The sequence below is a fragment of the Protomyctophum parallelum genome (assembly GCF_964188405.1).
Source record: "Protomyctophum parallelum genome assembly, chromosome: 1".
NCBI classification, from domain to species: domain Eukaryota; kingdom Metazoa; phylum Chordata; class Actinopteri; order Myctophiformes; family Myctophidae; genus Protomyctophum; species Protomyctophum parallelum.
This window is the reverse complement of record NC_139697.1, coordinates 76,838,595-76,907,211: the sequence shown is the minus strand read 5'-3', so window position 1 is coordinate 76,907,211 and position 68,617 is coordinate 76,838,595. Positions and strand designations below refer to the sequence as shown.

Sequence of the window (68,617 nt, the reverse complement as noted above, 5' to 3'; positions counted from 1 at the left end):
CAGATCGCTGTACTACATTGACACTTTGGGTAATCTTGTGAAAGATTGTGTATTTTCTGTCAGAGATAGTTAGTTATACATCCATATAGGAGACTTATATATAACTAGTTAGCTTTATACGTTTGAAAGTTGAGAGCAGTATTTAAATGTTTTTGCATTCACTTAGTACAAAAACATTTGCAAGTAGCAGCAATTTATTCAAATATAATTTAATTAATGTTAGTTGCTCTGTTTATATAACAGAATTTCTATGTACCGAGGTCATTTGCTGTAAGCAGAACTGTAGGGTATAAACAGTGTACACACAATGATTTGTATTCCTTAAGGTGCTTGTATTCCATTTGACATCCTTCTCCTGTCACAGTAGCTCACAAATCTCGCTGCTGTGTTTGCACATTGTTGTACTTCACCCAACAGATATGGGAGTTTTTTGTCATTAGTCATGTTTTCAAATTTTCCTTGGGTGATTGTAATCCGTGGGAAGTATATGTCTCTGATGTCTTGGTACAGTGGGCAGACGGTTAGGAAGTGTAGCCGAGTCTCTACCTCGTTTTGTGTGCAGTGGGTGCACAGTCTTAGGCCTCTTTTAGACGGGGACCATCTCCATATAACACGTCAAAGTCCCGTTGCGTTCTCATTTTTTCTTACCCTTTACACGAGAACGCACACGTTATGATATGATGTGCTATTTTGCTATACTGTCGCTAGGTGGCGATAACGGGCTGCCAAATAGACAGGTCACCCACGTACAAGAAGAAGAAACCTTCACGCAAGCCTGCGCAACACGGCTCTGGGCGCGCCACGGGATGGTATATATTGTATAATACATTAGGCTACATAAACGCTGCTGCCGCGGCTGCCGTCTATCACAAGGCTTTTTATTTACATCATGGTTTTACATTCAACATCGCTGATGAGCATCACTTTGTAGGCGAGGAGGGAGGCTTGTTCAGGAACTCCATTATATCATAATGATATGGCTCTGCATCAATGTAATAAACATATGCGCTGTGAGCCAACGTGAGCCATGATGTCATAAGTTTTGCGGATTCACCGTTTTGCCTGTTTATATGGAGACCATAGGAAACGGTGTTCTGAAAGATTTCCACTCTGGGAGGCAGTTTCACTTCGATGCGTTTTCACCTCCTGAGAACACCGTTCTCGTCTAAATGACAGCGCTAAACGGTACTTTATTTTGCCGTTTTTTATGAACACCATCCTCGTGTAAATAGCACCTTAGTCTGTCCTCTCTTGTGAGCCAGGTCTGCCTATGGCTCTCTCTCTCTCTCTCCCTGCTCCCTCTCCCTCTCCCTCTCCCTCTCCCTCCCTCTCTCTCTCTCTCTCTCTCACACACACACACACACACACATTCCAGGGTGTGCTGGGAAGTGCCCCATGTGGCCATTGTCTTACCAAAGTCCTGAGGCCCAAGACGTTCAAAGAATCTAAATTGGGAGATCACTGAACACACACACACACGTGCGCACGCACGCACGCACACACACACACACACACACACACACACACACACACACACACACACACACACACACACACTCACACACACATTGTGTAAATGGTATAGTGAGATTGTGTTGCTTAAAGTCAAAGCTTTTGTCTACATCTACGAGATCACACAGGAACTGTGTACAGTGTAGTATACAGTGTGTGTGCGTGTGCGTGTGCGTGTGCGTGTGTGTGTGTGTGTGTGTGTGTGTGTGTTGCCGGTGTTCCACATTTTAAGTTACCACTTTTGTCTTTCCTTCAATCACTGGACTAGCTGTAAGTTCTGAACATGTCAGTGAGTTAAGGGAGGTCTGGTGCATGTGACCATAATATGGTCACACACCAGACGTCCCTTAACTCACTGACACACATTATGTGCCTGCATGTGCGTATCTGTGTGCACGTGAAGTCAACTGTGCCTCCCCCCCCCCCTCCCCACACACACACGCGCTCTTGTCTATGTCTCATACCCAGTGCAGGCCAGTGTAATATGAAGCGCCAGGTCACCTTTACAATCCCTTAGTTCCTCTTTTAGGGTCTGCTGATTGAATAGAAACGCAACATTTGTCCACACACCATCCAGCGCCATAATCTACTTAGCTTCACTGTCGTGTTGTTATTATTATTTTTTCTTTTTTTTGTCTTTTTCTCTCAGCAGCACCAACCCTATACCCAGCAGGGACCACACACAGACACAGACACACACACAAAGGCCCAGTCATTCACATAAACATGGACATGCACCTATGCACAGGTGATCACTCTCTCTCACTCTCACTCACACACACACACACACAGGCACGCACGCACGCACGCACGCACGCACATGCACCTAACTATGCACAGGTGATCACTCACACGCTCACAGGGGTTACAGTTGAACAGCTTTCTAACCTGGCATCCCTATTTTGGAATGTTTGGGGAAAACAATTGCAGATCTACAAGCTCTCTCACTCACACACACACACACACACACACACACACACACACACACACACACACACACACACACACACACACACACACACACACACACACACACACACCCTCTCCATGTTTCCTACAGATGATTAACATAAACATGTTTTTAATATGCCACAACCTGAGGCTGAGGCACAAAGGTTGCTGGCACTGACACAACGCAACAACAACAGCCATGCACATGTCTTCACACCGCTAACTGTGGAGACACTTGAACCATATACTTCCTACAACAGGCCGTGACCACTGACCCCCCCAATAATCACATAGAGCTGGGGACCCCCCACCCCAATAGGAATGTAGGAGTTGAGGCATTCCATTTAGCATGACTTGGTTCCACGGAAGATAAATGTGCCTCTTTGTTATTATTTGACAGTTTCTTTTAATAGTATAGTTTCATTACTTTTGATGCAGTAATGCTCTTTTTCTTTTTTCTTTTTTGTATTAAAAATCACATGGGGGCACCCTTTGGGGTTCCGACCCACAGGTTGAGAAACCATCGTCCTACAACACTGACCAATATACATCAGTGCCACTACGTCTTGCAGGCCTTCCATCCACGCTGCTGCATCTGAAGTACTGGCCTGGCCGGCTGCTTGTGGGCCTGAGATGCACTTGATACTCTGCTGCAAAACTGGAATCTGTGTGCTTCTTCTCTGAGTGGCTGCAGTTATGGCGGCGTGTCCCTTTTTATCACCGGGATCAGGCCCCGCTGAAGAGTGATAGCATAAGTCCCCCTGATTCAGATTTGACTCCAGCTTATCAGTGGAAGGGCTAAGCCTGAGCTTATCTAGAGCGGAACTGTTTATCCTGTGCAGTGTGTGTGTGTGTGTCTGTGTGTATGCTGAGGGGAGCGAGGTGGGGGTGGTTTAATCTGCCCACCTGTCTCAGACTGAGCAGAAAATGTCTGCAGGGGTTTTGCAGCATTTTTACGTTTCACATTGCTCAAATTGTTGCAATGCATTATGCCTACTATGCATGTTGCATGTTGTTCCTGCGAGGACATTTTGAAGATGGGCACAAGTTATAGGTGTATGGTGGTATGGGTGGAACTTAATTGCGGAGTGACTGTTTTCATACCTTTTTCTCGTGTTTGGGATGTTCTCATGTACTGTAAACTGTGGAAATAACGTGTAATCATCTCCATGGTGTATTTTTCCTGACAACTTTCCACTGCCTGCCTGACATCTGTCTGGGTATTCATTACGTGGCCATTCATCCGTCCTATCCTTCCTTATAGTCATTGTGTGACTTCAGTCACCATGCATTGTGAAGCTATTCTAATTTTAGCACATTCACCTTTAGGTTTGGTGTACTGATGAGCCTTTTCTTTTCGTCAATATGTTTTTGGGGAACATGACGTGGTGTTGACAGACTCACAAGCACAACATGCTAGCTCGCACGCACGCACGCACGCACGCACGCACGCACGCACGCACACACACACACACACACACACACACACACACACACACACACACACACACACACACACACACACACACACACACACACACACACACACACACACACACACACACACACACACACACACACACACACACACACACACACACACACACACAATCATGTCACTCAGTAGTTCAACCACTTAAACACTATATACTTAGTTGACCCCCTAGGGCTCTATATTAGGTACACTAGTATTTTCCTCTACGCTAAAAATAGGTGATCATTCTAAAGGTCCTCTAATATTACCTTCTGCAACAAACAGACTATAACAGATCTCCAAGTCCACAGCATGTCCCACGCTGTGAGCTTGTAGGTTATCTATCTTCAAATAGGGACACTGTTTGTGTGGTTAAAGTATACAGTATAGTGATATATTACTGTTTGGTTAACGTATGTCACTGCCATGGTAGGTAGGCAGTCATTTTCTCTGTCGTCATTGTCTATAAGTGCACAATAAAAGATAAAGGGATGAAGGTGGGGTTTTTGCTCTTTGTGTGTGTGTGCGTGTGCGTGTGTGTGTGTGTGCATCTGTGCGTGGCTGCGTGCGAGTTGTATGTGTGCGTGCGCGCGTTGTACATGTGTGTGTGCACACGTGTGTGTGTGTGCGTCTTATCCATTCCATTCAGACCATTTTCAAGGCTAAGTAACATGAGTATCTGTAAGTATTCTTATACTGTAGTCTACTCTCTTCCCTGCACTGAGGTTGTGTGTGTGCAAACTGTGCATGTGTGTGTATGTGTATGTGTATGTGTATGTGTATGTGTATGTGTATGTGTATGTGTATGTGTATGTGTATGTGTATGTGTGTGTGTGTGTGTGTTTGTGTGTGTGTGTGTGTGTGTGTGTGCGCGTGTGCGTGCGCGTGTGCATATTGCACATAAGAGTGCTTGTGGGTGGTTTATTGTGATGTAACAGTGATTCTCAGTGTGTTGTTTACATAGACAGATGTATGTTCGTTTGATGTTTACCTGGCATCCTACTCCCTTTGAAGCACTACATAGTTTTCTTTGCTCAACTTACGTGTTACGTGCCTATTTGCCCTGTTGTTTGTTGACTGGGGTTCATGCTTAGGCCTGACTCACACGTGCACAACAGATTGATGTATAGCTGATGCATGAGACTTATTGACTGATGCAAGCTCACAATGCATTTCCAATGGGAGTCACATGGTTTGACACAACATTTGTGTTGCATGAGGGGGTGGGGGGCAGTCGAAACACAGCCGAAAGCCGTACAACACAAATGTTGTGTCAAACCATGTGACTTCCATTGGAAATGCATTGGGGCAAGATGTAAACAAACCCTTACTTTACATCTGGCATGCATCAATGTTGTATGCTAGATGCAAAGGTGTGAGTCAGGCCTTACTCTGCTTGCTCTGATCCTGTACTTGGAAAAGAGCATCTTCTAAATGGCTACATTGAAAATTGTGAATGTGAGAGAGGGGTGTGTGGGGTTCCCTGTTGACTCAGACCTTAATGGAATAAATCTTCTCTCATCGTCTTCTCATATTAACTGGGAATCTTCTTTCAGTTATTTTGTGTCAATAAACACATAGATATTGTTACTGTTACACTATAGCATCCCTGTTGTGGGCATCTCATAATAAGTGAACATTCTGCAAAAATGGCTGATCTACAAACTCACAATTTTGCATTGCGTTGTAACGCGTTGTGGGCTTGTAGAGCAGCTATTCTGCAGAGATTTGGTGTAAGAATGGACAGGGGGGGGAATCACCAGTTTGACAAGCCTGCTTTAAGTGGTTAAAGTGATATTGAACTTTGTAGAGGGGTTGTGTAGCTGAGTGGTTAGGTTACCAATCTTTTCTGGATCAGGGCCCCCTTGAAAATCACTTGAAAGCGGTCTGACCACACATCCCCCGCCAGCCCAGGATTTATTTATTTATTTATCACACATTGCCAAGGTTTTCCCCTTTTCACACCTTATTTTGAAGAGCCAAATATCCGTAACCGGATGTTACGATGATGTAATGGTGCATGTGGTGTCTTGACCGGTTATTGTTCTCTCGCTGGGTGCAGAAAAAACCCGACCGCGAGTATCACAGCGCTGGCTGTGGGCAGTTGAAAAACCTTGTTTTGACCAGAAACGACATTCATTGCACCGATTTGGAGATACAGGCCATTGAAAGCAGCACATAGGTCCTGATTCTTCAAAAATGAAATGCGCCAGAGTGTAACGGTATCGTGTAACAGATATCGTATTTATCCGTCCGATCAAGCTATGTTGAGATGACGTGTTATTCAGAGAGTGGTGTGTACCACAGGTACGCAGGCGTATCGCAGGTGTATGTCATACTGAATGCAGCTGGTGCAAAGTGATCGGAAAAGCACCCGACAACCTCATCTGCATATAGATCCACGCCCCATATCGCACCATAAAAGGCTTCAAGCATGACTCAGCAGACAGCAGTTTGAGATCCGTCTGTCAAAAAAAGAAAAAAGGCTTTGCAGCCGCAGACTATAATAGCGGCTTCACAAATTAGCCTACAATAAAAATGATTGCTGGAAAGAAATCACAGCCGCGGTCACTGCTATGAATATAGCCCGCACTCTATTAATTTAATAATTCTACACATGTAGGAGCATGAGGACAGTTAGGGCTTTTATGTTATGTCGTTTTTGCACCATTGTATATTACCACTGTAGGCTACTATATATGTACAAACTGACATCAATCCATCAAAGGACACCAAAGGAAATTAAAAGATTTCCAAGCTTAGGCTACAACGGTGCATGCTCCGCTGAAGCAATATAATTATAATTTATTTAATTAAGTTCGGGACCAAGGCGGGTGCTCACTCATACCTTTGCAGAGGTAAAACATATCCGATATTTAAAATATCGGATATATGTCAAATTGTCAATGCAAAAGTTGTCTTTTGAGAGAGAGCTAGAGAGAGAGAGAGAGAGAGAGAGAGAGAGAGAGAGAGGGAGGGGGGCATGGGCCCTCGACACTGTTTGCGCGATAAAGAACAGTAGCCTATACATTCATAAGTGAATAATTATAGGCCTAGCTCGTAGGCCTGGGATCCTCTTGTCTGAAGAAATTATAATCCAGTGAGTTTATCCAGTGAGTTAAACTATTCTGTGTGTGGCATCCATGCATGTGATCAATATCAATATACATTATTATAAATTCTGTCTGTCTGTCCGTCATGTTTGTGAACAAGCGCGAGTGGAGGTGAGCTTGCTTAAAACTATGATATGACTGGCCGACTTTCAAACACGCTGATGCCATTCATTAGGCTAATGTGGTCTTCTATTTTTTATATAGGGATATAGCCCTATTAATTTTCCAATGTGAATCGGATCGGCAGCACGCTGCTGTCTGCCCCCCCCCCCCGTTTCGTGCATTCGTGCAGAATGCAGATAAGCCTATGTTCTTATTATAATTGTGAGTTTGTTTTTTAACATGCAGCGCGAGTCCGCGAGAGCCGATCTACAAGCTCACAACCGTTGCACTTCGAGTGGAAGGCTGCCGAGTGAGCAGCCCCAATCGTGCATGATAGAAATATCCTAATGCATGCATTTAGGCATACAAGTGCACTCTGCTTTTATATATATATATATATATATAGGCTATAATTCTTTTATGTTGGGGACACATGCCTACATATTTTATCTGAGATTTGGGAACAATTTATTGATTCAGCATGAAGACTAAAGCCTTCTGAATAAATCTATACGCAAGTGTATGCTTGCGTAGATTTCTCCGCCACCTAAAGAGGTCCCGTAGGATTTGGCGGAGTTTCCGACAAACCTACGTGAGCACGGCCATTTCCATGAATTCCAAATGAATGTGGGAAATCCACGTAAATGCCTTTCCGCGTTGAAGAATCAGGACCATAGAGTGCAAGTGGGTGCGCATCATAAAATGACGCCAGCCAGTGTCACACTGGGATTCTAACGGGAGACCGCTATCGACTCGATCGTATCAAAACATGGATTAAAGAATATAAAGACATTTTTAACGTAGCCTACGGTCTTGGCGGGCAGCCAGACTAAAGCTTATCTACGGTTTCTATACGGTTCTGGGGGGCTTCGTGTTAAAACCTGGTCGATGCCAAACTTTGCACACACACTCCCTGGATGCCAACAATGAACCTCTGCCCCAAAATTTCCAGAACAGCCTGTTATAGCGCCACCAGGAGGCCGCTTTGTGCAAAACAAGTTTTTGGACACCTACAGATTTTGTCCAAACATCATGCAAATTGGTACACAGTCTCTCTAAAGCCATTCAACGAAACGGGTCTTTCAGATTTCTCAGACTCCATCCTGATTGGCTAAGATTGGCTTCCAAAGTTCGCAGGAGTGCTCAGTTTCAAACAAAATGCTGCAAATCATGAACGCATCGTGTAATTTCCATGAAATTGTGCACGCACATTCCCACTAGGCTTTGGAAGAAATGCCACTTGACCGTTTTCAAATCAGCCTCATGGTGGCGCTACAACAGGCCAAGCTGCGACACACACACACACACACACACACACACACACACACACACACACACACACACACACACACACACACACACACACACACACACACACACACACACACACACACACGTTTATATTGCTCCTAAACATTTTGCCAAACATCACACACACTCCTATCCTCCTGGTGGAGACCTGTGCCTAGAAGGGCACTTTATCTGTTGCTTCTGTAGGAAGGAAGGAAGGAACAAAGCAGATTCTATATTATTAAATATAAATTGACTGAAATTCTACATTGCAACAAAAATCTATAAGTCAATAATATCCGTGTAACACCAGTATGCAGAAATAAAGACTTGTGTTATTATGTGCATCAGAAAAATAAAGACTTGTGTTATTATGTGCAGCAGAAAAATAATGTGCGTGCGTGCGTTTGTGTGTGTACGCACGCACGTGACCTTCCTGCCTGCTACTGTACGTAACATAATCAGAGTTTCCATTGTTACCATGGGGAGTGAACTAGTGAAGTCCCAACCCTGTTCATGGTACACAGCCACACTCGGACAAACGCACACATACATGCACCATAAAGATAAACAAACACACACCTTCCCTCCCACACACACAACCTTTTACGGACAGACCAGACAACTGTAATACATGCACACACCCTCCCACACCTTCACCCGCGCATGCACACGCACGCGCACACACACGCACACACACACACACACACACACACACACACACACACACACACACACACACACACACAGTAATGTACCAGGGTGTGGACATGCAGCTGTGTTATTAAAGCCGACCACAGACGAGACCAGTCTCTGTGTACCTGAGTCAGCCTCTCTCTCTCTCTCTCTCTCTCTCTCCATCCCTCACTTCTTCAACTCCCTCTTTTTGCCCTCGCCCACTTTCCATCCTGTCCTCTCTTTCACTCTCTCATGGTGACAGTGCAGTTATGAGGTAGTGGTGCCAGGCCAGGCCAGGCCAGGACAGGACAGGAGACATTCCCAAACATTAAAAAAATTCCATAAATAAAAAATGCAAGAGGATGCTAGGCATGTTTTTGGTGCCACCGTCAGATTGACGTCTGCCCACTGCGAGGCTAAGAGGATGCAGGGCAGCCTGCTGAATCATTACAGTGTAGGATGTCTGTGATGACATGTGATATATTTGGGTGGTCCTCTACACAAAAACAACAAAAAACAAGAGGCCTCTCTGGACGACTGTGTGGAGTGGAGTGGCACGTCTACCATTAAATTAAAAATCTTAGTTTCTTTAGATTTTGTCTTTAATAGTCTTAGTCTTTTGAATAACACCATTTAGTCTTAGTCCTATTTAATCTTCTGAAATTGTTTAGTCTTAGAAGAGTAAATATCATAAACCTTAGTCTTTTAGTCTAGAAGTCAAAATTAACACTGCATTTGATTGTGTCGTCTGCAAAGGAAATGAAACAACGTCAACCCCATATTATAGATGGACAAATGTCAGCAACATTTGATCATGGTTCTTCATTTCGCATTTGATATTTTCCGGTATTTGTTATCGTTTGAGGCTGACAACAATTCAGAACAATTCATTACATGATTCAATCTTGAGAGCAGCTGATATCAGAAGATCAATTGCTTGCGCAACGCACCCGAGTCACCTTCCTCTCTTGCCCTTTTTAGCATGTCATTTAAACACTTGATGAAATCAGGTGTTTCACACAGTTAGATTGATCAGAAGGCTATTCAAAATGTAACCACGCTCCGTTCCATTAACCCCCGTGTGGCAGTGGTGGAAACTAAGTAACTAAGTAGATTTACTTTACTGAAAGCTTTAGTTATTAATTACTACACATTTTCATTATTAGTACATTTTCATTATTATTGCAAAACATACATTAACCACTATAGCCCTATACATTTCGCCTATCTGCAAGCTCACAATGCGTCACTATTTTCAAAAGATATACATTTGAAACCTTAAATTTCTGCACTATTAATGCTTTTACTTTTGGTATTTTAAGTACATTTTGAATTCCGGATTTTCTATATTGCGGTATTGATACTATTGAACCATATGTGGTCTCGCTCTAAAGTGTCCTACATGGGCAACAGCCAAAGAGGAATCCCCTCTTGGCAGGGGTCATCATCGTCATGCTGGCTAGCTTGTGGTGGACATGCCACAAAATGAACGGACAATAATATTACCAGAAAGACGCCCTGAGGGCGAGAAGCAACTAAAGGCCGAGGTCGCGTGCACGGCTGCACGCATCCGGCTGGGTGACGGCAGATTGCTGGGCGAGTGCTCAGACGCTTTGACCTGGGGGGTCAGATCAACATATGGAATGAATTCTGTACTGGCCATATATATGGAGCACGTCTTGCGTGTACAGGGTTTTATATGGCCAGATCAACATATGGAATGTCAGAATAGAAGGGACAGGATGGGTGGGGAGGGATCAACATATGGAATGTCAGAACTGGTCTAAGGGTTTAAGGTTTGAGGTCAAATGTAGAGTTGCTGGCTGGCTCCATATGATCTAGATGACCATAGGTGAGAGTAGGAACGGCGGTAGAGAGAGAGCTTTGCCTTCTGGCTCAACTCTCTTTTCGTCACAAGAGAAAAGACCAGTCTTCTCCATGTATTGTTATCCAGGAATCATGATTAGATGAAGTCAGTGTCGTGATCTTCATATATGGAGATGGGAGATGGCCAATATATGGTGGCGTGACGTGTCACGAAACGTGACCATATATGGAGCCGTGATGTCACGAGGCGTGACCATATATAGAGGCGTGGGTGATGGACGCCGCTGACCATGATCACATTGGCTTTGATTCTTCCGCACCCTAGTACACTTCATTCAATTGTATTCAATGCTTTCAGGCTTCATCCACACCTACATAAACGTAGCTTTTTCGTTTTCGTTTTTTAAAATCTCTCTGTCCATACGACACGTTTTTTTTAATCTCTCTGTCCATATGACCAATGGCAAGACCCATGCAAAACTCCGTTTACATTGTCCACACAGGGAACACACAGGCGGAGTTTAAAAATAATACACTGTGGCAGGAGTTTTCCAAAAGATGCGTTTATATGGACGTTTGCGTGTGGGCGACCCCCCCAAAACGCATATAAAAACCTACGTTTATCCGCTTACCCGGATACGTGTGGACAAGGCCTCAGATTGCAGCGATCCGTATCCGAGTACACTTCAATCGGACCCGATGCGGTCCCTGGAACGGTTGGGTGATCCACTCCCGGGAACGGTACGCAGCATTCACACTACCACAACATCTGCCAAGTGGCCCGAGTTGCGCATCCGTGACCACAGTGTGAATCCCCAGTTTGTCAACACACTACTGTGCATTGTACCGCATGCAGGTACTGTGTAAACAGACACTGTGCTGGTGATGTGAGCCGTTTCCCCCTCAATACATACAACGACAGGACACAGCCAGCCATGGTCCAATCAGTTTATTGATAGGGCAGGGAATGTGCTGACACTGTATCGGACAATGGAAAGAAAGATGAGAATCAGCTATCCCGTTCAGCTCAGCTGTCTTCGTTGTGTGTTAGTTATGCATCGACAGGCAAACAAGTGTGGATTACGTGCTGTTTTTGTTGTGCTGTTCTCACATAGCCGTTGTTTTTCACATATACTGTAGCATGGTGCATGTTGAATCATTTGAGGTGAGTGTTGCATATTGTGACACTTTGCAGTGGGGGTTGATTCATCAAAACAGAGAGAGAGAGAGAGAGAGAGATAGAGAGTACTTTTACTCCACTACATTAATTTGAAAACTTTAGTTACTACTTTGTAGATTTGGATTATCATTACAAAACATACAGTAACCACTTCAGCCCTATTATTAATTTAGGCCATTTGAAAATAGCTGATCTACAAGCTTGTATAAGCTTGTAGATCTGCTTTTTTGTCTCCACCAGGCCGAAGGCATGTGGGGAGAGTATGTTTTGCACTCCGTCCGTCCGCGTGTCCGTCCGTGTGTCCGTGTGTCCGTGAACAGCTAATCTCGGCCACCGTTAACCCGGTCGATGCCATATTTTGCACACACACTCCCTGGATGCCAACCATGAACCTCTGCCCCAAACTTTCCAGAACGGCCTGTTATAGCGCCACCAGGAGGCCGCTTTGTGCAAAACAAGTTTTTCGATGCCATATTTTGCACACACACTCCCTGGATGCCAACCATGAACCTCTGCCCCAAACTTTCCAGAACGGCCTGTTATAGCGCCACCAGGAGGCCGCTTTGTGCAAAACAAGTTTTTGCACAGTACACCTACAGATTTTGTCCAAACATCACGCAAATTGGTACACAGTCTCTCTAGAGCCATTCAACGAAACGGGTCTTTCAGATTTATCAGACTCCATCCTGATTGGTTAAGATTGGCTTCCAAAGTTCACAGGAGTGCTCAGTTTCAAACAAAATGCTGCAAATCATGAACACATCGCGTGATTTCCGTGAAATTGTGCACCCACATTCCCACTAGGCCGAGGACGAAATGCCACATGAACAATTTCAACTCAGCCTCAAGGTGGCGCTATAACTGGCCGAAAAGTGTTTTTACCTCTAACTGCACGGATCTGTGGATAACCTGGTGGAGACCTGTGCCCGGAAGGGCACTTTTTCTAGTCTTCTTTTCCTTTCGGCTTTTCCCTTGGGTCGCCGGAGCGAATCATCTGCCTCCATCTCACCCTGTCCTCTAGCTGCCTCCTCTTTTCTCACACCTACTAACTTCATGTCTTCTGTCACTGCATCTTCTCTTTGGTCTTCCTCTAGGCCTCTTGCCTGGCAGGTCCAAATGTTATACATTTTCAAAACTTGAAGACATCCTGCATAATGAGTACCTTTACTATTCCGGACTTGCTTGTAACAGAGTATTTCTATATTGCAGTATTGATAGTTTAAGTTTTACTTAAGTAAAACATACTGTATACTTTTTCTACCACAGGGGGGGGGGGGAGGGAGGGGGGGAGAGAGAGAGAGAGAGAGAGAGAGAGAGAGAGAGAGAGAGAGAGAGAGAGAGAGAGAGAGAGAGAGAGAGAGAGAGAGAGAGAGAGACGGACAAACAAAACCGAGCCTTGTTTACCACCAGAGACAGGGACACAGTGTAATCCCTTAAGTTTATACACAAGGCTAAACTCAGACTCATTTCACTCAGTTCTCCAAAGTCAAGTGCCCTGTTTGGTAACACCTGAAACTGTGACACCAATCAGCCTGTCTGACCTTTCCCCTTCTCTGATGTGTTGTGTCGTTCTCTCGCTCTTTCTCTCTATACTCTCTCTTCCATCCTATCCTTTCTGCTTTAGAGGCTGTGTAAAAGGTTAACAAAAGGAGGTTATGGGTGCATGTGTGTGCGGTGTGTGTGTGGGTGTGGGTGTGTGTGTGTGTGCGTGCGTGCGGTGTGTGTGTGTGTGTGTGTGTGTGTGTGTGTGTGTGTGTGTATGTCAGGACAACAGAGGCCATATTATGGCCTCTGTTGTCCTGACTGCTGTCGGCGCCTCACTTCCTGCTTTGGTTCTCATCAGCTGAAATTCACAAAGCCAGGACAAGGAAGGATATTGCACACATACGCACCAGCAGACAAACATACACACACGCACGTACGTACACACAGCCACACGCACACACACACGTCACACACGCACACACACACACAGACAGTCAGCCACACGCACGCACGCACGCATGCATGCACAGACACACAAACAAACACAGACAGACACACACACGCACGCACGCACACAAGCAAGATTATAGGCACCACGGGTATAAAAGTATATGAGAATCGATTTAAAGCTTGCAAGCTAATGAAATTACAGATAAGGAAATTAGAGCCTAAATGAAATGATGTCTGTCTCTGTCATGATATCACCAGGAAGGAACACAGGAAGCTGCTTCACTCAATCAACCAACTGCACTACTTGTTGCAGGAAAAGACAGGAATGTGTAATTCAGTGAAACCACACACATACGCTTTGATTGTCTGTTCGCCACTTCTCATTCTAATCCAGCGATTCTCAACCTTTTTCATTGATATGATTAGTTGTTTTATACTTTTTTCTTCTTTTTTTCCTTTTCCTCTTCTGTAAATACAGATATTTTTATGTGTTGGTGACATAAGCAAGAGCTACTTGTTGCTCTTGTTGCTCAATATTCTCTGTTGCTCTTGCTGTTGCTCAATATGCTCTGTTGGTCTGTTGCTCTTGTTGCTCAATATGCTCTGTTGATGAACTGATACATATGCTGTAACCTCATTGGAAACAAGCCACCAGGACTTTCCAGCTTTGCTTCCGCCCCAGTGTCTCTAAATCTACATTCAACCCGTTGGCGGTGGAAGAATGCTCCGGGGGGTTTCAGCCCCTTCCCTGTCCTTCGGCCCCCGTCTCCCTTTGGCAGTGGAAGAAAGCTCCGGGGGGTTTCAGCCCCTTCCCTGTCCTTCGGCCCCCGTCTCCCTTTGGCAGTGGAAGAAAGCTCCGGGGGGTTCCAGCCCCTTTCCCTGCCGTTTGGACTCCGTCTATGCCCCGTCAGCGTTCTTGTTCCACAGTGGAAGAACGCTCCGGGGGGTTGTTTCTATTTGTAAAATGTCAGAGTTAGGCTACAGACCTGTAGGGTCCGTTTGGGCCCCTGGTGGTCCCCGGACCTTATAACAGTGATCTAATTGTCTCCACCAGGCCGAAGGCATGGGGGGAGAGTATGTTTTGCACTCCGTCCGTCCGTGTGTCCGTCCGTCCGTGTGTGTGTGTGTGTCCGTGAGCAGCTAATCTCCGGCACCGTTAACCCGGTCGATGCCAAATGGTACACAGTCTCTCTAGAGCCATTCAACGAAAAGGCTCTTTCAGATTTCTCAGACTCCATCCTGATTGGTTAAGATTGGCTTCCAAAGTTCACAGGAGTGCTCAGTTTCAAACAAAATGCTGCAAATCATGAACACATCGCGTGATTTCCGTGAAATTGTGCACGCACATTTAATTGTATACAAACTTTTCATTGACTTGCCATTGCCTTTTGTAACTGTTGGGAGTTTCAATCTTTATACTCATGTATATTGTGTTATTCACACAATAATAAGGCAATGTTCCTATCCTAATATGAATGCCTTTATTATAAAACAGCAAACAGTTTATTTGTATCCGAAACTTTCATGGACTAATTGTGAATAGACTATGTAGCAAGGTCACTGTTTTGCCATTACAATGACGTACCTTTGTCAATAACATGCCATTTGTATAATGCATGCCATTCATCTTTATAACATTACTAAGCATTATTAATATACTGTTAGATGTTATATTATTTACTTTTGTTGCCCTTTTATCCAACCACCAGATGAAGGCAAGCTGCAATGTCCTACATTCCTATCCTGGTGGAGACCTGTGCCCAGAAGGGCACTTTTTCTAGTCTATTCTGATTTCACCTTGCCACGTCTCAGCTCATTTCCACATACTGTATAATAAACATAGATACTATATATAGATGGTATAGTAGATAGGACTATAGCTGGTCAAAACTGCTTTCCCCCCTCATGGCAGCATCATTCTTTTTACATTGCATAAAATAGCAGCCATTGATTCGTCCAGGAGATCACTCTTCTTTATCCCTATATAATCCTATCACATTTCCATCCAACACCTCTCTCTCTCTCTCTCTCTCTCTCTCTCTCTCTCTCTCTCTCTCTCTCTCTCTCTCTCTCTCTCTCTCTCTCTCTCTCTCTCTCTCTCTCTCTCCTCTCTCTCTCTCTCTCTCTCTCTCTCTCTCTCTCTCTCTCTCTCTCTCTCTCTGTTCTCTCTCTCTCTCTCTCTGTTCTCTCTCTCTCGCCTGTCTTCCCAATGTTCACTCTTGTGTAAGAAGGGTGGAAGAGGCCGGAAGCATAAGTGTGGTTTCTCCCTCTCTGAAGTCTGTCTCTGTCTCTGATTGATTGATTGATTGAAATTTCTATTCACAGATTGCAGAATGGGCACAGTTCACACTATAGTACAGTACAAAATCTGCTATACGAGGATAAACCAGAAGAAGCACTAAGACTCGTTAACATCAGGCCAGGGTCCTCCGCGTTCAATCACTCATCTCTAGGAGACATCCGGAAGGACTCGCTGTAGGGTGTAGCCGCCAAAGATATTGATCGCAGATCAATACACAGATGTTTAACACAGTCATTAACGTCACATTTCCTTTCTATACCTCCCTCATTCATTCATCTCCTCCCACCCCATTTACCAAACGGTCTAAAGCTATATAGTTCCCACAGTAAAGCTATATAGTTCCCACAGTAAAGCTATATAGTTCCCACAGTTTATAGTTAAAGCTATATAGTTCCCACTTCCCACAGTTTCACAAGATTTCCAACATCGGTTTCCTAAAAATCAGTGAGGGGCGCTCTTATCATCGTGACGTAACATGTCTATTTGGCTAAAAAGTAGAAATTGAATCATGTGGATCTCAGCTGGACCCACGTGGGAATAGCGTGGCTCCAATGTAGATCTTGGACTCCATTTATATCCATGCCTGTGACATCATGCATCTACTGTATGAATTAAGTATATTACATAGGCAAGGTTTCAGCCCCATCAAAAAGCCTGTTGACGGCCCGGGATGGCCTAGTGGTCTGGGCACCTATGGGTTCGAGTCCCGATCCCCACGACCTTGCTGCGTGTCACCCCCCCCCCCCCATTTCCTGTCACACTACTGTCTACCTATCATCAATAAAGGCATAAAAAGCCCCAAAAATATCGTATTTCTTTTAAAATAAAGAGCATGTTGACTGCAATTATTACTAGCATAACCTGTCAGTCCGTCACGCCACCATATATAGGAGTCAGTCCATCACGCTCCATATGAAGATCACGACACTGACCTCATCAAAGACTGGATCATCACGTCGATCTGCATATATGGAGCCGCCCAGCTACTTCTGACCTCAAACCCTTAGATCTCCATATTATGGAGCTGACCTGTTCTGACATTCCATATGTTGATCCTTCCCCACCCGTCCTTCCTCTTCAATGTCTCCCTTTTGACTGATACCTGTCCAATCAAACTCTAGACGGGCCCACCCCAAAGTTATTTGTGCAGCTGCCGCGCCTGGCAGCCGGTGAAAACTATAGAGAACTAGAGTTCTCAACAGGCCCAAAAATTAAGGCCCGGCCATACCTGGGCCCTCATCAAACCCTGCCAAGACACTGCCCCCGCTGCCACCCTCCATGGAGCTGGCCTGTTTTGACATTCCATATGTTGATCTGACCTCATCAAACCCTGTACACTCAAGACACGCTCCATATATGGCCAGTACAGAATTAATTCCATATGTTGACCTGAGCCCCCATGCCAAAGCGCCAGCGCTCGCCCAGCAGTCTGCTGTCACCCAGGAGGATGCATGCACGCGACCTCGACCTATTGGGGCGAGGTTGCTTCTCGTAAGTTAACAAGTATCAAATATAATGTGAAACAAAGGATTGCAAATTTAGCTCCGGGCACACAGACAGACACAGACCATCTTCTAGTCAACGTGCCTCAGGCATTACTGTCCCTCTCATGCATACTGTACTGTCTGTAAGTAATCATCAGTTAGAGTTTGAATAAATCAGACACGACTTGTTGGCACAGCTCACTGAACAGCTGTGAGCAGGAAGAAGAGTGAGATGTTACAACTCTGCCCATGTCATACATAATGCATCCTGACCATGCTGTACAAACACACACACATCTATTGTATATCTGCCTGTCCATCCACAACACCTTCATACTGATCTTTGCACACGCACACACGCACACACACACGCACACGCACACACACGCACACACACACACACAAGGCCTTGGGGGTGAATATAATAGGCCTATAGGCCACAAACACAAAGCCCTGCCGTAAAAGAAACATTGTCATTATCAAAAAATGAGAAGAGAGAGACGAAGAGTGAAGACTAGATAAGGCAAATGAACCAAAAAACACACATTCAAGACAAAACTTAAACACAAATCACACAGAGTCGCGTCATCATGAACACACAAAGGCCAGTCACGATTCAGATTGAGATTGTGTCTGTTAGGATTCTCAGATGGAATAAGGTTTCATTTAAAGCCACCTGGGGAGTTGTTTGTAGCCTATTGTGTTGTTGAGTAGCCTACTTTTCCACTATGATGATGACAGTGGTTACACAGACAGTCACACAGGAACATTATGGCCTATGGATGGTTTCTCAGCCAGGTATGCCTGCATGTAGCCCTAGCTTATTAAAATCAATAGCCTTGCGTCAAGAACTAACTTTGATAGGCAAGTTGACACCGCCATCTTGTGGTGACACAAAGTCACTGGTAAATACTTCAACCAAAGGTAGTCGCCATAGTATAGTATTAGTACCAGTAGCTTAAGTACCACACATTGTCTATTTTTGCATCAAACCTGCGGCCCTTGGGCCAGCAGTAGGCTACGCCACCATCGCCACTCGACACACTAGCTTCAATACATATGATTACTGTTAGATTGTATTTGTTTGCACAACAAGAGAGGACAGAGGAGTGTTCATACAGTAGCCTATATCTTTCACAAAAGAAAAGGTTGAGAAGAACTTAAGAAGTAAACGTGTAACCTGGGCTGATAAGAGAACAGATCACCATTACAATTACAATTGTATTGACACAGAATAAACAATTTTAAACAAAACATAATGCTGTTATATTCCTATGACTATTAGCTATTAGACGAGTCGACTGAGTTTGGAAGCGCTCCCTTTCAGTAACGCAGCATCCTGCTGCCTCCTGCATTATGTGCAAATTCAAAACAGGTGGTACGCAGAGCCGTTGAGTGATTATTCAATGAGCGCTTCCAAACTCCAATACTTAGAAACAAATCAAAATCAAAATCAAAAAATCAATTTCTTGACATAAAGTAGCTCATAACATCTCTACCGTGGATTTTTATGAAACAAACACTTTGCAGATAGAAAGAGGATAATTAAAGCTTTTCGTACAGCTGCAATGTTTGTGAGTTTGACATAATTGAATACAATTATATAGGACATTGTCTGTTTAGATGTATGGGCGATCATTGGCAAATTGTGGCTAGTTTCCACCCTGCCATTAACTTATGGAAAGATGAGTATTCAAACATGAGTATTCTGAACATTTTGAGCACCTCAGAAAATCTGTAGCTCCAACCAACGGTATAGAAGTTAGAGCCATGTTTCAACTAGCGGTAATTTTTAATAGGGTGTGGTCATTTCCGGGTATTTCTTCCCGGATAGAGAATTAGTCAAAGTTCGCGGTGGTCAGATTAGCCAAGAACACTTGAGATATTCTATCCTAAATGAAGTGCATACATATTTTAGCCTGGTCCTCTACTAGTTCTGAAAATGTTTATATTCTGTTCTTTTCATCTTAACACAATATGTGCCAGGAACGTTAGGTTATGTTTTAAGCACTAAAACCCCCTGATCCAAGACGTTATTTTTTATTTGTTTTTTTTACAATAGAAACGCTGGCACCTGGCCAGAGTTTCTATTGTAACAGGTGGCATGGATTGTTGGCACTGGCTTCAATCTAGGAGCACTGGCACTTGACCACTCAACTTCCTGGACTTTGTCCCTTGCTCATCACATTTCAGCATTACATTTCACCATAAATACATACAGACACTTTCCATTTTTAATTGCACACAGCTGATACAGTCCAAGTTTGTTGGCACAGCTTGCCTATATTAAATCAAGCAGATACAAAGTAACCTAAACGCAAATCTAGTGGGTTTAATGAATAGACCAGTGGTTCTCAAACTGTGTCCGGAGCCCAAGGGGGGTCCCCGAATGATTTAGCGGGGTCTCCAGATGATTTGCTTACAGTGCAACATTGTTTTCAACAGCAGTCAAGTGTATACAGGGTATTTGCACATTTTTAAGTATTTTACGACCATTTTAATACATAAAACTATTTTCACAATACTGTATATCTGTGGAACTGAGTGCTGAGCAATGGTGTAAAGTAACTAAGGTTTTTTTTTTTTTTTTTTTTTTTTACTTGGGTATTTCCAATTTGTGAGCTTGCACATTTGCTATTTTCCAAGGATTTTATACATTTGAAATCGTGTGAAATGGACCTTCTGAATAAAGAGTAGCCTACTTTTACTTTTGGTATACTTTAAGTATATTCTATGCCAATACTTTTGTACTTTTACTCAAGTAAATGTACTTGTACTGTAAGTTGTAACAGACTATTTCAACAATAGGGTATTGATACTTTTACTTAAGTAAACACGTTATTCCAACCAGTTCCTTTCCCCTCCATCAGGTAGTTTAGAGACCAGGATTACTGCATGTTTTTTGTGAGGGTACCTACCTACCCTATAGGGACATGGGGAGAACATGCAAACTCACATAGAAAGGCCCTTTTGCCAACCCCGCCTCGGGTATGGGCACTGATGCCGTTGCAGGCACCCACAGCATCCCCAGCGGGAATCGAACCATGCAGGACCTTCTAGCTGTGAGGCGACAGCACTACTGACTGTTCCCCCTGACTATTATTGATTACATCTGATCTGAGTCACTGAGCAACTCTACATGAAACATTATGAAGTATCATGCGCAGTGGTGTAAAGCAGGGGTTGTCAACGTTTTTGGCTGGGGACCCCCGAAAATGCTTTGGCCATGTTCCTTGACCCCCGCACCGCCCCGCCCCACCCCCCCAACATTCACCCCATACTTTATATGGAGTGAATGAGGTGCTACATATGTGGCACTTGCCAGTGGCTGGCTATTAAATTGAATTACTGCTGACTGCATACACATAATCTGTATAACTGGGAGGATGGCAGGGTGCTGGGTTTCTTAACTTGGTGCCAGTATATCTCGTCAAATTATTTGAATTCAGTGGTGCATATAGTATATTAATTACATTTAGCTGCTAATAGCATGTCTGACATGTCTGTCTGGGATAAAATGTTGGCCCTGGCCCACTATTTCCGTCCCATAATAAAGTGTCTCACATAATTAATAGTTAATTTCATCCCTTAATAATAATTATAATATAGCTGCAAGCAGCGATAAGATGGGACCAAGCAGGAAGGCGATAAGCAATAACATATATGCACAATAAGCCATATACATGGAAGACTGAACTTGAGAGAGAGAAGGTAAAGGAAAGATAAAGGAAATGAAAGTTGAGGTATGGTGAGAGAGCTGATTGTGATTAGTTTGCTTAATAAAGTACCTTAAAGTTTCTAGTTGGGTTCAGTGTCTTGGCGAAGGACACTTCAACAAGCAGACAGGAGGAGCCGGGGTTTGAACCATAGATATATATAAGAAAGGCCAATGGAGAGAGACAATTTTCAAACGATTTGGTTTGTAATAAACATCAGAGACGTCAGCATACTTATATGCTTTTATATGACGTTCATATAAAAAATAACATTAAGCAGATAAGCATCCTGAATCGTAGCCATGTTGATAACGTTTGTAATAAACCAAACCGTTTGTAAATCTGGCAAAATTTGAGCGAGTTATGATTATTTCTAGGGGTGCACGATTATGAAATTTTGACCGATTTCTGATTATTTGCATGGTCATATGTGCCGATACCAATTCTGACCAATTCCGATATTATACAGAGGACCACAATGGAAACAAGCCTAGGCCCTAAAAAAGCTTTAAATCAATCACAAATTAAATGTAGAATAAGAAAAGTTTATTTTTACTTAAGATTACTTAAGATCATAATGATTTGGCTTTTGTTGTAGACTAGAGGTACTAGACACTTTTGATTTATATTGAACTTGAATTTTTGACATTTTTCCTTTAACATTTTTAAGCTGGTGAAAACCTATTTAAATAATCTGTATTATTTTGAGACCGATCCGATACCGATATGGCATTTTTATGGCCGATATGGCCTATTCCGATTATGCTATACCGATTAATCGTGCAGCCCTAATTATTTAGTTTGAGCTGATAACCAGCTACCACGGAACGTATAGGACTGTAGCAAGATGCACAGAAATAAACAAAACAAACAAACAAAAAATCTTCAAAAGTTGAAACATGGAGATAGGAGGTTAAATTTCTGCCAGACAGTGCAGGCCCGGCAGGAGGAGACAACGGTGTATGGGTCATTTTCATAAGTAGAGGGCGCGGCCATACATTTGCATATACCTATGGGCGCTCGGCGCCTGTCTGTCTGTGCGCAGAGGTGCGTTCAGCTATTGAAAAATAGCAGATATACAAGCTCATAGCGCGGCACCGAGTGCCGGGCTATGAGCTTGTAGATCTGCTATTTTTGAAAAATCATGAAAATGTGGCGCAAATCTTTGAATATAATGTACTTTCAGAGCGAACATTTTTAACACAAATCTTTGCGTCTGGGGGTCCCTGGAACAACATATAGAGGGTATGCGCGTGACATCATCATCATACCAGGAAGTTATGCGGGAACGCGTATACTGAGTGGCAAAAAACTACTTTCTGGCCTTGACAGCCCATACATAAAAAAACAGAAAAGTCTTTAAACAAAATTAAATTCACTTTGTGACTCACTTTGCCACTCGATCTGCCATTCACTATATGCTTATATATATTATATATTGGGGTCAGTGGCCAATTACATATAGTTTTTGGGGTCCTTGCAATGAAAAACTTTGAGAACCAGGTTTTTCAGAAAACTGTCAGGATTTAAAAAACATTTTGTAGAATCGTCCTCAGGTCAACTACCCATTTTGACCCCTGTGGCGCCGGGCCTGAGACGGTGATGATGTGATCACCTCAGCAGGGGAAAAGGAGAGCATGGAGCAAACAAGATAACGAGAAAGCAGGATGTGGGAGACTGTGAACTTGTGTGAAGGCAGCTTAGGTTATCCCCCAGGAGCAATTAGACAGCTTGGTAATTACAGGGTCGAGACTGAAGGCAGCATGGTCGAGAAAAACAGGTTGTTCAACTGAAGCGCTGCCATGGGAAGTAACTCCCCTGGGGGTCAGTTGGCTCTCTAGGTTTAACAGACCTTAAACACATAACTTAAATAATTTAACTCTGAAAGTGAAAATGTATTAAAGGAAAACAAATACTGTTTAGCCTCTGTGACACAGGGAGAATATCCACCCAAAACAATGGAAGAAAATACAACACATGCACATGCAAATATGTTACAATGAAATTGAAATGCATGCACGGCACACGGTGCAGACACAGTCAAACGCGCACACACACGCACGCACATTGTTGACTTCAAACTAACTAACAGGCAATAATAAAAAAGTGCCATGAAACAGAAAGCAATGACTGTACAGTACAGTGTGTGTGTGTGTGTGTGTGTGTGTGTGTGTGTGTGTGTGTGTGTGCGCGCGCGCGCATTGTTAAGCTTGTACATGCATGGATTTGCATCCAGGGACGAAAGGAGAAATTCAAACTATTCCCTATTTATTAGAGAGGTCTCTGTGGGAACATCTAAACATGTCTAATATACCCAGCAGGGAGATAATATGATTTGTTGTCATTAATTCAATGATCATGGGATGATAATAGAGGATCCCCACAGACATGGCTATATGTCTCAGTGAATGAAGGCCTCAGATCCATAATGGTCTCCAATGTAGGTGACAATTTAGGCACAGCATAGAGACAATTAGATCTTATTAGAAATCTTAATAAGATGACACTATAAAAAGCAGATGTGAAAAAGGCAGGGCAGAGGTTTTTAATTCCCTGTCCTCTACAGGGTCGAGGCATTTGTTCAAAACGGACCAATCCTGCAAACTTTGGAAGCCAAACTTAGCCAACCAGGATGGAATTTGGAAAGTCAGAAGGATTCGTTGATCACATGAATAGATACTGTGTGTACTGAACACTACTTGCATGAGATGTGGACAAGATATATACCTACATGTTGTGTTTGTTTTGCAAAGAATTGCCTCATGGTGGCTCCATAACAGGCCGATCTAAAGAAGTCGTGGCAGAGGTTCTGCTCTGGCATCCAGGGAGTGTGTGCATAGTTTTGCAGCAACTGTAAGGTGGTGTGGTGTGTGCACACGCACACACGCACGCACACGCGCCCACTCGTTTGTCATCGGTGTAAACTGTCTGATTGATTGACGTCACATCTGAAGCATTCTAGTTTTGATTCCAGTCTTCAGACAGTCGACTGTAGGGTTCAGGAGAGAAGGTAACAAGGTAGAGATAATCAATCATTATTGCATTCCTCTCTGTACTATTCCTCTAATAAACCTTTTATTATGAGGCCTACCCTTCTGTGTGGCAGACTCAATAAAGGCTACAGTACCCCTTTAAATGTGACCTTTATGAAACGTAGGCTATACAATAGCTAGTTTCCACTGTGGTCCATATATATATATATATATATATATATATATATATATATATATATATATATATATATAAAATTGAAGCCCTATGCATTGTTGGTGGCCAGTCAAAAATAGTTTTCAACATATTAGATTCCTCTATACACCTGTTAAGGTTGAACACACTTCCAACACTACTTAAAAATTTCAAACATTTAAAAATTTCAACATTTTTCCACTTTTTCAAAATTAAAAAAAGCAGATGTACAATTGACCTCTGAGTCACCGATTCTTAAGAGTGGACCAGGGGGTCCCCAGCCAGCTAAATGATAATTTGGAACCAAATGGACGCTTATGGGTCTGTAACAAATTAACATTGCTTTTACAATATACATTGGGGTCTCAGAGATAGAAATGCCATTCAATAGGGGTCCATAGCCTGTTGCATATCAAACTGGGGGTCCTTGAAATGAAAATGGTTGAAAATCATTACTGTAAAAATCTTCTGTTATGAGGGTCTTTGACATATATTTTCAAATGGGGGTCTGCAGACTACGATGGACAGTGGCTGTGGTTTAAGATGGATATATATATATATATATATATATATATATATATATATATATATATATATATATATATATATATATATATATATATATATATATATATATATCTTACCTATATATCTTTCCTTTTTCCATGTAGAATGTGTCACACTCTCCTAGTGTAATAAAATCCTTGTACTGTAGTTCACTTTGTTCCAAACCAGTCCCTTGAGCCTAAAGTCCATTCCACATTCTCTTTCTACTCGGTTAATTAGGTCTCTGATGTCAGCTGATGTTTGTCACCTTTGCATTACAGTTTCAACATAATGATGCAACACTTAAGAAAGTAAAAAGTGTCATGCTGGCAAGGGAAAAACAATCTTTCAATTTGTTTACTTGATAAATCAGTCCATATAATCACCTTTAGTGTCCTTGAGAACAACGTATTATGTGTCATTTAAAACCTCATTTGAATGAAATAATGCATATCAATATCATTGTTTCTTTGGGCATGTGGTGTGATGGGTATTGGTATTGTTTTTCCGGTGCGGGAGGCCATGGCCAGGTTCCTTTGAGACCCGGGCCCGAGGAAGACAAAATGTCCCCCCATGCGGCCTCCTGTTCGCTGTGTTTCCCCCCCCGCCGGCCTCGTCCCATCCCGTTCGCCCCTTCGAGCTAATAGTATATTTTAAACATTGTATTTGAACCGGGATCATCAGTGATTCGATACTGTGATACTTGTTTTGGAGTTTATATTACCAGATTCGGGTCTATATGCGGCCCTCATGCCTACGTCCCACAGCTGATCCGACTAACATCTCTGAGTCATAGTGACAGAGACAGAGTACCTGTTATGCCTGTCTGTCTGTGTCCCTTTTGTGCCCATATATGGAGATCTCTGTCCTTGTGAGTCGCTACTCACATTAGCTAGCATTGGGTTTCTAGCTGATGATGTCAACAAGATTGGAGTGCGCCATCTTGAATTTCTCGTGCACCAGCGCCCACTCTATGTTTCTTTCAATCGCCTTTGTCTCCAATTCCTTGTCCCATCGCGAGACCGGGAGTGGATGCGACTCGGGGGGAAACCTCCTAACTTCATTTTTTAGGTTTTGGATTTTTTTTTTTGCAAAAATCAGTGCTATTGTACACCCTTTACATCTGTGTGTTGTTTCGAAAATATTGAACCAATGGAAAGTATTAAAAAACGCTTTTGTCTGCTAAAGCATATAACTCCACCACCTCTCCCCCTCTCATGCAAGTAATTGACAATATATAATGTCAAAACATCAATTTAGATGAGTATTACTACAATAGCTCCCAGTGTACCACTGGTACACCTGGGAGCTATTGTAGTAATACTTATTGTTGTTGGTACAGTAGTGGTACAGTAGTGGTACAGTACCACTAGGCCTACTGTAATCCTTCAGGTCATCACTGTAAGTAAGAAAATTATATTATTGCATCATATGATCAATATTAAGGAGGAAGTGAAAGCAGAATGAGAGAATTAAATTTACATTAGTACAGATCTGTCAATCAATCAACTGACTGTACAAGATCCCGATGACATTCCCATGCCATCCTCACGAAACCTTCCTAAACGATTGCATTCTAGTTTATTTTTCTTTAATCATATTGTATTTGTATAAAGTTTCCAGCTTCATGGGGCGACTAACTTTTTACACCTTTGAGCTAATGAGCAGCAAAGCAGATAGAGCTTAATTTCCTCACTGGTCAGACCCTCCTAAGTGTGTCATCATTCAGCAGGCTAGTGTCAACAAACAACTCATTAACAGCCTCGTTAGAGATAGCTGTTGCAACATTTCAACAAGGGAGCAGAGAAGTTATTACCCACAGGAACTGTACAGAACAGAAGTTTTAAGTCAGTGGTATAGTTACTATAGTAAGCTACTACTGTATGTATGAATTATGAAAAGAAACAATTTAGCTTCTTATACGAATATGCACATTTATTTAAGCCACGCAACATGACCATTGCAAAAAAACTATTTTTAACATATTGTTTTATTATGAAATTAGTTGAAGTAAAGGTTCACAGCCATTGATATGCTGAAAATAAGGTTATATTATGGTGCCTATAGTGTCGCGATGCAAACATTTGGGCTATGACGCTCATGGGTGGCAAATCCCGCACCGGAAGTTCAATGAAATGCATGGCAGTGGATGCAGCCAGCTGGACCAGCTCCTGAACGAACACTATTTATGAACGATTGCGACCTTTGTCATATAAACGGTTCAGGAATATATTTAACATATCACATTCACAGGTTGTTATCACTTGCTTTTCAATGTGCACAGTACATCATTTTATTGAGGCATTTAAACAGCGGCAGGTATCGTTTCTCTCTGAGGTATCGCAATATTTGTTTGCCGACAGGAAACGGTAGTACAGTCTTGCGATACGTTCAGAAACGTACTTTGTGCTCTTTAGATACCTATGAAATTAGAAATTATACAGTCTACACATCGAAAAGCAACACAGCAGGCAATGATGTGTTATATGTCTTCTTTTATTTTCCAGAAGTAATTATTTTACAATGGTCCAAATCATTCAGAAATAGTGTTTGTTCATACAGTATGTTTTCCACAGATCCATTGACTCCAATGTATTCCTCCAGAGTTTCGGCTGCAGTTTGCGACCGAGTGTGACGTATCTGCCGGCTGGAATTGCAGAGTAGAGAAAAAGACGGATCCCATAGCCCAAAATCACAAAAAAATCACAACTAGACAACAATAAAAGTTATAATTATGCAAGCCAAACAATTGTTTTGGCTGGAGTCATTGGAAAGGTATGAGCAATATGGCTCATGGGAGAAGTCATTTGTTTTCCAACGAAAAAAATGTGTTTCCGACACAGAATCCAATGTGTTATGGTCATGATGACTCACCAGGCAGGAGCCTCTTTTGCTTGCAGTCCATGCTTAAAAAAGGATTTTTAATTAATGTGAACCTGCAGCGGTGAAATAAATGGCAGCCACTGTACAGCCAGAGCTGGCTCGTGAAAGGGTTAGTCATGATGCCCTGTGCGCATGCACACATTGGTAGAACAAGTACTCGCATATCTTACTTGAGTAAAAGTATCAATAGTGCATTGTAGAAATATTCCATTACAACCGGAATTCTAAATTTACTTGAGTTAAAGTACAAAAGTATTGGCATCAAAGTACCAAAAGTAGAACGTACTCATGCAGATTGCAGCATGTCTAATTTCAAGTTTTCAAATGTACACGTTTAAAAAAATACTTTTGAAAATACCTGATCTACAAACCCACAATGCGTCGCATCACAACACATTGTGGGCTTATAGATCGGCTATTTTCAAGTGGTTAATGTATGTTTTGTGATACTAATCAAAATCTACAAAGTAACTAATAACTAAAGTTTTCATTAAATGTTAGTAAAAGTACAATATTTGCCTCTGAGATGTAGTGGAGTAAGTAAAAAATATTGGAAATAATCAAGTAAAGTAAAAGAAAATCCTCTAAATCCTCTAAAATACTTAGTTACTTTCCACCACCGGTTATAATGGCCCGTCCATGCCCTGTGCGCATGCACACGCATGTGCACATCATAGTTTGTCAGTTATAAAGGTATCAAAAAGTCATTGAAGGGTCACAAAGTAGTTTCACCAGAGGAAGAGAGAAGAGCTTATTGTAATTCCATCTGCATTTGAGACACACAACTGACTCAGAAGACGGGGGGGATCATATTATGGACTTATTCAACTCTGCGTCGGGGGTAAACATCACGTTCGTGCGGCCTGCATACTTCTTTATTAATGGCTTTTCTGGGATATCAAATATGAAGTACTATTATGTTTTCCTTTGTTTTGTTTACATTGTCTCGGTAGTGGGCAACATTGTGGTGATGGGAGTGATAATACTGGACCGAAACCTTCACACTCCAAAATATATTGTGGTCTTTAACTTGGCATTTGTGGACCTTTGTGGAAGCTCATCCCTGGTACCAATGGTTCTGTACACTTTCCTGTCTGGGCATCACTATATATCCTATAACAACTGCTTAGCCTACTTGTTTTTTGTATTCCTTTTCCTCACAATGCAATCTCTGAATCTGGTTATACTCTCCTATGACAGACTGGTTGCTATTACCTTCCCACTGCGCTATCATGTTGTGGTGACTAACAGATCCATGTTTGGCATCACTTTCTCAGCATGGTTTTCTATGGTACTGGTGTTACTGTTAACTGTTGGACTTTTCACTAGACTCTCATTCTGTAAATCCACGGTAATCAACAGCTACTTCTGCGACCATGGACCTATGTTTCGGCTGTCTTGCAATGACAATACACCCAGCTTTGTCTTGTCTTATTTGTTGCCATTTCTTATCCTTTGGGTTCCTCTACTGTTTATCTTGATAACCTACTTATGTGTTGCCGTTGCTTTGGCTAAAATAGCTACTGCTCAAGACAGACTCAAAGCCTTGAAAACTTGCTCAGCTCATCTGTTATTGGTAGCCATTTACTACTTGCCAATTATTATCGTTTTTACCATGGGAGCTGCAATCCATCCTAATGATAGGATCATTAGTCTGTCTATGAGCTCCATTCTACCACCGATGTTAAACCCAATCATATATGTCCTGCAGACAGAGGAGGTCAAACACTCGGTCAAAAAACATTTACGTCTCACAAGACGAGCCACACTGTTGGCCCGATAATGGGAAGGAATGTATTATGTATGTGCAACAGCAGTGCAGCTTTTGGAGTGTGTCGGTGCATTGTTTATATGAGACATGATTAATAGATGTATAGCTACAGTAACTATATGAGTATATGGCTTAATGTATAGTTATATCCTACAGCCTATAGGCAAAAGTCATTTCGCACATCTACTGTAACAATCACTGCTATAGTATCTTTTAGAATAATTCCTAGTAAACAGAATTTACTGCACACACGCACGCCTGTTCAAGCCACTTCCGCGCCCACGGCCGGGCAAACGCTACATGAGCATCAACAGCAGCACCTCCAGACTCTTGAACAGTTTCTACTTGTCAACAATTAGACTGCTGAACAAGAACTAGGACTGGTGACACCGCACAGACTGAACTGATTTGGTCTCTTGTTCTAGTAGAGACTACTTTATATACACATAGGCTACATCACTATTATTTATTTTTATATATGCATACATATTGTAGCATGTAGATTAGTCATGTACTATGCCTATGTCTTTCTTTTAACAGCAATGATGAGCCTGCACAAACAAGAATTTCACCCATGTTACTTGTAATGTGATGTGACAATAAAGTTTGAATCTGATTCTGACGGACATGCACACACGTACTGACATTCCTCTAAGGATAAAGTGCATTGTAAATGATTGTACAAAAACTAATAAAATAGGCACATCACTTAGTAGAGGGTTAGAAAGTCACAACAGAAAAAGAAGAGTGAACCCATAGTTTGACCAGATGAAGAGCCTTGGTTCGAAACGTCTTGTCCAGAACCGCCACAAAAGGCCTCTGTCCGGGCCCTTGCCCAGGGTCCATATATGGAGCTGGTCTGTTCTGACATCACAACACTCCATATTTGGGCAAGCCTGACATCTACAGAATAAGCTACAGAATTGATTTTAAGATTTTATTAATTACTTTTAAAGCTCTACATGGCCTAGCTCCCATTTATTTAAGAGATTTGCTGAAACCCCATAACCCTGTGCGCTCCCTTAGGTCATCGGGGAGGTCCCTCCTAGTTCCTCCTGCAACGCGTCTGGTCACTCGGGGTGGCCGGGCCTTTGCGGCTCGGGCACCTTTGCTCTGGAACTCCCTGCCTTTAGCTCTTAGATTAGCAGAATCAGTGCCTTCTTTTAAAACGCTTTTAAAAACACATCTGTATGCCAAGTGTTGTTTTTTTTTATTGTTTTATTGACCTGTTATTTTCTTCATGCTTTATTATATCTGATGTCCTGATGTTTTGTTGTTTTTATGATTACTGTTTTTATAACCTGTCTGTAAAGCACTTTGTAACTATACGTTTGGAAAGGTGCTATACAAATAAAATTCATTCATTCATTCATCACAACACTCCATATTTGGGCATTTCTGACACAGAACTCCGCAGGGATAAAGGGACACAGAGAGACAGATACAGAAATATCCATATATGGAATAAAAGGCTGTATTGGCGAAATAGTAAAAGATGTATTTTACTATGACCTGCTATTTTGCCATATCTGTTTCGAGCTTTAGTCAGAATCAAGAATCAGAATCAGCTTTATTGTCACATCATAGGTTTTCAGAAGTAAAGAAGTGGGTGAAATTAGTTTTTGTGTATTGTTCAAAATTTTGATTGATTGATTGATTGAATGATTTATTAACAGATTGGGGAAATTACAGTACATAACAATAACAATATACTGATTATTAGTATTTGCTCTTCACAACTCACGTGCAAAATAGGCACTACATAGCGGGATTTCCCAGGACGTCTGTGGACGTCTTGGACTCACAACCTTGTATTGTACTGTACTGTACTGTACTGTCTAACAAGACAAATATGCCTTAAACATTATACTTCCCCTCTATTAAACACCCCCCCCCCCCAAAAAAAAAACCCACTTTAAATATTGTATTTCTTTCATAAATAGAGATTATAGGAGCTGCTCCTGTTGCAAGTTGATGATGTCATATGTGTGGTCCAGCCCTATATGCTAATAAAAAGTATTTAAAATATTGCTTTGATGCTCAAATTAACCTTATAGGAAGTATAACATTTTCTTTAATTAGCATATGCATTCCATACATTCCATAGGGCTAGACCATATGGACATATGACATCATCTTGTGACAGGAGCAGCTCCTATTCCGTGTAAGCACACCTAGGATTCCATGCGCGGACAAAAGCCACTGTCTGCCGGCGTCTCATCCTGGTTTTTAGACAGCCGGTGGATGGAAATGAAGCTCCACCCACACGGCAGAATGCTGCATTGGCCAGATTCCCGGAAAAGCTTGCCGCGGGGGCAAGCCGTGCTGTCTGTATACATAGGGGCATTACCTTTAATCCACCCAACACTGAAACATATCATCATTATGTCACCATCGATAACCAATTATACCCTGGCATTGGTACATATCTTCATCACGTCATATGCTCATATGCTTATTACTTGCACGCTCTGCTTGCGCAAGTAATAATAATAATAGCCTAATAATAATAAATGAGGGCGAGAATATATGGTCAGGTCAGCTCCATATATGGATATCTAAGGATTTATCAATTTAAAAAATATTATAAAAATAAAATAATTAGGCAATATGAAGACGACGAATGGGATATGATTTGACATCAGAGTTATACTTTTTCTTGCACTTGTCATTGTTCAATTCACTTTGTATCTTAGGGAAAGTAGTAAAGTACTGGTTGTACGCGCCAATCATCAAGAATATAATTTTAAGTGAAAAGGGGGCAGGTATTTATAAGAATGTATTCTTCTTCCTGCTCCTTTTCGCCCATAAGTGTATCACACAAATGACAAATGTATTATAAATGAATTATTATCTTCTGATATAATTGTACTGTACTGTCTGTGATACACTAATAAGTGAGAAAAAAAAAGTTGGTCAATGAAGAATATAATTATGTAACAGGTTTCGTATTTGCCACAGGGATAAAAGAGATGATTTAACTCTGACTTTCACACCCATGTCCCAGTGGTCTTACCACGTGACTGTGTCAGTCTCATAAGGCGTGACATGTGTCAGTCTCATAAGGCGTAATCTAAGGACAGTAGCAAATAAATGTCCCCTTACTTGCTTAGTTTGGGAATCCAGAATATTGAAACGCTGAGCTATTGATGAACTTTGGCTTTATCCTCAATGCACTTCATCAAGATAACGATGCCATGCTATTGGGGTTAATTTTCATACTGTGTCTAAATGCTTGAGGATGTCTTTATTGAACTTTTCAGGAGAAAACGTCGAAGAGTTCACAATTACCGGCTTTGACCACCTGCCTCACCGGACAGTCCTGGGCGTCATCATTTTGATTACCCATTACTTGATTCTGGTTGGTTGCAGCACAAACATCTGCATCATTGCCACAGATGGGAGACTGCATCAGCCCATATACTTGCTGATCTGCAACTTGAACACCGTGGATATCATGTTTACCACCAGTGCCAACACCACCATGATCTCTGTACTGCTAGCGGGGGAGAAAACAATCTCCTACTACTCTTGTATGTCACGAATGTTCATCTACCACCTGGGTGACATCACCTCATGTCTGGCTCTGTCCCTCATGGCTCTGGATCGCACACTTGCCATAAGCTACCCACTCAGCTACCACAGCATCTGCACAAACCTTCATGTTGCCGTGTTGATCATACTGTCCTGGTTCATAAGTTTGGGGTGCATGGGGAAAGTGGCTTCTATAGCTGACTCACTGCTGTACTGCCAACCTATTATTAGCTACGACTATCCTGCTCTAGTTCGAGCCTCCTGTGTGAACCCTGAACCCTATTTCTTTATATCGACTATCCTTAATTGGTCTGTGGCTGCTTGTCGGACAATTTCCCCTTATCATGATCTCATATGCAAAATTAATTACCGTTCTAAGGTCGCATTCATACCAGAGAGCTTTGCTGCGATTAAAACGAATCCTGCTGCGCATTGTCAGAAAGTGCGCTTCGTTTGGCAGGTGTGAAGGCTCATTGGAATCCTAATGCGCAGCAAATAACCGCATTTTACTCCGCCCAAAAACGTGGGTTTCGCTTCGCTTCGAATCGCACTTGACTACGATTCGGTGCAGGTGTGAATGCAACCCGCAGTAAATAAAGGAAATGAAGCAAACATAATGTGGCGGGTGAGGAGCTGAACACAGTTGGAGACGGAGAAGGCATATTTTACGCAGCGCAAAGATGTCCCGTTACTGTGGATAGACGTGGTCGAATAAGGAGACTGAAGCCCTGATCGAAATGAGGACGTGTAGGCTACATTAATCAATTGCTTAAGAAAACACATAAAAACACTGCAGTGTATTATAGCCTACATAATATTCTGTCTGTCTGTCTGTGCGTGCTGTAAACATGGAGTGCTGTCACTGTGTGGGACTGGGGAGTTATATCAGTGCGCTCATGCAGCGCTGTGCTGCATGCCCAAAAGAACAGTGTGTGGCGGCTGCGTGCGTAGAGAGAGAGAGAGGGGGGACACATGCACGTTATGAGTGTAATTTTATCACCATAGATTTCACTGTGTAGGCTATAGTTTATGAACGGAACACATTGATAAAGCCAAAGGTCCCCCCTGCTGCGTTTCCAATTGCTGCGAATGACACTGTGAAGTGACGTGGCAGGTTTTACACACTCTAAACGCGTAAGGAATCAACAGGTCTGTCAGGAGGCAAGCAAGTTCTCTTTGTTGATCTTTATTTAACGTGTACAGCCGTCCACGGATGCTGCAAGCACACAGGCCGGTCTCCCAAGCAGGCATAACCATACAAGCACAGAGTTACAGTTTATATAGCAGTTTAGTCCCACCCACAAGGTGGACCCAGAGGCAGAACACAGAATCGATGAATTCACCATTTGCTTGCAGATACAGGAAGATGGGGGGTGGGAGGTGAGAGGGGAAGGGGGGGGGGGGGGGGACAGGATGAGAAGGAGTGCTGTTACTCACAGCATGGCTCCGAGCTTCAAAGCTCGGTCTGTATAGACTAATTTAAATGTATTCGAATGATCTTCAAATGAGTCTAGCTGATGGAAATTCCTCGTCAAATCCTTCCTCTTGTTAATTAAACAACAGCTTAATTAAACAATAATTGTGAATTTTCCATCAATATCAAAATAATACATCATAATACATTTGAAGAAAATACATAAAAAATAGGAGTACTTGTAACATATTTGAGCTAAGCAAAATAATGACACATGGGTTTAACAATCGTGGCTAGGCAATCAAATAAACCAAGAAATCCCTAAAAATGATACTAATACAGTACCCTGTTGAATCAATTTTGACCTGTATTTAGCACAGCAACATAACAAATAAACAGAAAACATCATATTTCCAAACAATATTTTCTTTCCAGGTATACGGTCGAGTGATACCCCCACTTTTTTTTTTCTTTTTAATTGGGCTGTCTGATAGGGGGAGGTGTGTGTGTGTATGTGTGTTGAGTCTCATGGTGGGTAAGTCACATGGTACTCCTTAGCAGACTTCCGAAAAGTGTCTCTCCAAGTCCATTTCCACTTCACCTTCTTTTTCTTTCCACCAGGATTGGAAAATAAAGGCTTCTTTCTGGCCTTAGATTTAAGAAATGGAGGCGTGAACCTCTCCTTTCCTGCCAACTCTGACAGTGCGTGTAAAAACTTACGGAACGCAACTGCCGGTACTGCGGTCATCTCCTCCTTCATTGGTTGGCCCGCTGGAACCTTCCCTGGGCGTGTAAGTGTGTACACCTCTCCCACCGCCTGTTGAACGAGTAGATTCTTGGCCACACCCTCGACGTCCGTCGCTGGTTTGACGATTAGGGTCGTGTAGGTAGGCTCCAGGGCCTCCGTCTCTAGACAGCCGCCTGCCGCCTCTGTAGTCAGCAGCCCATCCAGGGCCTCCGTCTCTAGACAGCCGCCTGCCGCCTCCGCCCTTGTAGTCAGCAGCCCTCCTGCGCTGTGCACAGGAGATGTCCCCTTGCCCTCGACGTCTGTCGCTGGCTTGTCTCCGGTCCCGGGCTGCTCTGCTCCTGCTGGTTCTGTTCTCCCCACCTCGATGTCCGACGATTCCCTCTTGGTTGAAGGCTGTGGACCGTCCGCGTGGTTCTCCCAGGCACTCCCGGCTCCCACAGGCACCGTCTCCTCTACGTACGTAGCTGGCTGGATGTCATCGGCTCCCCATGCCACTGCATCACCCACAGGTTTCTCCGCCATGGGCTGTTCTGATGCACCCTGTGCGCGTCTCGCTGTCCCAGGCCCTCTTCTTCCCTGCTCATGTGGCGGTGTGCTGCCCTGGGTGATGATGACACTGCTGCGATGGGGCCCTGTCCCCCCATGGCTGCCAGGGGTGGACGGATGCACAGATGGAAGCAAGGTCTGTGGTTTCCGTGTCGTGTCCGCATCGTCACTGTTGGCCAGCTCCGGGCCAGGGATGCCAGTGCAGGATGGACGTCGGCTCTTAGCAGTGTCATTGGACCGAGCGGAGCCTTCCTTGTGTCGAGCCTCTTTCAATAGGCCCAGTGCAGCGGATATCAGGATTACCGCTGGAGTAGACGGCTGCAGGCCTGCAGCCACAGTCTCCAGAAGGCTGAGCACAGCGGACACCAGGATTGGCGTTGGAGTCGAGGGCTGTAGGCCCGTAGCAACAGTCTCCAGAAGGCTGATCGCAGTGGACACCAATATTGCCGTTGGAGTAGAGGGCTGTAGGTCTGCAGCAACAGTTTTCAATAGGCTGAGCGCAGCGGATATCAGGACCGCTGCTGGAGTAGAGGGTTGCAGGCCCGCAGCAAGAGCCACAGCCGTCCGTTGTAGCTGGATGGCAGATTGACCGGCCCGCATGGAGCCCAGGCAGCCCAGGTCCAGGGTCTGCTGTGGAGGAGACAAAGGAGAATTCTGAGGAGCCAGTGGCCCGCTCTCTTCCCTCAAAGAATCTATGTTTGGAAGTTCCCTCATATGACTCTCCCGTTGTCTAAATTGTGCTTCCTCCATCCACATTGACAATACTTTCCTGTGGCGGTCACATCTGTCAAGTTTGTGCGTTTTAACTGACTTTTTCTTTCTCATTTTCTTCTCAGCTTCTCTTAGTAGTCGGTCTAAGTCAAGCAATTTTTTTATACTTAAAGAGCCTTGTTCTGGGAACCCCATCTGTTTCCACTCATCAAGACAGTCTAATGCTTCTGGACCATATTTTGCAACCATCCCGCTCATGAGAGGAGACCATCTTTCTTTGTCTTCTGCCACTGGCGCACTTTTCTTATTACCCATACTGGAATATAAATGCTTTACAATACATACACAGCAATCTAGTCTATGTAACACGGTAGTCTTTGTGCTACAGCTTGACTTAATGCAACACGATATCTTTATGTTCTTATCTGAACAAGGTGTCTTTGTGTTTACAAACTTGACTTAATGCAAAACGCGGTATCTTTATGTTTTCTTTATGTTGTTTCCAACAAGGTTAACAAAGTGTCTTTGCGTTTGCAAACTTGGCTTAATTATTTTCTTTACTTAGGCTAGGCTTGCTGCTGTATTTTGAATCAAGCATACTTGACTATTACAATAGATAGGTTGGCAAAATATGGTCTTAGAATTTATAATTAGCTCTTCAATTGTCTGAAATTTGGAAGATTCTCACCGTTTTCAGTGTAGCCACGGGTTTTGTTAAAATCCTGGCGCTGAACTCCGTAGATGCAGCCTGTAGATGGCGTTCGTTGACGTGATGGATAAATCAGTCGGCTTGATCATCCGGAGCTCAGACGACACAGGATCCCACTTCTTGACACCAAATGAAATGGCAGTTTTACACACTCTAAACGCGTGAGGAATCACCAGGCTTGAAGGTCTGTCAAGAGGAATCAGGAGGAAAGCAAGGTCCCTTTGTTGATCTTTATTTAACGTGCACAGCAGTACACGGATGCTGCAGCACGCAGGCAGGTCTCCCAGGCAAGCATAACCATACAAGCACAGAGTTACAGTTTATATAGCAGTTTAGTCCCACCCACAAGGTGGACCCAGAGGCAGAACACAGAATCGATGAATTCACCATTTGCTTGCAGATACAGGAAGATGGGGGGTGGGAGGTGAGAGGGGAAGGGGGGGGGGGGGGGGGCAGGATGAGAAGGAGTGCTGTTACTCACAGCATGGCTCCGAGCTTCAAAGCTCGGTCTGTATAGACTAATTTAAATGTATTCGAATGATCTTCAAATGAGTCTAGCTGATGGAAATTCCTCGTCAGAAGGCAAACCGCAGCCAATTAAATATGCAAGTATCCCCTTTCCCCGCCCATACGGATCTGAGTCTACCGAAGTATTAGGTGAGAATGTGACCTAAGGCTCCCCGAAAATGAGAACCGAGGTCAGGCTTTCAGAACAGTTTTAAGTCATTCGATCCCTTTGACCGCATACTTTTCTCCAAAGCTGGTGTCTGTGTTGTTAACCAGAATAGGAATGAGACTGACCCTGACAGAGAGGAATGCGCTGCTGATTATCTCTACTCTGTTGCCATCTCTCATCAACCCCACAGTGTACTGTCTGAAAACCAAAGCAATCAGGACTAGATTGCATGAGATACTCACTAAAATCTGTATTGCACCAGCTGTGTTTAAATGATGTCAATATCCTCAAACAGATTGCATGCCTGCTTCTTTCTTTCTTTCTTTCTTTGATAAAAACTGTTACTAAAATTAAAAAACAATCTTTTGAGAATTTGCGCTGTACTAAAAATAAATAAAAAAGACAAACTGGTCAATTTGATTTAACAGAAAAATATTCCAGTGTAAAATAATCCATCCCACTATAGTTATCATCTATCATCCACCCCTCATCCAGTCTACTGAGTGTACAGCACTTTGGTTCAACACTGTTATTTAAAATGTGCTCTATGAATAAAGTGAATTGGATCAATTAGGCTATATGAAGTTAAAGTAGACTAGAAATGCACATGGCCATGTATGGCCTACTTGTGCACAAGCAGAGCTCGCCATGAGGTGCGCTCACCACTGCTGGTACGACTGCTGCTCTGAATCCAAGAGCTCTCCGCTGTCTGTTTGCTGATATACTGAAAGAATACAAAGGGCATATTATATTCCTTAATCAAAGATCTATTTTACCATTTGAGCTACAGTATGAGGAATAAAATGAAATGAAAAGTCTTGTCTGTCACACATGCAAAAGCAGAGATGTTTCTGTGGCTACCAAGGTAGGGGTGATTTTCTTTTAACCGGCCCACATGTGCATTCCTCTGCATTACATTCACAGAAAACCGCCCAATGACGGAACCGCCGAATTTTTTGATTAATTGTAAACGGTTAAGTTTAATTGATTTATTATAAAAGAAATATGTTAATTTATTAGGGAACATTGATTTACAGTATACACACACATATGTGCTTGTCATCCTTAAATTGTAGTGTCCCTTTGTTTTTTAGTTTTTTTGAGACAGACAAATTATAAATCACCAATATTCATATATAGCAAGACACATCAAGCATTCCCTTGTGTTTGTTCGAGGCACTTAACCAGCTATACAGAGACATATGCAGCATTCCCTTGCATTGGTTCAGATTAATAAGCAGCTTTACATAGACCCGTCATGCCTTCCCTTGCAATGGTTCAAAACATTTAAACAGCTATATAGAGACACATTAGTTAAGAGCAACCGATGGTAGGTGGTCGAGTAGAGGTTTCCATATTTTGGTAAAAATGTCTTCACTGCCTTTAGACCTAGCACTCATTCTCTCCATGGGTAAAATGTTATACATGTTCCAGTACCACTGTGCAACTGTGGGTGGTTTGTCCATAAGCCAATTGAAAAGGATACATTGAATTATTTCTTAACGGCGACTAATCGATTAACGATTCACTATTAACATCCCTAAAGCATACCATCTCATTGGTTCATACATTTTGTTATCTCGAATAATTTATATACATTGCCAAATAAATAATGATATACCATTTATATATAAATCATACTGATAATAATTAAAGTAAATGCATTTGCAGATGATCCATCGCAAATGTACAGTAGGTAAGTAAGTAACTTACAGTAGCTAATAATCAGGAAGACATGAAGGTAAAGTATTTTGAATTGAGGTTTACTTATGCTTATTTGCTTTAAAATATTTTAGAGAATAAAATGTTATAATATCTTCGGTGAGAGGTGTATGTTTAGTCTCCCACGCAGTAGACCAGTATTCAAATGTGAGCTAGGACCTTAAACCTAAAACCTTTTATATATGAACAATCACTGCATTGCTGAATTGAAATGTAGACAAAGATTTTCCAGAGGTTTTGAAAATAATTGTGAAAATAGCATACAAGCTCAGGACGGATCATGATTTGACACATTGTGAGCTTTGCTATGTTCACCATAATATTTGTTGTACTTTTTATGATGTTGTGACAAATAAACAAAATAGATTGTCATTAAGCTCCAATTTAATAATAGCTGTAATTTGTCTGTGTGCCTCTGAGGCCTTCTGTCTGTGGGGATTCACTATTGTCAACATACATACGATTATTCAATTAATGAGAAATCATATTATCTCCTTGGGTATAGGCTATTAGACAGGTTTAGATGTTCCCACAGAGACCTTTCTAATAGTTTTAAATGTGTAACAGAGTGGCTCAGAGTCTGGAACCTGAAGACCAAAAAGGCTAACATCTCCCCTGGGCCAACTGGGGATTCCCTCTTAAACTCAGTGGTAGTAAAAAAAGTAAAAGTATCAATACTGCAATGTGGAAATACTACAAGTAAAAGTCTGGAATTCAAAATGTACCATAAACGTTATGCAAAACTCAGCCAATTACATCGCAACATGACACATCTTCGCAGTTGTATATATTTTTGTAATGATTAACAAAATCTACAAAGTAACTGGTAAAGTTACTCAGAGCATTTAAGACCAAAAGCCTAATATCTGCCCCTGCATGAGGGGCTTCCTATGGAGCTCCGGACGGGCCACACACGCACGCACGCACGCACACACATCCACAGCCCCCTGGAACGTCTTAGAGAACTCACAGTTATTATACTGTACTTGACCCTGTAATTATTACCAACCTGCCTAATTGCTCCTGAGGGATATCTTAAGTTGCCTTCACAGCCTCCCACATGCTGCTTTCTCCTAATCTTGTTTGCGCCATACTCTCCTTTCCTCCTGCAGAGGTGATCACATGCTGATAACACAATGAGCAGTGCCAGTGAGTAGAAGCTAGCTGTTATTCAGCCAGCGGATGCACAGTACACAAATCCACACCAAAACACACGAATGTACCATACATGTTGGCCTTGAATTGTTTCATAGATGAAATCTATCGCTGGGTTCTGTATGAAGAAAAACAAGAAAGAAAGTGTTGTAACCTGGAGTTTTCTTCTTCTAATTATTTGTTCAGCCTGAAAAAGTTTCTTGTCATGATTTCTCACAACTCGAATTGGCTTTGTACGAGGCTTAAAAGGTCTTTAAATAAATACTTTTTCAAATGTCTATGAGGAAAATGAACGGGGGAATAATTTCCTGGGCCCTGGTAGGGGACGGGACTGCGACACTCTATAGACAACCATTATATGGCAAGATTTCATCATACTTTAAGTAGAATATGACATGTCAAACTAGGGGGTTTTCATGATTATGAATCCATTCCAAGAATTAGTTTTGCACGGAAAACACTCTTAGTCCAAGGAGTGTTTTTCGTTGTGGTTTCATGTCCACATGCAGTGTCGAGGTGCCCTTTGACCTCAGTCAGGTATGGATGGGGTTGTCTTTGCAGGAGGCATTGCAAAATCCCTACGGCAGGTCAGCAAAGTGCTAATCTGTAACAACTCATGGAGGAGGTGGGGTTGTTCTTCTTTTAAATACAGTAACCGTTACATTCATAGCAGCTGGTCTCATAACCAACCTCCCTTATACACTAATGCATCGACGCGTCACGACAGTGAAGCTTTAACAAGGATTTATTCAACTCTACTCTTAGAAAAAAACGTTACTTTTGTGCGGCCGCCATACTTTATAATTAGTGGATTTTTTGGTATCCCAAATATGAAGTTTTATCATGTCTTCCTCTTGTTTCATTGTGACTGTGTTGGGAAACATTTTGGTGATGATTGTAATATACTTTGATTGCAACCTTAAAACCCCTAAATATGTTGCTGTGTTCAATCTGGTATTGTGCCAAAGATGATTGATACCTTTCTATTTGATCACAGGTACATCTCATACGTCAATTGCTTGTCCTATTTATTTTTCTGCTACCTATTTGTGTCAATGCAGTCTGTTAATCTGATTATACTATCCTATGACAGACTTGTGGCTATCACCTTCCCACTGCACTACCAAATTATGGTTACATGTTTGCAGTAGTTGCCACTGCTTGGGTTTTCACTGTAACTCTCATATTCATAGCAGTTGGTCTCATCGGCCAACTTTCCTTCTGTAGGTCCTTCATTATACAAAGCTTCTTTGTGGATTATTATTATTTGCTGAAATTAAGAAACATTTTCTTGGGGCGCCTGCTGACCAAGTGGTCCAGGCGCATGCCACATAGGCTCTAGCCTGACAGTGTGTTGTGTGTTCGAATCCCGTTCATGAAGACCTTTGCTGCACGTCTCTCCCCTTCTCTACTTTCCACTTTCCTGTTTGTCTTCACTAATAACTATCAATAAAGGCAAAAACTAATCTTTATTTAAAAGATGTTTTGGGGTTGCCTTTTCAGTAAATGGCTATTATCATTTCACTGAATAATGGCCATATCTAAGCATCGAAACTTTATTTATTTTATTTCAATTTTGTATGTATGTATGTATGCATGCGTGCGGCTTTGCGGACATGCCTCTTTGCACCGAATGCTCCCCTAGGTATTGCTTTTACATGCCTGGTCTGTAAATGTGGATTCAGGATCGGACTATTCAGCCACCAGAAGACTCACACATAGAAGAAGAAGATGGTCATCATCGGACACGATGGACAACCACAAGCAAGCAACCACTTCAATTTCCCCTCAGGGATTAATAAAGTATATATCTATCTAAGGATGTGGGTGAAGGAAGTTAAATGAAGCTCCATCTCCTTTAATCTATATATAAATCCAGTTCCTTTATATTGAAGTTTGAAGCTGCTTAATTGGGACATGCAGAGGACTTATTCATGTTGTGTCTTTAGAATTCTACTTTTTATACCGCCGTGGGTCGATAATAGCCGATCTATACGTTTACGTATGCTGTACGTGCTGTGAACTCGATGAGGTTATCTCATACGGCCTCCGTGACCCGCACAACAATATTCTGTTGTATCTTTCCTAGGAAAGATGTTGTATATGCTGTGTTGTAGATGAGTATTGTTCCTTTTGTGAAAATCAATCAAATCTATAAAATAGGCCTACCATACCATTTTCATCCAATCAGGAGTGAGAAAATAGTTATCAGCTAGTGTTCCAGTTCCACTTTTCTATGCTCTTTTTTGAGTGGTGCAACCACTGTTACCAGTACCACTCCAAGGAACACCACACTCGAGAATCATCAGAGAGAGGGAGTGCCAGTTGCCTGGTCTGAAAATGTATTTTCTGTTCACTAAACAGCTGGAAAGACAGGAAGACTATAGTGTTAAAAAAAAAAAGATTTATTTTCTTTAGTCTTAGTCTTTTCAATAACACAGCATTTAGTCTTAGACTTAGTCCTATTTAGTCTTCTGAAAAACCTTAGTCTTTTAGTCTTAGTCAACAAAATTAACACTAAGGGGGACTGCTGTTACTGAACAAGCAGTCAATAGCAATGATTACAATTGGATTGGACAAAAGTGCTGAATGAAGAAAACAAACAACATTGGCATTTGCAATAACATCTGCAGTAACATTCTCTTCTATTCAAACACCAAAAAGGATTTTGGAAGTAAAACATCAGGCAATGAGAATACAATATATCATGGACATAGTATACTACCATTTCTCATTGCACGATATTACATTTTTATGATATTTCAGTTTTGCATTATTTATTTTCAATATTGGTTCTTATTGACCAAGCTACATTTGTATCACTGCTACATCATACTGAAGCCAAAAGGGCACTTTGACACATAGACATAGAGGGGCCATGCAGAATGCAACCTGGGGACCTTTAAATTGATAACAAGACGGCTTCTCTACCTAAGCTACGGTGGCACCCATATTTTAAAGTGTACTTAAATATAAAGGACTACTTCACCCATTTTCAACCTATTTTCATATAATTGGTCCTATAGTTCTCATGTTATGTTGAAATAATTGAATTATTTTCTACTCGGTCTGTGTCTCATTACTCATACGAGGGCTATGGACTGTTCAGAAACCCACAACCGGCGATAATGAATGAAATCACTGACTGATTAAGTTAAAGGGAAACTTCACCCTTTTTGCAAAAAATATATGGTTTAGAAGATTCAAAACACTTTCCTGTGGGTCTTTATGCGTGTAATATGTGGTTTTAGACATTTTAGATCTTAGCAGTGTCTATGATGTCATGGACACTCGGCTCACTTAGTTCCTGAAATACATGTTGTCTCAGTAAGACAGCCCTCCCCCTATCCACAAGGAGGAGCAGTGCACCAAAGCATTATGGGAATTGTAGTCAGCTTGTCGATCTTCTATTTTCATCACAGTACACACACACACACACACACACACACACACACACACACACACACACACACACACACACACACACACACACACACACACACACACACACACACACACACACACACACACACACACACACACACACACACACACACACACACACACACACACACACACACACACACACACACACAGTAATGTGCGGTGTTGAGACGGGTCAGAACCACAGGATCCTGTGTAAGGTGTATGTAGAGAGGCGCTACACCAAAGGCTATAGGGAATAGGTACATAAGTTGATATCAAAACAAAGAACAATAAACAATATCAACTTGATTGCACAAGTTTATCATCCTTGTGTTTTAGTTGACTGTGTGTCATGTTCCGAACCAGCTATAGTCCCTTGAGCCTAAAGTCCATGTGTAAACACATTGCTACAGGGATAATTAGGTCTCTGATGACAGATGTTTGCCACTTTGCATTACAGTTTCTGCATTATGATGCAACACTCAGTGGTGTAAATTAACTAAGTTCATGTACTCATTGGTACTGTACTTAATTGCAATTTCTAGGCAGTACTTATAATTTTCAATACTTCTACCCACTACATCTCAGGGGACAATATTGTACTTTTATATTGTACTTTTACTTTTACTTTTACTTACAATTATATGAACATTTTAGTTACTGGTCATTTGTAGATTTAGATTTCAAAATAGCCAATCTATCTGATCGGACACGGGGCGGCGGTGGTCAGGGGTGGAGTGGCCGGATGGTAACCACAAGGTGGTTGCTCCCCCAGAGTTGGTGTCTAAGTGTCCTTGAGCAAGACTCTGAACCCCTAATTGCTCCTGATGTGCTGGTTGGTGCCTTGAATGGATTCCCCTGCCATCGGTGTATGAATGTGTGTGTGAATGTAATGCACAATCTATGTAAAGTGCCTTGGATAAAGGCGCTATATAAATGCACCATTTACTTATTTATTTACTATGCACTTACAAACCCATTGTAACTTCCAACTTCAGAACAGCAAGAGCCAACCTGAAGCTGCTATCAGAGTCGCACAGCGTGCCTATAGTCGGAAAATACAAGGTTTCTTCCAGGACTCTACGGACTCCCGGCGCATGTGGCAGGGCATTCAGTCTATCACAGGCTACAAGGGGGCTCCATCACCCTGTGAGGACAATGAGGACTTCCTCAATGAGCTGAACTATTATTTTGCACGTTTTTAAGCCACAAATAACATCCCTGCAAGGAAAACTATTCCTATTCCAGATGAGAAGGTACTTGGTCTGGATGTGCATGATGTGCGGAGGACGCTGAGAGGCATCAACGCCCGGAAGGCATCAGGCCCCGACAAGATTTCAGGTCGGGTGCTAAAGGGATGTGCGGATCAGCTGGCCCCGGTTCTCACGGACGTCTTCAATATGTCACTAAACCAGGCTGTCGTCCCTTCATGTTTCAAAGCTGCTACAATAATACCAGTGCCAAAAATGCCCACAATAACATCTCTCAATGACTCAGTGCTTTGAGGGGCTAGTGAAGGCTCACATCATTTCCAGACTCCCCCCCCCACATTCGACCCGTTCCAGTTTGCCTACCGTGCTAATCGCTCCACAGAGGATTCTATTGCCTCTGTTCTACATCGGAGCCTGGCCCATCTAGAGGGTAAGAACACCAGTGTACGTATATGCTGTTTCTAGATTTCAGTTCAGCATTTAACACTATTATACCCTAGCAACTGGTCGACAAACTGTTTCCCCTGAGTCTGGGCACTCCCTTGTAACTGGCTGCTGGACTTCCTAACGAACAGACCTCAATCTGTCCGAGTCGGAAATAACAACTCCAGCGTCATCTCCCTGAGCACTGGCTCTCCCCAGCACTGTGTCTTGAGTCCACTGCTGTTCACCTTGATGACCCATGACTGCTGTGCCAGGTTCAGTACCAATCATATGGTGAAGTACGCGGACGACACCACACTTGTGGTCCTCATGAAGGACGACAACGAGATGGCCTACAAGGAAGAAGTGAGAAAGCTGGTGGGCTGGTGCAACACAAACAACCTGGTCCTGAATGTCAACAAGACAAAAGAGGTCATTGTTGACTTTAGAAAGAATCAGTGCAGCCACTCACCACTCCTCATAGAGGACACTGCAGTGGAGGTAGTGAGCAGCACTATGTTCCTGCGGGTACAGATCACAGACAGTCTGTCATGGTCCTCAAACACATCCTCTCTTGTGAAGAGAGCCCAGAAACGGCTGTTCTTTCTGCGCCGGATGAGAAGAGCCCAACTCCCCGCTCCCATCCTCACTACTTTCTACAGAGGCACTATAGAGAGCATCCTGACAAACTGCATCTCTGTCTGGTCTGGAAGCTGCAATGAAGCAGACTGGAAAACAGTACAGAGAGTAGTGAGGACAGCAGAGAAAATCATCAGGACATCACTGCCTTCCATCAAGGACACTGCACACAACCTGTGTGCCCTGTCTAGGGCCAACATCATCAGGAATGACCCCACCCACCCACACCAGGGACTGTTTACTCTGTTGCCTTCTGGCAGAAGGTATAAAGCATTGGAAGTAAAACAGCAAGGTTTTCCAAGAGCTTTTTCCCCCAAGCCATTAGACCTTTGAACAAGTGCAATACCCCCTAACCTTTTCCCCCCATATGCTGCTATAAGGACTCCTGTTGTGCAATATCTGTCTCTCTATGAACTAATGGTGCTTTTTAATGTATTTGTTTTTAAAAGTGGATTTGAGATTTTAATAGTATATTAGTTATCTTTTAACTAGCATACTAAAAGCCAGTGAAACGACATTTCGTTCTCTTATGCATTTTATGTATCTGCTGAATGACAATAAAGTTATCTATCTATAGATCTAACTCCATGTTAACCATGATAGATACACCGAAAACACTGTCCTTGGTTCTGGTGACTCATACTGCCCTCCTATGAGTGGGCTGTGTTTTTTTCAATTACTTTTTCCATTCCTCTTAATAATAGTGAGATTGACTGGCCTTTAGTGGCCTACTAGCCTAACAGTACAATGCATTGCACCAGGAACCAGTTAGGTTAGTTGATACCCCCATCTTGTGGTGAAATACCTGTATGACAATATTTTTGCCCATCCACTATAAAAACCTACAGTAAGTCTTCAGCTCAAGGAAGCCCCTCTATGCACACTCTAATATCAGTTTAATTTGACAATTGTCACTGCAATGTACACAGAAACAACTTATTTATTTCATGTTATAGCTTAAAGGTGATGTGCAGTAGTTGATTTGTTTATGAAAAAGAAAATGTGTTAATAAATTAACGCACTATATTCAGACAGTAATCAATGCTATAGACTAGTGTTTGTTCAGTAACAGGTGTCGTCCTATCTCTCTTTAGAGAACAGAAAATACATTTTCAGATGGGACACCAATTTCATCCAATCCTGGAGAGAGTATAGTATCAGCTTTAGTTTTATAGTGTTAGCGTTCCAATATATCTGCCAATTCTCTTTCATCACTTCTAATTTCACTTATTTATCCTGTATCCTAGGAGTTCTCTCTCCCGATAGGATGCAATTGTTACCCCAACTTGAAAATGTACCTGTTCACTAAAGACCTGGAGACTCGATCCTGTTACTAAACAATTACAAAGTAGGCTACACTCTATATAGCAATGATTTCTATGTGACTGTAGAGCCATTTTATTTTAACCACAAAGTTTAATTCAGGTACAACAATTGCAAAATGTGTTATATGTTGTCACAGGAAATTATGAGGAAATGTTAATGATAGATGTGTTTGTGTTCATGGGGAAGATGTTGAGAATTCCACCTTTTTCCAGTCCAACTTTAACATGCTTTAAACGGCCTACATTTAATTCATCCATCATATCTTAGGACTTGATTTTAGCGATTTATCTTTTGATATATCATATTATATTGTGATACTTTTTGACCTATCACATTTTAAGTTTGAAGATTTTATATTTTTTTCAGGTTTTCGAATAATATAAAACAAAAGCAATAAAACGTGAAGGCCTGACTTTTGTACACATTTCTCATACAGTAGCTTGTTACTATTTTACATGACTACATAGTGTGTGTGCTCCCTATACAATTTAGTACATATATAATCTAAACCTATAATCATGTATCCAGGTGCATGCTGTGTACATTACACAGTATGCTTGCATTGGGGCACCTGGGGCATTTGTGGGGATTCTTTTAATCCTATATTAAAACAGCTATCACAAAAGCAATTAAAGGTCTGAGAAAAGCTTGGCTCCGTGGTTCCTTCTTTGTGATTATTGTTACGGATATGTCTGGAAAGGAGGATGCTGCACTAGAAAAGAAAGATGACGAGTCTTCTACCATATCGAATGACAGGTCTGAATGACAGTGTAACGCCCTGGATTTGAACCCAGGTCTCCCACATGTTTAGCCAAACATCTTAACCACTAAGCCTAAGAGAACTCCTTTTACTCTGGGCTGAGGTTGTGATCCACTCTGCTACAACAGCTAAATTGGCTCATATGTGGATCTCATCAAGCTGATGTGACAATCTCACACTGGATTTGTCCCCAAGGTTGTATACATAATAAAGCAGATTTTCCAACTAAAGGACCAACTAAATCTGACCTGATCAGCAGCACTCTAAAACAAGTACTTTGATGTAGTCAGTGACAGTGCATGGCTAACGAAAACATATAGTCCAACATCCCTGTTGGATGTTTAGAGGTAATGTGAGCTGAACCATATTGGAATTGGAGCCACTAGTCAGGCATGCAGAGACAGAACAAGAACACATGACATAAGAGATGTCATTGTGACTGGGTTACCGGGTTGAAATGTAATGAATGAGCCCTTTCTGACGCTCTTTACATGTAAATATGTTTTAAAACATAATACCACCCAATCGAATCTCATAAATACACCAACATTGTTCATGTTCAACACCATTTCTTCAGAATAACAAACAACCAGAAGATATTATGATTTTAAGAAGGGTTTGCCGTGTTGCTTTCAGCCTATGTCTGTGCATGTGTTCACTGTTCTGTTTTTCTGTCTATTCTGACCTGTAAAGCACTGTGGTACAATGAGAGTTGTTTTTTTGAAATGTGCTATATAAATAAATTTGATTAACATGATCAGAAAACACTCTAACGTGATTTTGGAATATTTCACCACCACTTGGATGACAAATTAGTCGCATCATTCAATAAAGAAATTCATTCAATAAAGAAATACCAAATAGAATGACATAGTTTAATGACATACTGTACCAGAGATGGTCTGTAGATTAGCCTCAAGCTTGCAGTTTACTTTTACAACAGTGTACATCAATTCATGTAAATTGCCTGCATGTAAGGCAAATCCCACACACCCACACACCCACACACCCACACACCCACACACACACACACACACACACACACACACACACACACACACACACACACACACACACACACACACACACACTTCATTTTTCCATGAATGAACTTTGCTGATATTAATTTAAGGTTTTAAATAAAAACCCACATACACTGACAGGAAGACTTATGATGAAATGAATACAATTATTTTCTGCAATTGATGCGACACAAACTTGAAACCATATTATGGTTTCATGTAGTAAAAAAAAGAAAAAGAAGCCCTGCATCATACTGACTCAGAGTTTAAAATCCTTCCACACATTTTAACAGGCTTGGCGACAATTTTTCGTTCTCTGCCAAGTTTAAGAACCCTGATCTTGATCTCTTTCGTTTTCAAAGAGTATACGATGGGGTTAAGGCAAGGAGGAATGCACGAGGAAAGCGATAGACTCAAAACGCGCTGGTCTGGGTCTATTATTCCAAGATAAAAACCAATTAAAAAAATGGTGAAAATTGGAACGTAAAACACTGCAACAAGGATGAGATGCTCAATGCAGGTAGCCAGAGCTTTAGCCCGATTGTCCAACGATTTCATCCTGAACACAGTCACCAGTATGGCAGTATATGACAGCACAATTATAATAAAGGGTCCAATAAGGAACACTAAACTCAGAGTTGAAGCAACAGTCCAGTGCAGTGTGTAATCATTACAAGCAAGCCTAAACACAGGTGCATAGTCACAGAAATAGCTGAACACCTTGACGGACTTGCAAAAGGATAGTCTTGTCATGATTGTGGTAGAAAATGTTGTTGTCCCCAGACAAAGAGACCAGATCAACGCGACGATACAAGACATGCTTCTCATTGTGTTGATGGCGTGCTGACGCAGGGGGAAACATATTGCGATCAACCGGTCATAGGCAAGCACAGCAAGAGCAAAGGATTCAAGCGACACAAACGTGTAGTAAATGAACATCTGCACCATGCATAAATCAAATGCCACAAAATTATCCTTGGCGAGAAATATCTTAATCATACTTGGAATAGTGCATGTGTTCATGATTAAATCGATTAACGCAAGGTTGCCAACAGCCAAAAACTTTGGTGTTTGTAAACAGTGATTAAATGCAATTATGTAGATCAACAGACTATTGGACAGGACGGTAACCACATAGACAAATGCTAGAAAAATAAAGTAGACATTAATGAAAGGCAGAGTTTCAAACCCAACGATGTAGAAGCCTGGGGGGTGAATGATAAGTGAGTCATTAACCACAGTCCTGAGAAAGGTCATGGGAAAGGTCATAACTGAAGAGCTTCTCTCTTCCGAAAGACATGCATCAATATGAAAATGTTCTCCAACCTTGGAAAAAAGAACAGGGGGAAATATTATTAAATAGCTACTACCAAGATACCTCAACATTTACACTTAATGCACAATTATCTTTCTGGATAATTAAACAACAAAAACCTGGATGCCAAAACAATGTGAATGTAGCTCACCTGTGATGTTAGCAGTCCAATTAGTTGCCTTTGTTTCTAACCTAAATCCATCGATTCTGAATATATAGGCTTTCTACTTGGCTGCCACAAGAGATAAAGGACGGTCCTCTAATTATGTTGAAAAGAAGAAAACATCCTATACACTAACCCAGGAGAGCACAGGATAGCCAATTAGTCCAAATGTATCACACTCTAAAATATATAATTAGTCTTCCAGGTATTATTCAGTGATCATAGGAACCACTTTGTTGTACTGTAGGCCTCATCTGTTAAGGCCTTTAGCTAAATGGAGAGGGACATTGTAGAGTTCTGCATCTTAGTAAGTCGTTACTGAATTATGCTTTTACTATTTGAATAATGAATGGTTTATTTTGATACTCTTTGAACAATGCAGAGTGAATCATTAAAACAAGCTTTTTCTTTTAGCCTGATCGAAAAGGTATAGGCAGAAGCTTGTATAGCTTATTAGTGCAGCAGTGCCTATGCTTTTAATTACATGTATTACTTTTTAACAAGTAAGAACATATGAAGAACATAAACATAATAAAACAAAAACCAAAATCCATAATAGACCATCCGTTGTCATGGAAAGATCAGATTGATTCAGTGTGTAAGAAAACAAATAATCTACTTCCTTCACCATCTAAGATCCTTCGGTGCTAGTAGACGGATTCTTCTTTTGTTCTTCACTTATGATGTTCTTCAGTACTGTAGTACCACCTGGTAACGTCACAACTGCTGCAACAACTGAACATTTGTTCAAAGATTGTTGGACAACCACTTCAGAAACTTTATACATTCACATATGATTAAAACATCCTAAGGTTAGCAAGGAATATCACCTCGAATACTAACCATGTGTTGTATGGAGAACATAGGTTGCTACTTTCAGGAAGGAGAAATGGTGTACCAGCATACAATAAGGTCATACTAAAGAGGTCCTTTGTCCACCAGTCAACAGGGGCTTAATCAGGAGTTGTAGTTGCCATGGAGTAATCTAGGCAGTGGACATTGCTTTTGTCTTCATGTCTTTATGTATGTAAAATAGTTTTCTTCTTTGTGTTATGTCAAATGTGTACTGTAAATGTGTATGTGTTCTGCATACTTGGCTGCTGGGTCACAAGACAAATTTCAGTGTGAAACTGTGAACTGACAATAAAGTACTATATCATAATGTGCACATTTGATCAATAACAAGTTTGGTCAATAAACCAATGACTCACTCCACCAGTATAATCTTTTGAATTGCAATAAATGTATACACTGTTTAACAATCTCAGGCAAACCATTCAACACCTGACAAGCACATACGCAGTATGCACGCTTTATTTCCCTTCCCTCTTTTTTCTCAGTATGTGTCCTTGGTCGCTATCCTTTCAGCACCAGACAGCCGCTGTGGGGGAATCTTGCAAAGTAGCTGTTTTGTTAGATGTGTGAACTGACGTGTTTTGGCAACATAGGTAAAAAAAAAAAAAAAAAGCATGTGGTGGTACAGTATAAGCATGTTGTCTAATTGCCATAGCCAGTTCTTATCAGAACCGAGATAAAAAAGTGCTAAAGTTTCATTCCGATCTGACCAACACAAGCCCCAGAACCGAGAGGGAAATCCCAAGTGCCAATCATAGCATAGGTACTGCAGCGTATCATGACTGGGGCCAGACACGAGCACAAATTGTTTGCACTGGGTGTGCAACTCCTTCGTTATTCACAGACTGACACACTGACACAGTCACACATACATAATAAGAGACAATAAAAGTCAGAATTATGCTACATTTCAACATTACCAGGCACCCCTCACTTCACACGAGTGTGATTTTTTTTAAATAAAATATAAACCCACAACACAGGTGCATGCAAGGCTGCCATTGTGTAGGGACATACTGAAAATAAATAAAAATAATAATAAATCAAGCAAACTACTGTATATCTGAAGTGAAAACTGAAACATTTATTCATTACATTTCAATGAAAAACCAACAAGTATAGGGCATTTATGTCATGACTACACAAATGACAATCCCACAGTCACCAGGCAATCGATTTGTCCAATCGATCATTGGACAAATCAGTGATTTGGTGTTGTTCTGTTACAATTAAGATATTTCAAAAGCACAGTTGTTGTACAAACTCCTCCAGTGCACTGCACACTTCTTAAGAATGGGTTAATTAAATATCCTACAAAGTACGAACTTATTCCATTAATGACGATGCAACTGTGATATGTAATTAATGTTGCCTATACTTGACAAAGGATGTAGCCTCACGGAATAATCCTACTGGCGTTTCTTTCCAGTGTGGACATGACATATTGACAGCCAGCGAAGCGATCGGGGGAAACCTTTTTTATTGGCTTTCCATCATGTAACTATGGTTTCCATACATTGTTGATTTCAGCCGTCACAATGCTACGATCGAAATTACGTAAGGATCAGCTGATTGCGATGACTTCATAAATGCTGTGCCGATGTGAACGTACTCCAAAACTTACAATGGAATTTACACTCCATTGACAATGATAAATGAGGGCCCTAGTACCAACAACTGTGTAAAATGCACCAGAAATATGAAAATCACATCCACAGTTTTAGGTACAATAGACACTAAGTACAATCTTGTGTTGTGGGTCCGAGTCTGTCAAACAGGAAGAAGAGTCCACTGTCCACTTAGAGTCTGGGGGTGCTTGTTTTTAGTTCAATGTTTGTTTTAAAAACGCCATTGACAATGAAGGGAACATTTACGTCATCTTGTCCCTAAAGAGAATTTAATGTTTGTTTTACATCACCATTACATCACCTATTATGAGTTAGACTTTAATATATTAGCGGCCCTCACTTCACACGGGTGTGATTTTTATTATTTAAGTTTAATATCCAAGAACATTTCGGTGCATTCATTCATACAAGTCGAACAGCATGAAGGATAGCTACTTCGCCTTCTGTATTTTGATACACAAGTTAACACAACCATCTTTATTTTCATACTATGTTGTGTCCAGGGGCGGCAGTGGATCAGGGGGAGAGTGGCGGCATGGCAACAGTACGTCAGCAGTTAGATCCCGGAGGCCCCCAGAGTTAGTGTTGAAATGTTCTTGAGCAAGACTCTGAACCCCTAAATGCTCCCGATGTACAGGTTGGTATCTTGCATGGTTTTCTCCGCCATAGGTATATGAATGTAATACACAATCATTGTAAAACACCTTGCCAAGGTGCTATATAAATACACCATTTACCTTTTACTCTGTGGCGGTCTGCCGCTGCTTTAGCAGCTGTTCTTCTCGTGACTTCTGGAACGCCATCATGCAGTCTTTCAAGGTCTTGACCTGCTCCTGGCATTTCCTCCAGTCCTGGTGTTCTGCCATGCACTCCTGCAGCGTGTAGTGCAGCTCAGCGCAGCCGGTGCGCGAGATCATTCGATCCACAGGGTCATCTTCTTCCTCCTCATTCCTGCTGCGATTATGAGGTGATGGCGATGGCGATGCCATAATGCAAATATGGGTATGCCCGTTTCTATGCCTGTGATTAAACAACACAATTATTAAAGATTAAATTAAGACAGTGTGGTTGCCTAACAGGGCAATTCAACCAATATGTTTTATACCGCTGCATTTACTCCTGTCGTCATGATGACGTCACAATTCCTCCGTGCCCAAAAATTTAGTTTGTGACTGGATGACATGAAATGAAAGCGCAATCAGACTAGAATCGCATGAATGGAATTTATTATTGACGGAAAGTCTCATAACATGTCTATCTATGGTTTAAAGAAGCCTGGGCCGTGGCTCAGCGGTCCAGGCACCTTGGCTGGTAATCCAGTCTGTCAGTGTGCCGTGGGATCGACTCCCGATCCTGACAGCCTTCACTGCCTGTCAACCCCCCCCCCATTTCCTGTCAGCCTACTGTCTATCCCTCCATAAAAAATATAAAATAAAGGTGAAAGCAAATAAATAAATAAAATAAAACTTGTCAGATACAAAGTATATAATCCAGAGGCGTATCTACAATAAGGCGAGCCAAATCCATTTCTGCCTGGCCAGAATCCATACAATGAGAAAAAAAGAGACGACAAAAACAAGACCTGAGAAATATTAGTGGACACTGATTGTCCGTTGCGGTAGAGCGCGACCCTCAATCACCAATTGGAATGTAAATTCAGTTTGTGTATCCTACTCGTCTGGCAGGTATATCTCTTTGAAAACCTTTAGTGCTACGATTGTGCACGGGGAGACGACAATTGAATTAACACATCTTGCCTGCCCAAAATGTAATTCCTGGAAACACCACTGATATAAAGTTTTCCGTACAGCTGCAATGTTGGTGAGTTAACTGTGTGTAGTGATGACCATGTTCATGCCGGCACCTCTAATGGCATCCTCCCCCCGACCTGACCATCTAAGCTGCAACGCTACACGCTCCACACTCTCGCCGGCGCCACATGTCATTCGTGCCCTGACCACCTAAGCCGCAAACTTCACGCTTGCGTGAGGTGATGACCTTAGATGATCACGCCGGCACCTTTAATGGCATCCCCCACCACTGGCCATCTAAGCTGCATGCTACACGCTTGCATGTGGCGATGACCTTAGATGACCATGCTGGCTCCCCTAATGTCTTTTCATGCTGTGGCCGTTTATGCCGCACGCTCCATGCTTCGCATGCGACTCGCCCATAAGTAAGTAAGCCTTGCCGAGCCATGATGTCATGAGGCCCGGCCGAGCCATGAGGCCAAACGACCATATTCCACGCTTGGTCTTTCCTAGTGAAATGTCGTTTAACAGGATCAGAACTGACTTGTCTGTTTAGATGTATGGGCTGTCATTGGTAGCCGCAATTTGCAACACTAGATTATTTTATAATGGGATGAATCTAGAGTTACAATACCCTCCATTGACAGCCCATTGATCGAAATCGAATTTCTGATCTGCTTGTATTTAACAACATTAAACTCACCAACATTGCAGCTGTATGGAAAGCTTGAAATATCCTCTTTCAATCTTCTTAATAATAATCTTTATAATAATAATAATAATAATAATAATAATAATAATCTTAGCAGAAACTAGCTAGCTCATCACAACATGCCTACGGTGGATTTTTATTAAACAAATGCTTTGCAGATTGAAAGAGGATACGGTAATTCAAGCTTGCCCTACAACTGCAATGTTGGTGAGTTTGACGTGGTTTAACACAAGCAAATCGGAATTTCGATTTGGATTAATGGGTTGGATCAATTGAGGGTGTTGCAACTCTAGATTCATCCCATAGAAATCTAGTGTTGCAAATTGCAGCTAGGGTATAGATATTGGAACTCTAGATGCCAGACATTAAAAAATAAAAATTATAGCATGATAGCATCCAAGATAAGAGTTGCTTGCAGTTACGGCAAAAAATACCTAGAAGCAGTAATGTTATCACCAGACGGCAGACGTATTTGGAAGTCGCCATTTAACAGGGTCACTCAGACTGATAGCCATGGTTCACATGATGCTCATACTTAAGGCTCATACATAGTCTGGATTTTCGGTGGTGGGGTGACCACCGAACTACAACATGATGTCACGAGCCGCGGTGAAGAGCAAACCACCGCCACCGCTCCAGCCCTTCTCTCTGTTTTTACTCACCACCGCTCAACGTTATTTCAGCTCCGGTGGTCAGCTCACCACCGAGCGGTGGTCACCGCACCACCGAAAATCCAGACTATGAATAGGCCTTTAGTCTACTTGCCAGTCCATAGAGCCCCGTTGTGAACCCAGACATGTTGAGTACCCAAAAGGTTTTATGTTAGAAATGTTCAGTATGGGTGCCCACTGCCCACCATGTAGAAACTGCCGGATGCTAACTTGCATATGTTGAGCAATTTTCATAATTGGCATAATGTGACCATACCAGTAACAACCTATAGAAGGCAAAACATAAAAAAAATCATCATGCTTTATGTAGCAAGTGACATGTCAAACTAGGAGGTTTTTATTATACTGAATCCATTCCAAGCATTAGTTTTTTTTTAGTTTTTTTTTTTTTTAAACACTCATTGGTGTTAAAAAAAAACGGCCATTGCCATATGGCCCGTTTTTAGCCCAAGGAGTGTTTTTGTGCAAAACCAATGCTTGGAATGGATTCAGCACGTCACATGCTACTTAAAGCATGATGAAAAGTTGATCCCCCCCTCCCTTATTGATTGATTGATTGATTGATTAACAGTTTGCAGAATTACAGTACATTTCAAGTACAACTCAATACAAAAACTGTTAACAGTGAGTGGATGACACCATAAAGCATTGCACTTGTTTACAATAGAGGGCCCACCATCTACAATTCATAAAAACATTTAGAGACGTACGAATATACACAACTATATAGTCAAAAGGAAATCATCATAGGAGGTAAAAAGGGAAAAGAAACATATACAGTGAGGGGGAACAGGGGTGGGTGGGGGATTCAATTAACAACTTATAGGTTGTTAATGGTATGGTCACATATTGCCAATTATGAAAATTGCTCAACATATGCAAGTTAGCATCCGGCAGTTTCTACATGCTGGGGACCCATACTCAACATTTATAACATAAAACTTTGGTGTACTCAACATCATATGGTCTGGGTTCACATTCTGGCAAGTGGACTATTTTGGCAGTCATGTTTCAGAGCTAGCCCTCCAAGCAGGACCCAATGCTACTGAAGTTTCTGACTTTTTGACGACACAGAGCATTGCGTCCTGTTGCAGCAGTATCCTGCCACCTGGTACGCAGACTACATAAAACATAAACAACGTGTTTATGGCCTGTCTGCGCTCTTTGACGACATTTTTTCGTGTGAGGGTTTCTGAATATGTGAAGTATAAGTACCCATACATGCCGCTGCGAATATCTCCTGTGGCGCGGAAGCCGTTAAGTATTTTTAATCTTTGTTTGACCGATTTGGTCGCTTTGATTCTTCTCTTCCTTCCTTGTTTATTGACACCTCATTGTACCGCCTATCTGGCTAGCTAGTGGCGCTATAGCTATGACAGAGCAGATCAGAGGCAGGGACGTAGCTAGCCCCTTTCGGGACCCTACGTAAAACTTTTATGATATTTTGTTGAGTTTTACGTTGGGTCCCTGCTCACTACTGTATTTTCGTATGGAAATTCCTATATGCGGAAGTGGAGATTCTCTCTAAAATAGGACCCGCGGCATGTGACGCCATTATTTTCCTTGAGTTATTCTGAATTCGGTAACTTTAAGTAGCTATACATCCAGCTGCGAATATCTCCTGTGGCGCGGAAGCCGTTAAGTATTTTTAATCTTTGTTTGACCGATTTGGTCGCTTTATTTCTTCTTGTTTGTTTACCGTTTATTGTACCGCCTCCCGGTGTGCGGTTGGCTTGTGAGGCTACGTCCCTGCCTCTGATCTGCTGTGTCATAGCTATAGCGCCACTAGCTAGCCAGATAGGCGGTACAATGAGGTGTCAATAAACAAGGAAGGAAAAGAAGAATCCAAGCTTCCAAATCGGGCAAACATATATTAAAAATACTTAACGGCTTCCGCGCCACAGGAGATATTCGCAGCGGCATGTATGGGTACTTATACTTTACATATTCAGAAAGCCTCATACTGAAGAATATCGTCAAAGAGCGCGGGGAGGCGGTAAACATGTAAACATGAGCCAGTAAATGTTTTAATCAGGTGGCATGGACGACGTGGAACAGGACCCAATGCACTGGGTCGAACAAATGTCAGAAACTTCAGTAGCATTTGGGTTCTGCTTGGAGGGCTAGGACGTAGCCGGCACAAGCCAACCGCACACCGGCGGTACAATAAACGGTAAACAAACAAGAGGAAATAAAGCGACCAAATCGGTCAAACAAAGATTAAAAATACTTAACGGCTTCCGCGCCACAGGAGATATTCGCAGCGGGATGTATAGGTACTTAAAGTTCACGAATTCAGAATAACACATACAAAAAAAGGACGTCAAACGCCGCAGATACGATCTCAGAGAGAATATTTACGTCCGCGTTCCAGAATTCCCATACGAAAATATAGTCATGAACAGGGACCCTACATAAAACTCGTCCAAATTTCAGAAAAGCTTTATGGAGGGTCCCGAAAGGGGCTAGTTTCAGAGCTAGGTCACTGACGCTCGATACACACACAGCATATCTGCATTAAGAATGATTAAGTTAGCATTTGTTAACTTGTGCCGAAATGGCGATATGTGCAAACAAAACAAGCAGACGGCTACATAAGCTAGTATTCAACGTACCTTGCGTTGCAGAGGTTAAGCTGTCTGGCCTGTTGTCATTTAGATTTTAGTTGCTTTCATAACAACTCGCTTCCAAGTTCACAACGAAGTGAACGAACGAACAAACCATGCAAGTTGTAGGGGGGCATAATTGACTAACGGACTTAGTGTAACCTTAAAATAAGTTCTACCAACCATGATGTCAAGCCTTAACAGTTCCGTGATGATGAGAATGGTTCTATCAACTAGTTTTCTAGTTGACTAGTTAATAGAAGAAGAGGAAAGCCTTTTTTTTTAATTATATCCAGTGGTGGACAGTAATGAAGTACATTTACTTAGTATTAGCATTTTTGGATACTTCACTCTACTACATTTAAAAGAGAAATGTTGTAGGCCTACTTTTAATATAGTGAAAAATACCATGTCTGTGGATCTGCTAGCTATTTTCACTATTATTGAGATTATTTTGTAAATGTGTGGAAAATCTTTACAATTAAAACAACAACAATATCAATAGCCTACATCAATGCATTGGTATTTAAAAATACATTTTAATTTTGTAATTTATACTTAATACCTGAGTATTTTTTAAAGTCAAATACTCTTGAATTATATTTTACAAGGGGTATCTCTAGAAGCTTGGGGGACAGTTCTGAGAAAGGTCATTGGAAAGGTCATAACTGAAATCCAAAGCTTCCCTCTTCCGAAAGCCACACATCAATATGAAAATGTTCTCCAACTTAGACAAAAGAAGGGGGGGGATCTCTCTCTCTCTCTCTCTCTCTCTCTCTCTCTCTCTCTCTCTCTCTATATATATATATATATATATATATATATAAACTACTGTAGCAAGAGGTCATGTGAAGTGCCTAGTAATCCCTCAGGATTTGTTTATCTTTCTAAAGGGTATGGTGACCCCAGAATGAAGGACTGTCTTTGCTCTCTGACTCCTGGGATCCTTTCTAATAAGCACCCTTCATGATGTCATCACTAGGGAACGCTGCTTGTAAACAAAAACCTGTGTTCATCGGGCTAATTAATCTCATTTTCAAGTTCTGCTGAATTAAAACTGAAGATGAAGGTTATATTATTACACTGTAGTATATTACACAATTTAAGCGTTGACATTATTGGAATGCAGAGCAAAAATAATGGCTGAACTCAAATTGTCTTACTCACTACAAACATTACCTACTTTAATACAGTATCTCGGGTATTCTTAATCTTGACTACCTCCTAAATAATGAGACCTATTACTGTAATTAGAGAGAAAAACAAAAAGATAATCTGGGACCCTATAGGCCTATTGTCAGTGTGTAACAGTGATAATCTAAAACTTAATTTCAAAATGTTTTGTTTCCATATAAGGAAAACCTGGCTTGTGGACGGGACTAATTAATCACTATCACTAATGATGTGCTGTGCCACACAAACAAATGTCAATGGACAAAACCAGATAATGTAGTAGACCTAAAAGAATTACATTTATATCACTATAATTCATAAAATAATAGTAGTGACTAGTGAGGTATATCTGTCCCTGAATCCTGCAGGTGCTCCTGAGTGCAGGAGGTGTGCCTGTATACCTCATACGTATGTACTGTACCAATGTAGAGGTTCGCAAACATTTTTGGCTCAGGGTACCCCTCTAAATAATGGTTTCATCCATGACACTCAGTACAAAAAAAGAGAAAGAAAAATACTATTATATTTCATGTGAATGATGGGCCATTGGTAATTTATTGGAACTTTGGTGTCTTGATTAATGCCAACTGATCAACTTTTGTATAGCCTTTTAGGTTTATTATGAATGTACCGGTAAGTGTGTCTGAAGGGGATTCTTTTTTTAGGTTAGGATTATGAATTTAGGGGTTGGGGTTGGAGTCGGAGATGTTGTTGTGAGCTTGTAAATCAGCTGTTTGTTATTTTTTTGAGTGACCAGCTACATACAGATCAACTGTCTGTTTAATTGCGGACTTGAACCCTACTATCCCTTTTCTGGGGTGAACATTTGGCAGATCCACAAGATCACAAAGTTTTGAGCTCGTCGATCAGCTATTTTCCGTGACGAGATTTGGTATAGACTATAGAGGGACAAAAGGAGCAGACCTAGTAGGAGGGTAGAGAGCCCTGAGGAATGCTGTCAACAAAGCTGTGAGTGGTTGATGCTCAGCGACACCTTTTCCATACTCGTGTATATTCCCTTGAGTAGAAAAACTTCACAGGACTCAGTTGTAAAAATATCACAAAAAAGATTTAATCCAAAAAATGTGTTCATTAATACAAAGTAATCAAAAACAAGTTCTCAACTCAAAAATAGACTACGGTCAAAAAACCGTGTCGCTCTGATGTTGTATTGTGCACAAACTGACTGTACTGCTCTGCACAAACTCTGCCTCTGTCTGCCCTGCACACACTCCAGAGTCAATTAGCTGAATCTGCCCTGACCTGCACACACTCAGCTGTTAGCAACTGCAATTAACTCAGGCAACCAGAGCTCTCTTCTTAAAGCTACATTAACATAATGTTTTTAACCTAAAGCACATCACCAATTAAAACAAATTAACTTAATTAAGCTTTTTAACATAGCTAATTTAACAATCATAATGCAATATGCATGAACAGTTAAACCAAAATACAAAACACAAAAATAAAGCTGTAATCATTCAAATAATCACATATTCAAACTTGGCTCCCACATACCGGCCCCTAATTGTACTCTTAACTGGAGACAATTACACAAAATATATAACACACATGGAGCCAAAGACCTTAAATCACTCTGTGTCTTCTTTCGTCATTGCTTGATCACCATCCTCAGGCTGTGTGTGTAAGTGTGTATGAAAAGGGGGGGGGGCATAGTCTGTATTTAGGACTTTGAAAGCACTGTCTCATTCAGCCTCTTGGAGAAGGCAAATCTTCGTGATTGGCCTGTCGAGCGAACTGGTTTTGGTCTTGATACGGACCTGACGTACCAGTCCATACTTGTCTGGGGTTGTTTGAATGATCTTCCCCATGACCCAAGAATTGCGTGGGGCAGAGTCGTCGACAATCAACACAATGTCTCCAGTGACGAAGTTGCGTGACAGACGGGTCCACTTGTGGCGCTCTTGCAGCTGTGGAAGATATTCTCTTGTCCAACGCTTCCAGAATATGTCCGCCATGTATTGGACTTGTTTCCACCTCCTACGTGCATACAGATCTTGTCTGTCGAACAGGCCTGGCGGTTGAGACGGCTTAGTCTTGAGGAGCAAGAGATGATTTGGCGTAAGCGCTTCCAAATCATTTGGATCGCCAGACGTCTTGGTTATAGGCCGACTGTTGATGATGGCCTCTGCCTCACAAAGCAGGGTGTGTAGGCCCTCCTCGTCGAGAGTCTGTAGCTTAAGAGTGGTGCTCAGGATCTTCCTTACAGACCTGATCATTCTCTCCCAGACTCCTCCGTGGTGGGAGCCGGTGGGAGGGTTGAACATCCACTGGATGCCACTCTGACGTAGAGTGTCCTCGATCTTGGAGTTATTCCACTCTTCAATGGCTCTTTTAAGCTCACGCTCAGCTCCAACAAAGTTTGTTCCATTGTCTGAGCGGAGGATTTTCACCTGGCCTCTTCTAGCTATGAAGCGACGAAGAGCATGTATAAAGGAATCGGTATCCAGTGAAGATGCTACTTCCAAATGTATTGCACGGACTGTCACCACACTTCTTCCACGCTTTACTTCAAACGGGCCGAAGTAGTCCACTCCAGTGTTGGTGAATGGCGGATCATCTGGCAGGACCCTGTCTTTAGGTAGGTCAGCCATCTGCTGCTGACCCGCAGCTCCATGTGAGCGCCGGCAAACAAGGCACTTTGAAAGGATTCTCCTTATAGCTGAATTTGCGCCAGGGATCCAATACTTTGATCTCAACTTAGAGAGCACATGATTGCGACCACTGTGACCCAAGTTCTCATGGATCTCCCTGAGGATCAGGTTTGCGACATGATGATTCTTGTCCAGGATTGCTGGCTGCTTTGCCTCCTCTGGCAGAGCTGCCCTGCTGAGTCTTCCTCCTACTCTGAGGATGCCCTCTTGGAGGACTGGATTGAGCCTGCAAAGGCTGCTACCTTTCATTACGCCTTCGCCTCTTTGAAGTGCAGAGATTTCTTTAGAGAATGTCTTTTGTTGACAGTAGCGAAGGATCTCCTGTTCTGCTTCTGTAATGTTCTCCATTGTGAGCTTACAGGGGTCTGCTCTCAAGAGACTTGCCTTGAAGCCTTTCATCTCCCGGTCCACTTCAGGAGGAGAAGAAGTAGCATTCAACTCTTTCCTTTTACGCCCAAGGCTCAGTAGAATGCTCTTGAACTTAAGCATCCAAGCGACTGCCTTCCTAAGGCAAATCCAAGAAGAGAAGTACTGCATGAATTCCAGAACGGCATCTGCTTGATCTGTAACTGCAGTAGCACTGACCACGGCGTTCCTTACCTCTGGGTCCTCCGTGGTTAGGTCCCCAGGGTTGTCCAAGTTCTCGGGCCGTTCTCCCATAGGCTTGGTGAGAAATTCCGGCCCCTGTAACCAAGTGTGGGTCTGGATGAATTTCTCTGTCTTGAGTCCCCTTGAAGCATAGTCTGCAGGGTTCAGTGAAGTATTGACATATCTCCACTGGCCTGGTTTAGAGATCTTCAAGATGGTCTCCACTCGGTTCGCAACAAAAGTGCGGAATCTGCTTGTCCTATTTCCTATATACTTCAGCACAGTTGTGCTATCCGTCCAGAACACAGATTCTTCGAGTTCCAGCTGCAGCTCCGATCTCAACATCTTGTCCATCCGAGCAGCCATGGTAGCTGCAGTTAGCTCCATGCGTGGAATCGTCACAGGCTTGAGTGGAGCCACTCTGGCCTTCCCCATGACAAATGCACAATGCACCATGTTGCTGCTGTTCCTCAGTAGCATGTAGCTAACTGTCCCGTACCCTTCTTCGCTTGCATCAGCAAAGTGATGAAGCTGACAGAATACTGCGTCACCAAAGCCTGCAGGCTTGTAGCACCTTGGGACACTGATGTCCACCAGCAGGTGAAGCTCCATTTTCCATGCTGACCATTCACGAGCCAAGTCATCAGGTATCAGGTCATCCCAGCCTAACTTCAGTCTGCAAAGCTTTTGCAGGATTCCCTTGGCTGGCAGCACGACTGGTGCCAGGATACCCAATGGGTCATAAACAGAACTAACTATGGATAAGAGGTTTCTCCTGGTGGGTACTTTGTCTGGTATGACGACCTTGAACTTGAAGCTGTCTGACTGGGTACACCAGTGCACTCCCAAAGCTCTTTCTATAGGAAGTGCGTCACGATCCAGGTCAAGCTCCTTCACTTCCGTAGCCCTCTCCTCTTCTGGGATGGCAGATAGCACAGCTCTATTGTTGCTTATCCATTTGGTGAGCCTAAATCCGCCCTTTCCACATACAGCTCGCAAGCTGTGGTACAACAACACTGCCCCCTTTTCCGACTGCACTGATTTTAGACAGTCATCCACGTAGAAGTTGTGTAGCACCGTGTCAACTGCTTGGGCGGTGAACTGATTTCTGCTGTCTTCTGCACATTTCCGCAGAGCGAAGCTGGCACAGCTTGGAGATGAGGTGGCACCGAACAAGTGCACAACCATCTTGTACTCCTCCATCTCCTTGTTGATGTCGCCTGATGTCCACCAGAGGAACCGGAGAAGGTCAGAGTCTTCATCTGGTACCTTCACCTGATGGAACATCGCTTCCACGTCTGCCATGACTGCCACTTCCTCTTGTCTGAACCTGGTGATGACACCAAGTAGAGTACTCGTGAGATTTGGTCCCTGCAGCAGTTGGTCATTTAGAGTGGTGCCCTGGTAGGAAGCTCCGCAATCGAAGACCACTCTGAGCTTCTGCTTCTTGGGGTGATAAACCCCATGGTGTGGCAAGTACCAAACTCTACCATCATCACGGTTGAGGTCCTCGCTGGGTACCTTCACGGCATAACCCTTTTTAATGATGTCACCAAAGAATGCTGAATACTCTGTGTGGAATTTTGGATTCTTCACAAACTTCCGCCGTAAGTTTAGGGCGCGCTGCTTGGCAATCTTACGGTTGTTGGGCATTCTCATGTCCTTGTTCCTCAGTGGCAGGGCGATGCTGTAATGTCCCTCCACAAGTGTAGCTGACTGTGTGGCCATGTCAATAAACTGGAGATCTTCTCTTGACAGCGCCAGCCTTTCCTCTTGCTCACACTCCGGGAAGTCATTCTTGAACTGCTGACTCCAGAGTTCATCCAGTCTGGCAACTGATATACGGTTGGCTGAAACCTGTCTCAGTCTACTTGTTGTTCTGTGTCCTGTGTATTCTCTGAGAGGTCCGTTGATCGTCCAGCCAAGCCGTGTTCTTACAGCATATGGGCCGTCATCCACACTGGCAATGACCTGCCAGGGTTCAATAGCCTTGGGCGCATTAGTCCCGATAAGCAGTCCTATCTCTGCATCGACCTTTGGGAGTAACACCTGCTGAAGGTGAGGCCACCTGTTGACGTCCTCTTCCACGTTGAGGAATATTGTCTTTAGTTGCAGGAATGGTTTTCTGAGAGTAGGTATCAGGGAGCTCCATAAAATCATTACAGCCCAAACCGCTCACTTCTAAGCCTGAAACCATGTGGCTGTTAACAACTCTTTTGTCTCCCATGGTCTTCAGCAAGATGCGTGTCTTTCTGCCTGTCATGTTGAGCTCTTTCATTAGTTCCTCGGTACAGAAGCAGGCGGTACTGCCAGGATCAAGGAAAGCGTATGTGGTTGTAACCTTTTGGCCTTTGTTGCTCTTGACCTGTACTGGAACTATAGCTAAGACACCTTCTGAGTTCTCAGCACCTATAGCCCCACACAAAGTTACATCAGTACCCACATACCCACTTATAACTGACTGTCTTTCTTCCTCGGTTGTCTCGCCTTCAGTTCCTGGCTCCTTGTTTGCAACATTATTTTTGGCATTAATGTGCAGCACCGTAGGGTGTGTCTGTGTACAGACTTGGCAGCTCAGCTTCTCCGTACATGAATTACTCATGTGCCCTTGTTCTAGACAGCTGAAACACAGACCCTTTGTTCGTATAAAGTCAATCTTCTCCTTATGAAGCAATCGCTTAAGCTTCTTACATTGCTCCATAGTATGTTCTCCACCCTGACAGAAGAGACATGGTTTGGAAAAAGCAGAAACTTTGCCAACGACTTCACCCTTAGGCTTAGGACTCACTGCTTGGTTACTGGTGATAGTTGCGGCTGTGGTGAAGCCTGTCTTCCTTCCACTACTCTTGTGCAACCTCTCATCAAATTGACCTTTAGCTTGAGTCTTCGTGGCTACATCCTTTATGTCGCCAAAGACCGGGTGCAATAATTCCTTAGCTTGCTTGTTGACGAAGTTCACAAGGTCGTTGAACTTGACTCTCCGATCTTCTCTGTCCTGAATACCACAGACTAAGCCTCTCCACCTTTCCCTCAGTTTGTACGGGAGTTTGGCAATAATGGCACGCATGTTAGCTGCATTGTCTAACTCTTCCATGTACTCCACATCAGTCATGGCGTTACGACATCCTGTGAGATAGAGACCAAAGGATTGGAGAGCTTCTCCGTCATCAGACTTGATGTTAGGCCAGTCCATAGCCTTATTGATGTATGCCACTGAGATCTTGTAGGCATTTCCGAAATGTTCTTCCAGTAGTCTCCTGGCTTCTCTATAGCCACGCTGAGGTTCCATATGGAGACAGCTTCTTATCAGCTCCCTGGGCTGTCCGCCTGTGTACTGCTCCATGAAATAGAGCCGGTCTTTGCTACTCTCTGTCTTGTCCTCTACTCCATGTTCGAACGCTCTTATGAACAGCCGATACTCCAGAGGGTCTCCCTTGAACACAGGTATGGTCTGAGGAGGCAGAGAGGTTAATCTTTGTTGCTTAGCTAGCATTTCGGCAACACCTTGTAAAGACTGTGGTGTTGCCTGTGGAGTAGATGCAGCATTGTAGACATTAGGCTGAGCGTCATTAATTGGTGCTGTGACTGAGGGATGCTTTGATGGCTGGTTAACTAGCAAGTGTATAGCCTTTTTAGACTCGAAATAGGAGTTCATTCCGTCGTGACCTGCAGCTCTGGATGCTCTTGATGCTCTGGATGAGGCACGAAATGCATCATACTCGTTTAAGATCTTCATTTTTGCATCAGAAGCTGCTAAAGCAGTTTGCATCTCCAGTGCCTGCCTTTCTCTTCTTATTTGAGCTTCCAGCTCCTCATTTTGTCTCTTTAGTTGAGCTTCCAGCTCCTCATTTTGTCTTTTCAGTTTGACTTCCTGTTCTTCTCTTTCTCTTTTCAGCTTAGCTTCCCGTTCTTCCAACTGCTGTTTCTCTTTTAGAGCAGATGCTTGGGCAAACAACGCAGCTCTCTCCAATTCTGCCTTTAATCGAGCAGACGTAGCAGACGTTGACGCACGTGAGGATGAACGAGAACCAGAAGCTGCCTTGCTCTTGCCAGCTGTGATGGACACACTATCTGATGGCTGCACCTCATTGTTACATTTTTCTGCTTCTGCAATACGTAGATAGGCCTCTTCCATCCAAGTGTTAGCACTGTCTACGAAACCATGAAAAGCTACAGCCTTGGGTTCAAACCATGTAGTGTCATCTGTTTTCATTTCTTCTTCAGAAATCTGTTGCAGTATCCCTTTAACACTGTTATGCGACTCACAAAACTCCCCAAACAGACTGTTGTATTCCACCATCAATACAGTTTGGATTTCTGTTAAGCATTTATCATCACCTTCATCCAGTAGCTGGCGTATCTGGTTCATTTTACCAGTTAGTTTAGCTAGCTTAGCTTTCCGTGTTTTAATGGCACGTTGACATTTCTCATCCAATGCTTTGGGTGTCATTTTAACAGCCCTTGCTTTCACAACTGTGACTGAATCTTCACATGCGTGCTCCTCCATT

General features: G+C 42.4%; 5 protein-coding genes across 6 annotated transcripts; 3 read left to right on the top strand and 2 right to left on the bottom strand.

Annotated features, from left to right (window-relative positions):
• Positions 1-28,993: 28,993 nt before the first annotated feature.
• LOC310855048 (olfactory receptor 1C1-like) lies at positions 28,994-29,962 on the top strand (the record flags this gene model as incomplete). The annotated part of the gene is made up of 1 exon (XM_083759896.1): positions 28,994-29,962. One exon carries the CDS (start codon positions 28,994-28,996, stop codon positions 29,960-29,962), a length of 969 nt encoding a protein of 322 aa, XP_083616022.1.
• Positions 29,963-33,191: 3,229 nt separating this feature from the next.
• On the top strand, positions 33,192-38,564 carry LOC310855040 (olfactory receptor 11A1-like; the record flags this gene model as incomplete). Its single annotated transcript, XM_083759884.1, is given in 3 exon segments — positions 33,192-33,794; positions 33,796-33,863; positions 38,288-38,564. Coding segments are annotated over 3 exon segments (948 nt in total).
• Positions 38,565-40,023: 1,459 nt separating this feature from the next.
• On the top strand, positions 40,024-42,316 carry LOC310855033 (olfactory receptor 10H3-like; the record flags this gene model as incomplete). Its single annotated transcript, XM_083759872.1, is given in 5 exon segments — positions 40,024-40,029; positions 41,908-41,925; positions 41,927-42,027; positions 42,029-42,117; positions 42,120-42,316. Coding segments are annotated over 5 exon segments (411 nt in total).
• A 7,905-nt stretch (positions 42,317-50,221) lies between these two features.
• Positions 50,222-51,515, bottom strand: or41a3 (odorant receptor, family 41, subfamily A, member 3; the record flags this gene model as incomplete). The annotated part of the gene is made up of 2 exons (XM_083759859.1): positions 51,439-51,515; positions 50,222-51,298 (listed from the first exon to the last, which is right to left on the bottom strand). Exon 2 carries the CDS (start codon positions 51,239-51,241, stop codon positions 50,222-50,224), a length of 1,020 nt encoding a protein of 339 aa, XP_083615985.1. The 5' UTR covers positions 51,242-51,298; positions 51,439-51,515.
• coa4 (cytochrome c oxidase assembly factor 4 homolog) lies at positions 51,323-59,816 on the bottom strand. 2 transcript variants are annotated; one of them, XM_083783552.1, is made up of 3 exons: positions 59,683-59,816; positions 54,671-54,953; positions 51,323-51,519 (listed from the first exon to the last, which is right to left on the bottom strand). In XM_083783552.1, exon 2 carries the CDS (start codon positions 54,920-54,922, stop codon positions 54,674-54,676), a length of 249 nt encoding a protein of 82 aa, XP_083639678.1. In that variant the 5' UTR covers positions 54,923-54,953; positions 59,683-59,816; the 3' UTR covers positions 51,323-51,519; positions 54,671-54,673. The 2 variants fall into 2 exon arrangements, with proteins under 2 accessions (XP_083639678.1, XP_083639677.1); XM_083783551.1 differs by lacking the exon at positions 51,323-51,519 and having other exon boundaries at positions 53,372-54,953.
• Between the last annotated feature and the right edge of the window lie 8,801 nt (positions 59,817-68,617).

Coding starts and splice junctions, on each gene's coding strand:
- coa4 (XM_083783552.1), bottom strand. CDS start 54,922: ATGGCATCGCCATCGCCATCACCTCATAATCGCAGCAGGAATGAGGAG.